At 37.1% G+C, this 72,089-nt stretch overlaps 2 protein-coding genes, 1 long non-coding RNA gene and 1 pseudogene across 10 annotated transcripts in view; 2 read left to right on the forward strand and 2 right to left on the reverse strand.

Annotated features, from left to right (window-relative positions):
• Window positions 1–10,960: 10,960 nt before the first annotated feature.
• Window positions 10,961–56,444, forward strand: scro (scarecrow). Of its 5 annotated transcripts, none has more exons than XM_089463156.1 (7): window positions 10,961–11,501; window positions 15,354–15,811; window positions 17,644–17,855; window positions 21,210–21,286; window positions 26,189–26,284; window positions 39,970–40,056; window positions 55,695–56,444. In XM_089463156.1, the coding sequence occupies exons 2-7, from the start codon at window positions 15,396–15,398 to the stop codon at window positions 56,130–56,132; spliced, it is 1,326 nt and encodes a 441-aa protein (XP_089319282.1). In that variant the 5' UTR covers window positions 10,961–11,501; window positions 15,354–15,395; the 3' UTR covers window positions 56,133–56,444. The 5 variants fall into 5 exon arrangements, with proteins under 5 accessions (XP_089319282.1, XP_089319254.1, XP_089319259.1 ...); XM_089463128.1 differs by having other exon boundaries at window positions 10,964–11,501; window positions 21,210–21,361; XM_089463133.1 differs by having other exon boundaries at window positions 10,964–11,497; window positions 21,210–21,361.
• Window positions 44,616–46,743, reverse strand: LOC149270948 (uncharacterized). Of its 2 annotated transcripts, XR_016271264.1 has the most exons (3): window positions 45,953–46,650; window positions 45,337–45,866; window positions 44,616–45,209 (listed from the first exon to the last, which is right to left on the reverse strand). It is a non-coding gene; the product is annotated as an uncharacterized LOC149270948 (long non-coding RNA). The 2 variants fall into 2 exon arrangements; XR_016271263.1 differs by having other exon boundaries at window positions 44,616–45,866; window positions 45,953–46,743.
• An 8,938-nt stretch (window positions 56,445–65,382) lies between the features above and the next one.
• LOC149270949 (uncharacterized) lies at window positions 65,383–66,049 on the reverse strand (annotated as a pseudogene).
• A 4,259-nt stretch (window positions 66,050–70,308) lies between these two features.
• The window catches only part of l(3)80Fj (lethal (3) 80Fj), a 13,967-nt gene continuing 12,186 nt past the window's right edge, over window positions 70,309–72,089 (forward strand). For all 3 annotated transcript variants that reach the window (XM_089462836.1, XM_089462840.1, XM_089462842.1), the window contains exons 1-2: window positions 70,309–70,452; window positions 70,502–70,604. In XM_089462836.1, the coding sequence (XP_089318962.1) occupies window positions 70,369–70,452; window positions 70,502–70,604 (187 nt within the window). In that variant the 5' untranslated portion in view covers window positions 70,309–70,368. The remainder of the gene's footprint in view (window positions 70,453–70,501; window positions 70,605–72,089) is intronic.

The following is a 72,089-nucleotide window of genomic DNA, read 5'->3' on the forward strand; positions in this document are numbered from 1 at the left end:
GAGACTGCTCGACTACGAGATCCCCTGAACCCTTGGAGTAATAGCTATTTCAATCATTTTTCGCGACTTTCAGCTTACACAAGAAACACGCGCACACACACACACGCACGTACGCACACACAGGCATACATACACACACACACACACACACACACACACACACACACATACACACACAAGCATAAACACGCATGGGCGGCAGTGAGCGCTTACTATGAGAACTCAATTGTTTAATAACATTTTTTGTGGACGTACGATCTTCATGAAACTTTTATATTATGATTATAATATGAATATGCATGTAATTGCCAAAGCACAAGTCTCTAGTATTTGAAATACGCTTTTTACAAAAAAGAGGGTGAGAGGGTGAATTTAAGGGTGGGGGTTAAACTTTAACAAAAATCGAAATTGTATAAATTGCATATAAGCATACATTAAAAATTTGGAGACTCTAGCAATAAAGGTGTAGAAGATATAATTTTATAACTGCTTTCCGATAAGGTTTTTTATCGATAAAAAAAATCGGGATGAGTTATCGATTTTTTATGATAAACTCGATATCCGCGCTGTAATTACGAATATTTTACAAAAAATTTGAAGTCTCTAGCTCTTGTATCTTCGAAAATCGACGCGTTCAAACATACGGACAGACGGACAGACCCATTTTCAATGGGAAATCAGGGTATAATGGTTTTGTTAAAAGTATGTAACAGGCAGAAGGAGGCGTGGCATACCCCACAAAGCATATATATTCTTGATCAGGGCGACGAGCTGAGTCGATTTGGCCCTGTCCGTCTGTCTGTCCGTCCGTCCGTATGTATGAACGCGACGATCTCAGAAGATATGAGAGCTAGAGACTTGAAATGTTTTTCCTAGGTCCGTGTATATCACGCGCATATCTCTATATAGCGATAACTACTTTCAATATTTTATTATCGATTAAAAACCTTATCGAAAGCTAGTTATTTAGAGCTAGAGCTTCCAAATTTTAAATGTAGACTTATATGCACTTTACATAGTTTCGATTTTTGTTGTAATTGCACCCACCTTTATATTTACCCCCTCACCCACACCTTTGTAAAAGGCGTATTTCAAGTACTAGAAACTTGTGCTTTGGAATGTACACACATTTGAACATTATGATTATGTTCTAAAAGTTTTATTAAGATTGTACGTCTAGAAATTAAATTATTCAACAAATAAATTCTTATAATGTTGCCCACACTGCAGCGAACTGCACCGGTAACTGCGCAGTTACCAGAAATTATATAAAATATATATAAGCCTACATTTGAAATTTGGAAGCTCGAGCCCTAAAGGTGTAGGAGATATAATTAAATAACTGGCTTTCGATAAGGTTTTTAATCGATAATCAAATATCGGAAGTAGTTATCGATATATAGAGAAAAACTCGATATGCGCGTGATATACACGGACCTAGGGAAAAAAATTTCAAGTCTCTAACTCTTATATCTTCTTAAATCGACGCGTTCATACATACGGACGGACGGACGGATGGACAGACAGACGGACAGGGCCAAATCGACTCAGCTCGTCGCCCTGATCAAGAATATATATACTTTGTGGGGTCTGCCACGCCTCCTTCTGCCTGTTACATACTTTTAACAAAACCATTATACCCTGATTTCCCTTTTCAATGGGTTCAGGGTATAAATATATAAAGGTATGGAAGTATCGTACTACTCGTACTTACTGGTATCTGCTATAGCAAATTAAAATATAAATAGCTTTTCTTATTGTAATCCACATAAAAATTGTAACGCTGGGATATTAAAAAAACTTAAAGGATTCCAATTCAGCAATTATTTGAGAGTTACAAAAATATTCCCATCCAGTCGAACGGATGAAATGAACTTCAAGAACTCAGCATGACATAATTTTCAGTTGAATGATTATGTTCACTAAGATCTTCAGACAAATTAAAATAAGCAGAAAGAGCAATCAAAATCATAAGTCACCCCTAAATGGAAATTGGCTATACCCCGAAAAAAATAAAAATGGAAATTCAAAGTAGTGGTATTCTTTAAATGCATGACGTCTAACTGAATCGATTTTACCAAGTTCGTGGATATTGGTAAGTTAAGCAAACTTGTATTCATATATACCATATGTTAATGTTGTACATGTTTATACAAAAATTTCTTAATATTTAATATTTCTTAACCAATATCTTTCATATCAATAATGATCGTAATTCAGACTTCGGTTTTCAAATAAAGCTCAAGGAACATAAAAGGCAACCATAATTGTAAACTAAGCTCGCATAATTTACTGTATATTCGGATTTAAAGACAAGTGCTCTGCTTGTATAGGGAAATCAGGGTATAAGGGTTTTGTTGAAATGTATGTAACAGGGAGAAGGAGGCGTGGCATACCCCACAAAGTATATATACTCTTGATCAGGGTGACGAGCTGAGTTGATTTGGCCCTGTCCGTCTGTCTGTCCGTCTGTCCATATGTATGAACGCGTCGATTTCAGAAGATGTAAGAGCTAGAGACTTCAAATTTTTTTTTTAAATGTCCGTAATTACAGCGCGCATATCAAGTTTATCATTAAAAATCGATAACTCATCCCGATCTTTTTTATCGATAAAAAACCTTATCGAAAACCAGTTATAAAAGTATATCTTCTACACCTTTATTGATGGAATCTCCAAATTTTTAATGTATGCTTATATTCGGTTTTTGTTAAAATTTACCCCCCACCTCTATGTCCACCCCCTCACCAACCCTTTTGTGAAAGGCGTATTTCAAATACTACTGCTTCGGCAAATACATGCATATCTATGTTATATTCATAATCTGAAAGTTTCATGACGATAGTGCATCCACAAGAAAAGTTATTAAACAATTAACTTCCTATATTAAGCCAACACTGCAGCCAATGCGTGTTGACAAAAATCGAAATTATGTAAAGTGCATATAAGTCAACATTTAAAATTTGCAAGCTCTAGCTCTAAAGTTGTAGGAGATATAATTAAATAGCTAGCTTTCAATATGGTTTTTAATCGATAATAAAATATCGGAAGTAGTTAATCGATATATAGAGAAAAACTCGATATGCGCGTGATATACACGGACCTAGGGAACAAACTTTCAAGTCTCTAGCTCTTATATCTTCTGAGATCGACGTGTTTATACATACGGACGGACGGACAGACGGACAGGGTCAAATCGACAACTTGAACGCAAGTTTTACTTTAAATATCGATAACTTACCCCGTTATTTTTTTATCGATTAAAAACATGATCGAATATCAGTTTTAAAAGATTATCTCCTACATCTTTAAAGCTAGAGTCTCCAAATTTTAAATATACATATATTTTCCCCAAATTTATCCCCCGTACCCACATATTTGTATAAGGCGTATTTCAAATAGTAGAGACGTGTTCTTCGGCAAATACATACATGTCTATGTTATATTTATAATCTATAAGTTTTTTGAAGATAGTCCATCCACAAGAAAAGTTATTAAACAATTAAGTTCCCATAGTAAGCCACCACTGCAGTCAATGCGTGTTTATGTGTGCGTGCGTTTGTGTGTGTTTCTTGTGTAAACAGAAATGCGCGAATAAATATTGAAATACTTGTTAGTTATGTTTTCATTTCTGCCGCTTAATTTTTACAGAAAAGTTTCGTGCTATAAAAATTTTATTTCTGTCATGTATATACTCATATAGAATAAGTCTTGCACAAAAAATTATGTACAATTATATAAGTAAAATAAAACCGGAGAAAGACTACAATAATATATATTATCCTCACAAGCCCCAATGAATAGGGGTGTTTTTTGCGCTTGTCCGGTAACTGAGCTTAAATCACAGTTAAGTGTTGTCAATGTCGTTGTTAGGAGTTACTGCCTTCCTGGTAATATGAAAATTAAATTAAACCATAACATCATCAAAATTTGAAGAAAGGAAGGAGTTTCACTCTATTAAATACCCTACATGATGCGCCCAGATGTTGCTTAAAATATTAGAACATGTTACTAACCCACGTGTATTAAATTTTCTCGTTATGCTCACTAAAGGGATAGACAATTAATAGAGGTTTTTAATCTCACACGTATCGGCAATCGGCAAAAAAAAAAAAAAATATATATATATATATATATATATATATAATATATATATATATATATATATATATATATATATATATATTATATATCTAGTATATAAATACTAGAGACACTACAGGGTTTTTTTTTTTATATTTTTAAACGGAGAAAATGGGATATTAAAACAAAAGCTTTCTTATTTAATAATGATTCAAAATGTTTTGTGTGGGTCAATGTAAAGAATAGGACAATTTTGTAATTAACATATTTTCGATACCACTCTCGTTTCACCCTAAATTGGTGTGAAGCTTTAAAATGTTATAAGCTTGTGAGTTTGCGAATAGATACATAGGAAGTTTATTGTATTGATCTTAGAGTTTATCTATGTAGCGATTTTATAGAATTTCATATAAACCGACCTTGGAAAATCAAGTCTCTAGCTCTTATATCTTATGAGATATAACGGACAGACGGGCGGACGGACAAACTGACGGGGATAAATGGACTTTGTTCGCCGCACTGATCAAGAATATATTTTATGGGGTCTTCCACGGCTCCTTTGCCTGTATGTATCATTAGCAATAAGAAATGGTTCAAGGATTGATTTGAATCGAGCAGCGTTTCGATATGATTGCACCATTGACTACAGCTTGAATCGTTTAGTTTGCATTGGTCCAATGGACGTTGTTTGCCAGCATTGTGGCGCATTGAAGTTTGCTGGTTTGCCCGGTTTGGGCTGCCTTAGTGGCAAAGTGACATTGGTCCCGCCACCAAAGCCATTGCGTTCCTTGCTTTATGGCGAAACACTAGAATCACGACATTTTCTAGCGAACACTCAAATGCTTGTTTCCAAATGACTTCATTTGGGGCGGAAATTATTGGAGACGGATATAATCCGAGATTTAAGGTAATTTACGTTAAAAATTTTATTTTCTATGATTTAAAAAAAAAAATTGGAATAATGTAGTTTGTTAGATTTCTGTAAAAAGTGTTTGTAAATCTAACTATAACTATGGCTTTGAATTTAAAGATTCAAGGCCAGATTTGCCATCGTATTGGATCATTGCAACCTATTGAAGATGCACAGCACAAATTCTTGCAAATATACTTCATGAGCAATATGGAAGAACAACTTGACCGGCGTCAAGAAATCAACACAGCTATGAAAAGAGCAATTCTCCAAGATTTGCAGCAAATGCTTCACGAACATCATGCATTGGTCAAGCTGTTCAAGACTGCTTTAGAGCGCATGCCAAGAGATGACTATAAAGTAGTAATCAGAGCAGATAAAAGACCAGCTGGAACACATGAACGCACATTTAATGCTCCAACAATCGATGAAGTGGCAATCCTGATTGTTGGTGAAAGCTTGGAAGCTCGCGATATTGTGCTTACACGACGCAGTACTGGGCAACTACAAATAATATCTGAAACGCACCGTTCATATGACGCTTTACAAAACCCGCTGATGTTTGGGCAAGGAGACGTTGGATATCACTTTAATATCAAAATGATTAATCCATTGAACGGTAAAATCAATCATTGTTTTCATTTTAACTTTATATACATTTCATTCTGTTTGCTTTTGGTACACAAGGAAAGTTATCACTCTTAATTTAGTAAAGAGTAGCTGTAAGAGTCGTAAACCTATTAGGGGTTCTAAAATACAGTTTTTACTGTATTTGTTTCAGGTGAGGAAACTGCCAAGAAGGTTAGTTCGATGAATTATTACGCATATCGTTTGATGATTCGTGAAAATTCTGACAATTATTTGTTGCGATTTCGTCGATTGTTTCAACAATACTGCGTTGACATGTACGTGAAAATCGAAACGGAGCGCCTGACTTTCATTCGTTTGAATCAAGCTAAATTGCGTTCGGAAGAGTATATTCATTTACGCGATGCAATAATCACAGAAGGGTATTTGGAACTGTTGGTCGATTGACTATTTTACCAGTGACTTACACAGGTAGCCCGCGTCATATGCATGAATATGCGCAAGATGCAATGACATATGCCAATCTTTGACTATTTGTGGCCTCAATCTAGAAAATGCGTGTTTTCTCATGGTCAATTGTACGTGGTATGCTCACGTGTTGGCAAACCATCCGCATTATTTGTTCTTCCACCTGACCAAAAAACGAAGAATGTCGTTTACCACAAGGTGCTTGAATGAAAATCCGATTAATAAATTAATCAGAGTGTATCCCAACCTGAACAACATAGCTTTCAACAATTTTTTACCTAGAAATAATGGATAGGGCAATGCAACGTTTGCCGGGCCAGCTAGTTGTTTAATAACTTTTCTTCATGAATTATGAATATATCATAGATATGCATGTATTTGCCAAAGCACAAGTCCCTAGTATTTTAAATACGCCTTTTACAAATGTGATGGTGAGGGGGTGAATTAGGGGTGGGGGATAAATTTTGACAAAAAACGAAATTGTATATGGAGACTCTAGCCTTAAAGATGTAGGAGATAACATCTTAAAACTTATTTTTGATGTTTTTAATCGATAACAAAATAAAGGAGAAAGTTATCGCTATTTAAAGCAAAACTCGATATGCGCGTGGTATACACGGACCTAGGAAAACAAATTTTTATGGCTCTAGCTTATATATCTTCTGAGATCGACGAGTTCAAACATATGAACAGACGGACAGGGCTAAATCGACTCAGCTCGTCGCCCTAATCAAGAATATATATACTTTATGGCTAAGTATAGCTATCCTACCGGGGCAATATTTTTCAAAAAAAATCGGAAGGACATCTACGTGTAAACAACAGATATAAGATTGGACTAGAAATATATAAATGGTATTGCCATTTAGTTTTAATTTTATTTAGCTTGTAATAAATAATCTTGGGGTGTTCTATTTCTTTGATTTTCCCTTCAAATAATTTTGTCATCGTATAAGCCATGTTGTCATGTTTATCCTGTAATTTGTGTAAATTAATATCTAAGTATAAAACTCCTAGTTCTTAGTCTTAAGTTATTGGAAGAAATCATTCACAAAAAATCCATTGTTATAACAAAGAGTGAAATAAGATGTAAGAACTTAATATATTAAATGATGAAATATATATAAATAAAATAAATTAATATTCTTCAAACAAATTCATATGAAATGTTATTGCTTTTTATTTGTCCTTGTGTTGAAGGCATTGCATGATAACTTTTGCGATAATACGATGATATAGTAAGTGATTTATAACATCTGTTAAACGTCCTTAAAATGAAACTTTTTGAGTTTAGTTTAGCAAAACATTTTTTTCACTCATTTACGAAAGTGTTATGAGTTTATTGGTCCTGTGCAATGTCCGTCTTGCTGTCCGTCCGATTGTCCGTCTGTCCGTATGAACGCAATCTTTTCGGCACTATTGAAGCTAGAGACTTGGAATTTGGAGCACATACTCGTGTATATCTCCGATTTATAAAGTGTTAAGATTTTCCCGATTCGCTCACAAGGGGCGTGGCAAATCAGAAAATGCATTTTCCGATATACCAGAAATCATTTTAGTTGAAGAGCTAGAAAGCTAAATTTTAGTATGTAGGTTTGCGTCGACCACCCAAGATCACCAGCTATGGCGGATATATCTCCGCCCATTGGGGGCATGGCAAATCGGATAAAACTGTATCTCTCAAAGTTGTAAATCTAGAATGCTGAAATTTCGCACGTGAGCTTTATGGGTAAAAAAATTATATATATACGTCTACTAGGGGCGTGGCAAATCGGACCTGAAGATATAGTGATTTTTTTAATTCTGCTATATTTTAGGCACTGTTGATGCTAGAAACCTGAAATTTTGTATATATACGCGGGTTGACCACCAAAGTCAAACGAGCTATGGTAGATATATGTATGTCCGCCCATAGGGGACGTGGCAACCCGCAAAAATTTATATCTCCTACATTTTAAGAGCTAGAAGCTTCAAATTTGGAGAGTTACGGGTAGCCTCCTCTACCGATGCCCCAAAAATAATTTTTACGCCTCTTTGGGGGCGTGGCATGTCGAAAAATACCCTGTAATTTTCTACGGCCACTAGAGTCGTGGCAATAGGCATTTATAGTGCCCATATTGCGGCATTTATATGCGTCAGCCATCTTTTTATGTATTTGTACATTTGTATAAATAAGCTCAATAGATATTGAGATATTATAAAAGAAGCGGAAATAACAAAAATTTGCAATTTACAAAAAAGAGTTTCCCCCGGGATTTGAACTCGCACCGAAGCCAAATAGCATGTTTATCAAAATAACTAAAACGAAGATCGCCGCCGCTTCTGCCTAGAGCACCACCGCGTCGTTTCGAACAAAAGTAATTAAAACGAAATCACATTATTGTTATGACGTCATATAGCAAAGAAAAGCCAGTGTAGCGGCTGGAAATTCAAATACAATGCAAAGACAAATCAATCGCAGCGAGATTCTTAGAATATGCTAGAGTACGCATTTATGTGTGCATACATACACACATACAAATGAGCGCATGTATAGGGCTGGAATGCTTGATGCTATGCGTGCAGACTTACATACATATACATACATATATGCATACGTATATGTATTTGAGGGCTATTTAAGAAGAAACAAATTTAAACTTATAAAATTATTCCACTAAGAAAAAGAAAAGTATTATGTGCCGTTCATTCAAGCTCGCACCTTCCCAATAAAATATCTATTTTATAAAAAACGAAATGAAATCCTCTACTCTAACATATGTAACTTGCGTGGCCCTTAACACCCGCGCTACTGCTTTGCTTGAGTAGTCAGTTGCTAAAATAGAATAGATTAATAAGAGCGCGTCATCAGACAAAACTACAGTAACGGCTAGAAAGTCCAGAAATCAATCAAAATTCTAAGAATATGCTAAAATGCGCGCTTCTGTCCGTACGCATAGAATAGACGATGAGTGTGTGCACGTGTATAGGAAAATCGCGCTGATCTGCTGCTAGCTTGAAGCCGGTATCCAACATATGGATATATATATAAAATAAAAATCAAAATTTTATAAATTATATATGTAATTTGAATGCAATGATGCAATGATCATAGCAATAACTATCGATGATTTTCCAATTTTAATGGGATTATGTCCTGTTTTTTGTTGCGCACTAGACTGAAAATTGCACTATATACTCTGGTTGACAGCGTTTGGGCTGTGAATGAGTATTCTGCAATCGCCCGACTGCAAGGTTCTTCCTTGTTTTTACTGCCCTAAACTAGAAAATTTAAATGCACATTTCTGTATTAGGTATATATGTATATATTAATGAAAATAAGTAAATTAAAAAAAAAAAAATTAATAATAATTTTTTTTTTAAGTTACAAACAAATAAACAAAAATGCAGCTTTCTGTGTTTGACTAAAATAATAGGTACACTTTATTTTGGTAAGTTGTATTTCATTTTTTTATTTTCAAATCATTGTAAATCGTTTGCTATTCTATTTTTGGATTAATATACTGCATATCCTCCTTTATTTTTAATAACTTTTTCTATCTGGTTTGGCATACTCCTAATTCAAGCTTGGCAGGTCTCAATCGGAATCTTCCTCCAAGCCCTCTGTAGTCTCGTCCTTACTGAAGAAACGTTAATAATATTATCTATTTCGGATGACCTTTGAAGATTTGAACGGCTCGGATTTTGCAATTCTTATAATGCGAGTGTTCTAGTGTGGTTTTTAATGGACGTCCACGTGTTTCCATTTTATTGTGCACCCTTAAAGCATTTTTCCCAAAATTAAGAGATCTGTTCATCAGTTTCGCAATTTCCCGCAAAGATTTGCCATTCCTTCTAAGGTTTTTAGTAAATCTGCGTTCCTCACTTGAGCAATGAATATTTCGAGCTACCTACATATGATATTGAAAAAATAATTATTTTTTTTTTTACTTTTAACATCTGTAGGAAGGATAACAATAATAAAAACCTTTCGTATTTTAAACTTTTTTTTCAGACTGAAGAAATCGAGTGTACCTATTATTTTCAATGAATTGTGACTACTATGAATTTAGGGGGAAATACAATTTGTTTTTTGTTTTTGCATACATCCCATTTCCAGATTGCGTTCCTAAAGTTACCCTCAAGTTTTTTTTGTTTTTTTTTTTTTTTTTTTCAAAAATACCAAAAAATTATTAATTATGACAAAATCTCTAAAATTCTTTAGGTGTATGGTGTGCATTTTAATTACAATAAATGGAAATACTAAGTATAATGATTTCATTTAGTGAAAAACTTAGCTCTTATTTTATTTTTTATTCAATATTGTTATTTAAATTCAGCACTTTTTCTATATAGCAATTTGTTATACTCTAATTTTTTATGTCAGTGCCATTATATAAGCACGGCCCACACAAACCAGTCCCAAATTATTACACGACATCGAGTTGGTACTTCTAAAATGTGGAAGCATTGTTGCGTTGTGTGAAAATACAAGCTTAGCGAGCAATTCTATTGTTAGATACACGGTAAGGGGAAATTTAACAATTTAAGAATGCATTTAACATTCCTAAACTAATTCCAAAAATGCGACCTCAAGCCGCATGAGGGTTGAAACATAGTCATTTTCAATTGGTGAACGTACATAAAAGGAGTGGCGATGCAAAGAATATTGGTATAACAACAGTCATCTCTTTTTAACCAATACGAATTCACATATGAATTTCAAAGAGCGAGTGAAATATGTATACTTAAAAGTGGGCAGGCACTATTTGAAGCTGTCCAAAGCCAGTTAGCTCTGAATTCAGATTCCAGCCCACGGATGGTTTCCCTGTTCTCTTATTGGTTAGTATCATTAAAATGAATAAGCAATATTTTGATGTTTGTTTTGTTCAACGAAGTGTGTAGCCAGTACCAACAGTACAGAGTTATCGTTAATAGGAAAAACTTATTCGAGGGCTATCCAGAAGCCATCTGAGGAGTACTCGTCAGTACTGTTCAGACCTCTTATTTCATTTGACGGAATCGTGTCGAGTGGATATTCATAATAAATTCACTGACGTGGGCTTATATGTCTTTAAATTTACATACTATACATATATTGTGCAGCAGAAATACAAATTTTCAGTGTTACATATTCTAGTGCTTTATCAAAATTATATAATGAGCCTAAGCAAATGATTAGAGCTATGACAATACTGGTGCTAAAATATCAATCATACTATATAATAGCATTATCATTACAAAAAGTTTATTCATATACTAATTTGAGCTGTGAAATAATAATTATGCTTCATGGAATATTCAAAATAAGTGAATAATAATGAATAATGTAAAAAAAAATATGGCATGGCATTGTTAAGCAATAAAAAATTGAACACTTTTCTTATCCTTATGTTGGTCATCCTTATGTTGATCAATTACTGACTAAGTAAAGGACTAAAAAAGAGTCGCATTTAGTATGATTTTAAATGTAGGTATGTTCTCTCTCTCTCTCTTTCTCTCTCTCTTTCTTTCTCACTCTCTCTCTCTCTCTCTCTCTCTATCTATCTATCTATTTAGTATATAGTAAATGTTCTTTAAGGACATCGAGATCAGTTTTGCTAATCAGTCAGAATAACCGTACATACATTGATATGCCGTAAAAAGTATAACTTAACTGTTTTTCCAATCCCTAGTGTTTTGTATTTATACCCAGAGCCCCTTGAATATAGAAAAATGTCTGTAACCGGCAGAAGAAGGCGTAGCAGACCCCATAAATTGGATATATTCCGACGAGCTGAGTCGATTTAGCTCTCTCCACCGAGCCATCTAGTGCTTCTTTTGAAACCAAGAATTATGATTGCATTGGCAATTACCCACTTCTGGATAGTAATATTTACCTACAATTATAATTAAATACAATTAACTCCTCGTAATAAGCCAATGTGCCCATGCCGCTTCATAAAACGCACACTAAGTCAAGACCATTTTTATACCCTGAACCCATTTTCAATGGGAAATCAGGGTATAAGGGTTTTGTTAAAAGTATGTAACAGGCAGAAGGAGGCGTGGCAGACCCCATAAAGTATATATGTATATATATTCTTGATCAGGCCGACGAGCTGAGTCGATTTGGCCCTGTCCGTCTGTCTGTCCGTCCGTCCGTCCGTATGTATGAACGCGTCGATTTCAGAAGATATAAGAGCTAGAGCTTGAAATTTTTATACCTTGAACCCATTTTCAATGGGAAATCAGGGTATAATGGTTTTGTTAAAAGTATGTAACAGGCAGAAGGAGGCGTGGCAGACTCCACAAAGTATATATATTCTTGATCAGGGCGACGAGCTGAGTTGATTTGGCCCTGTCCGTCTGTCTGTCTGTCTGTCCGTCTGTCCGTCTGTCCGTCCGTCCGTCTGTCCGTATGTATGAACGCGTCGATTTCAGAAGATATAAGAGCTAGAGACTTCAAATTTTTTTAAAAATGTCCGTAATTACAGCGCGCATATCAAGTTTATCATTAAAAACCGATAACTCATCCCGATCTTTTTTATCGATAAAAAACCTTATCGAAAACCAGTTATAAAATTATATCTTCTACACTTTTATTGCTAGAGTCTCCAAATTTTTAATGTATGCTTATATGCAATTTATACAATTTCGGTTTTTGTTAAAATTTACCCCCCCCCCCCCCAACCTTAAATTCACCCCCTCACCCTCACTTTTGTAAAAAGCGTACTAGAGACTTGTGCTTTGGAAATTACATGCATATCCATGTTATAATCATAATCATGTTTCATGAAGATCGTACGTCCACAAAAAAAGTTATTAAGCAATTAAGTTCTCATTGTAAGCGCTCACTGCAGCCCATGCGTGTTTATGCGTGGGTGCTTGTGTGTGTATGTGTGTATATGTGTTTGTGTATGTGTATGTATGTGTTTGTGTATGTGTGTGTGTATGTGAGTGTGTGTATGCGTTTGTGTCTGTATGCGTGTGTGTGCATGTATGCCTGTGTGTGCGTACGTGCGTGTGTGTGTGTGCGTGTTTCTTGTGTAAGCTGAAAGACGCGAAAAATTATTGAAATATCTATTGCTCCAAGGGTTCAGGGGATCTCGTAGTCGAGCATTTCAAGTACTAGAGACTTGGGCTTTGGAATGTTCACACATATTCACCATTTGATTACGCTCTGAAAGTTTCATTAAGATCGTATGTCTACAAAAGAAATTATTCAACAAATAAATTCTCATAATATTGCCCACATTGCAGCGCAGCCCTAGCGCAGTCGCTGCTTACTGCGCAGTTAGCAGAGTGCAGGCTTATGCGTGCGTGTGGATGCATATGTATGTATGTGTGCATAAAAGAAGTGCAGAATGAATAGAACATCAGCTTGGAGGGTTCAGGGTATCTCCTAGTCGAGCAGTCTCGACTGGAGCTTTCTTACTTGTTACTGTACTCATTTAGTACTGTACCGCATGAAATTGAGTGATAATATAAACTGTTCATATACAGGGCTGTGCAACTTTTACTAGTACTCATGTAATGCTATACAGGAGAAAAAGTGTGCTCATTTAAAAATGAATGATTCAATAGGCCTTTTGAATGCATCCATTCAGATGTCTAGTATATACGCAGTAAATCTGAAGTCTCTAAGCCGAAAACAAAAACAATTCAAAATTTTGATTATTCTCGATAAAAAGTTATCGGATAAGTTATCGAAAATGATAAACTTGTACTGCGTATGGTATCATTCCCAATTTCAAGTCTCTGGCTCTTAGAAATCTAGGCGTTGTTACGGACGGACGGACAGGTGTATACCGACTCAGCTCGTCGTATTGATCTAGAATATATATACTTTATTTTGTCTTTTGTCTGTTACATACATTTCAACAAAACTATTGTCCCTTGATTTTTCCGGGAACTTAACTGTTCAATAACCTTTTCGAGGATGGACTATGTAGTATACACCGACCAAGGATACAAAATTTCTTGCTCTTATATCTTCTAAGATCGACACGTTCAAACATACGATGGATGGACAGACGGGCAGGGCTAAATCGACTCCGCCCGCCCTGAGCCTTTTCTGCTTGTTACATACATTTAATTAAAACCATTTTGCTCTCATTTCCCATTATCAATAGGTTCAGGGTATAAATAAAAACAGAGGAGCTCTAGATTATTAGTTAGTTTATTGCCTACTTTATAAATCCGCTGCATCTCTTTTTATACCCTGAACCCATTGAAAATGGGAAATCAGGGTATAATGGTTTTGTGAAAAAGTATGTAACGGACAGAAGGAATCATCGCAGACCCCATAATTTATATATATTGTTGATCAGCACGACGAGCTGAATCGATATAGCCCTGTCCGTCCGCATACTCGTGTGTACAAGTTTATCATATTTTTTCGATAACTCATCCGATAATTTTTTTATCGAGAATAATCGAAAAATAGATTTTTTGCAGCCTAATTTGAACACTTTTAAACCTCGAGACTTTAGATTTACTGTGTATATACATTTGATGAATACAAAGATTTTGGGCTGCAGCGCAGCCCAAGCGCGTTCGCTACTAACTGCGCAATCAGCAGAGCGCATGATATACGTGCCTATGTATGCATGTGTGCATAAAAAAAGTGCAGAATAAGTAGAATATCAGCTTGGAGTGTTCAGGGTATCTCCTAATCGAGCAGTCTCGACAGGAGCCTTCTTACTTGTTTATAAACCTGAAATATCCATATGTAAATAACAAAGTCCAAAATTCAACAAATTTTGACATAAATATATTGAATGTTGGACGTTGCTATATTCATAACTTCATATGTATTAATTATATAAATATATATCCATATATTTATATATGTAGATACTTTTGTTAGTGGTCTAGTCGCGACAAGGTGATACGCTCTTCTTTGTTTCATATATATCAACATACATACATGCCTATACACACATGCGCGCACAATGACGCAGTCTTCTTGCTACGCAGATGCCGAAGCCATCGTATATACATACATATACCTCTTTATTGGAATTGAAATGTTGGATAGCTTTTGCATGGAGGCGGGTATTTTTGCCAAATATAAAATACTTTCTGTTCGAAAAATGTTTTTATTTTTATTTTTATTTATTTTATTTTTATTTATTTATTTATTTTTTTGAAGTTTGGATATATTTATTATATGAAAGAAAGTGGAATATTAATTTTAGTGTTTATATATTTATGATCATTTCTTCGTGTCCATCCGCTAGTTTGTTCGACTTTGTTATGCTATAAATTACAATAAAAGAATAATTAATTATATGAAAAATAATAGTCGGGGCTACATATTATTTTCATTTGTATTTTTTTAGATTCAATAACTTGAAAGTGACGAATGAACCAAAGTTTTTCGTATGTCCGCGTCAAATATAATTGATCAATTTAATGAGCGGCGAGGCTTTCGAGCGATACCTGACGAAGAGGAAACTAGTTTAGGGCATGAATCAGATTTGGTTATGAGTTTATCTCAAAAAGAAATACTGATTCAAGCAACGGCTTCTCACCAGCATCAATTGGAACCACTCCCTAAGCCTACAACAAGCGACACCTCGCCACAAAACTCGGTTTCTACTGCAGCCGCTGTCGCGGTTGCACATCACCACCACAGCCTATCTAGTATTCAACATCTTCAGAACTTGCACAGCCAACATCAAAATACTCTATTCAACAATAACCACTCAACACCGTTTAGTGTGACTGACATTTTGAGTCCAATAGAGGAATCATACCGCAAATTGGAAATTAACGGAAACCCGCCCTCCCCATTTCGGTAAGCCAAAAATATAACATACATGACATACAAACACTTCTCTACGAATTAATTAAAAATTATTAATTATAGTAGTTTTGCGTGGTATATAATATAATTAATTTTTGAAGCTGATGAGAGGAAAAAAACATATTTTTGGTTTTATTACATATGTATGTATGTATATATGTATAGCTATGGAGAAGAATGGATTGGTGTAAAATATAACAATCAAGAACATTGCCGTCGGGAGGTACCGTCTTGAATTCACTCATTCCGAGATGCCACGTTCTTATTAATTAAAATATATTTCTTTAATGTAAATCAATAGAAGATGCTAACAGAAATTCAGTTTATAGATTTTGAGTATCGAAATTTAAAACTGTACATAATACTTTTTGGCATATACATATATCCACCGTATCTAATTTAAGCTCAGGATGAATATTATAAAATCTGTGAAGAATTCTATACTGAATGTGTTTGGAATATTTAGAATTTTGGCTACACCCCCGCTTTGGGTATTTGCGATTTGGCAATCACCCACTTCAGGATAGTAATATTACTCTGTACACAATTTTGATAATTAACTTATGGTAGTAAGCCAATGCGCTGCCGACGCCGCTTCATAAAGCGCACAATAAGCCAAGACCATTCTTACGTATTCAAATATATTTTCTGTTATGCATATGTGTATGTAGAGTTATTAGAGTATCAGCTCTAAGCAGAGTTTACCTAAAAATATTTTGGAATAAGTCCACTGTTGTCATAACATTAATAATAATTTATGAAAGAGAACTTAAATTCTGATATACTCATTTTTGTCTATGCGCTATCAAATCATCAGAATTAAGTAACACTAAGTCTTGGCTTGGTTTATTCAAAATTAGTATGTTTATATACATATATGTGTACATGAGTTCACGCCCTTTGCTTAAAATTAATTTCGAGGAAAGGGCATGAACTCAGCTTTTCGGCATGGTTAGAAATATATATAATATAAAATATACACATCACCATATACATATATGTACATATGTCTGTACGTGGACAAACAAAGCTTAGTTTTTCTCTGCGCCACATGTTTTATTCAAATTTCTTAATACCTTCTCTTTTACTTAAAGATTTCAATGAAATTTACAACATATCCTATCGAATATTGGTCATTGAGCAACAATTTAATCATTTCAATCATTTCTTACTTGTTTATGTTTCTTATGAATAAAATTGAAACGGTATTCGAGAATTTAAACATATTCTATTTGCATGTGCAATACCTACGGACAAATTTCAAGCCTCTAGCAGTTTAATAATTGTACTCATCTTGCTGTCATCGTTCTGTCTAAAGTGATTTTAAATTAAAATAGGTATGCTTGCTCTGTAATAAAGTATTCAGATTTTAGCGACACGCACCCATTGTTGATTGGAGAGTTTTGAAACTTCGTATATACATATATTCGGGATAACAACCTGACGCCAACAAGTCATGGTAGATAATGAATCTTTCATAGCTAGCAAATTTCCTTCCTTTTTTAATGGCACGCCGTTTCGGGAAAACCATCAACACGAGTTTATAAATTCTAAATTTCATATATATTTAATAGAGCCTCGATTTTTGCTGTAATTTACCACACACCCTTAAATTCACCCAAGAAAAGTTATTAAACAACTAAGTTTCCATAGTATCTGTCTGTGTGTTTTTTGTGTAAGCAGAAAGAAAGGTTCAAGGAATTCCGTATTCGAGCAGTCTCGACTATAGCTTTCTTACTTGTTTCTTTTAAATTTTATGGATATAGATAAAGTATGAAAAAAAAGGAATTAAGACATTAATTAATTAATTGTATTCTTTTCAGCTCTAATTCTAGTGGCAGTAGTATTAATTCGCCAGGAACAGTAAGTACTTCAACAATGGCGAACCCGTACGCTATGGGATCACTGTATCATAGTCCAGGAGTTCAAAGCTATTGTGGACCGACAGATAATTTATCGTTGGCAGGACATTACACTGATATGCGAGGCTCGGCTTCGTGGTATGGATCAACGGCAAATGACCCTAGATTTGCAAGTACGTAATATAAGAAACAAATCAAATTAATAGTTTGAATACTGTTTATAGATTGATATGTAAATATGCTTTCTATAAAAATATAAAATAAAGTATAATATGTAGAATGTAGATTATAGTTCCTGAATCTCAGCCGGTAATAATTGAAATTAACAAGAGTACTCTTACTCCTCCTCCTCTGATATTCAAATAAGTCTACACTTTTTTATGCCCATATACAAAAACACATGCACAACACGCACATTGGAGTCTGGCAATTATTTGCTCAATATATCCTCTTTCATAATCTCAACCCATTTATAATGGTTTTGTTAAAAATATGTAACAAGCAGAAGGGGGCGTGGCAGACCCCATAATGTATATATATTCTTGATCAGGGCGACGAGCTAAGTCGATTTAGCCCTGTCCGTCTTTCCGCCCGTCCGCCTGCCCGGATATTTGAATGCGACGATCTCAGACGATATAAGAGCTACAGGATTTTTTTCTTGGGTCCGTGCGCATATCGAGTTTTTTTCAAAAAATCGAAAACTTGTCCCGTTATTTTCTTATTGATTAAAAACATTATCGAAAATCAGCAATAACCTTATACATATATTTATGCTGCCAATTTTTAAATATACATACTTTATAGAATATCGATTTTTATTATAACTCACCCCCACCCTTATAGCCACACCCTAACCACTAAACGTGTAAAATGCGTATTTATAATACTAGAAATTCGATCTAGGGCAACTCCATTCGTCTGAAAGCTTCATAGTTTATTCACAGTTGCTCGAAGGCTTTAGAGGATCTCAGTGTCGAGCAGTCTCGACTAGAGCTTTCTTACTTGTTATAAGCTGAACCCATTACAAATCGGAAATCAGGGTATAATATAGGCATAGGGAGGCGTGTCGATTTAGCCCTGTCTGTCTATCCATCTATCCGTATGCTTGAACGCGTTTAACTCAGAAGATATGAGGGCTATAGACTTGAAATTTGAATTTTGTTATTTTAGGCCCGCAGATTTTCCATAAATCGATAACTAATCCCGTAATTGAAATATAGTTATAAAATGATATCTTCTCCACCTTTATAACTAAATGTAGATTTATATGTATTTTGTGGAATTTCTATTTTTGTTAATCTACCATCACCTATATCCACCCCCTCATCACTAAATTTGCAAAAGACTTTTCTTTTAAGAACTAGAGACGTGGGTTGAGAGACTTGGAAGTTAATGTGTTTCAATGATCTCGTAATCGAGGAGTCTCGACTAGAGTTTCCTGACTTGTTTTAAATTTGGCTCAACAAAATTTTTATTACATGAATTTACGCACGTAATTTAAATTCATTTAGAGCTAAAGATATTTTTTTTAATCTTTGACTCGAAAAATATTTAGTTAAACTTAAAATAATAAAGTAACGATTAACTTTATATACAACGCAAATTTGAAGACTCTAGGTCTAAAAGTGTTCAAATTAGGCTAAAAAAACAAAATCAATTTTTCGATTATTCTCGATAAAAAAAGTTATCGGACGATTTATCGAAAAAATAAAGCAAACTCGTATTGCGTATGGTGCTCACGAGTATGCATGCCAAATTTCAAACATACGATAATTGCCTGTAGCAATTTTGCATTTGGTAGATCTTTTGAACTGCTCAAACACATACATACGTTTGGTTGTGTGTACGCAGGGGCCGCGATGCTTACAAATTATGGGGTAATCATTGTAGAGCATTTGTGTGGCTATGTGCATGTGTGTATGCATGGGACATGAGCATTTGCATGTGCCTACCACAACTTAGAATTGTGCGAACGATTATGAGTTCAAAATGCAGAGTCGCGTTTACATTTAAGTACCTGATTAACTAACTTCAATTTTCAATTTCAATTTTATTTCAATGATCGTGGCCTATCAGAATTAATTAAAAAAAAAATTGTACTTACGTCATAAAAATCATTCAATTAAAAAATAACTATGAATGTATTGAGAAGTGCACTTGTAGCATCTAGTCGAGCACTCTCGTCTAGAGTTTTCTTACTTGTTATACCCTGAACCCATTTTCAATGGGAAATCAGAGTATAATGGTTTTGTTGAAATGTATGTAACAGGCAGAAGGAGACGTGGCAGACCCCACAAAGTATATATATTATTGATCAGGGCGACGAGCTGAGTCGATTTAGCCCTGTCCGTCTGTCCGTATGTTTGAACGGGTCGATTTCAGAAGATATAAGAGCTAGAGACTTGCATTTTTTATACCCTGAACCTATTTTCAATGGGAAATCAGGGTATAATGGTCTTGTTGAAATGTATGTAACAGGCAGAAGGGGGCGTGGCAGACCCCATAAAGCATATATATTCTTGATCAGGGCGACGAGCTGAGTCGATTTAGCTCTGTCCGTCTGTCCGTCCGTCCGTCTGTTCGTATGTTTGAACGCGTAGATCTCAAAAGATATAAGAGTTAGAGACTTGAAAAATCCTAGGTCCGTGTATAGCATATCGCGCATATGGAGTTTTGTTTTAAATATCGATAACTTCCCCCGTTATTTTGTTATCGATTAAAAACATTATCGAAAACCAGTAATAAATTGATATCTCCTACATCTTTAAAGCTAGAGTCTCAAAACTTTTAATGTATACTTACATATATGCATTTTATACAATTTTGGTTTTTATCAAAAATTACCCCCATCTCCAATTCCAATTGATGGGATCGCAATTTTAATCGAAATATGCGTGTGTTATAAAGTATGTGTGATAAAGAAAATCAGGCATTTTCTGAGTCTCTCCTTGTTTGCTATCCCCAAGTAGAGATTTCTTAGTTGATATACGCAAATATGTGAATATATGTATATAGTATATATGTATATAGTATTGAAATTGTTGTGAGCACTTCGAAATATAAACAGAAAAAAAAAATAAAATGTTCATGCTAAACACTTCAAACTGTTTGCTTTACTTTACCAGCACAGATATTTAAAATGACAATTATGCTGAGTCACCCAATCACTGTACATTTTTCTAAAAATGAAAAAGGTTTGCGTGAGAATAATTGATTTTAAATTATAATGTTGTCATTGTTTGCTTAAGAAATGAAAAGATGATTTTCACTTTTACGCATATGAAGTTTCTAAGCCAAATACTATTTTTATTTACATTCCTGATATAATATAATGAAAAGGTGCTATAGACCAAATATTGTAGAAGCTGAACGTTTAAAATAAACGCTCAATACAAAATCCGAGTAAATATAATATAGAAAATAAATATATAATAGAAAAATATAATATAGAAAACTTTTTGTTAGTCATCAAAATCAAATTTGTATACTGTATAAAAATAAATAATTGTTTGAATATTTTATTACAGTTTCACGCCTTATGAGCTCCTCAGCCGGTGGATCAATGGGTCATATGGGAAACATGACTGGGTTAGCTGCATGCAGCGTAAGTGATACAAAACCTCTTCAGTTTCCATTAGCACAAAGACGAAAAAGACGAGTTCTTTTCACACAAGCACAGGTTTGTTCTTTATAAAATTTATTTGCGTTTAATAGACTTTAAAATAAATTTTCTATCCCCTGAATTAATTAAAAACATCTAAGAACGTTGCAGTCGGGCGTTACCGATGGCAGAATAGTCATTCACAGCCCAAACGCTGTCAACCTTTAACTGTAGTTTTGTCAACTGACGCTCTTTTATGAAGACATGTTATTTTACCTACCAGGTGACCAGGCAAAGGAGTGGCGGCAGTGGATAAATAGCGAGGGTTCAAGGCCAATTTGATCCTCTGTCTTTATACCCTGAGCCCATTGAAAATGGGAAATCAGGGTATATTGGTTTTGTTGAAATGTATATAACAGTCAGAAGGAGGCGTGTCAAACCCCACAAAGTATATACATTCTTGATCAGGGCGACTGCTCTGCTCGGACTCTGTCCGTTCGTCTGTCCATATATATGAACGCGTCGATTTCAGAAAATATAAGATCTAGAGACTTCAATTTCAATTTTTATACCCTGAACCCATTTTCAATGGGAAATCAGGATATAATGGTTTTGTAGAAATGTATGTAACAGGCAGAAGGAGGCGTGGCAGACCCCACAAAGTATATATATTCTTGATCAGGGTGACGAGCTGAGTTGATTTGGCCCTGTCCGTCTGTCTGTCCGTCTGTCCGTATGTATGAACGCGTCGATTTCCCATTTTCAATGGGTTCAGGGTATAAAAATTTAAGGAGTGGGAGTGTGAGTGTGTGAGTACATGAGTTGATAAGTTCGCATACAGACACAAAAATATCATACATGTAGCAGTGTGTGTGCATGGTTGGCGCGAACAGATTTCAAGTTTTCTGCGAAATTGCTTGTGCGCACATATAGGGAAAGAGCATAGAGAAGCAGAAAGACTAAGTGAGAGAGAGTAACGCAAAAATTGCGCTTTACAAATGAAAATGTGATCATGTATGTATGTATGTTTGAGCAGCGCACTGATTTTATCAAGCCAAACAACTACAAAGTAGAAAATGCATGCATAAACTAGAGATTCGACGCCTTTACACTTTGGTATTTTTCGCCTATCACTCATTCACTTTTTTGTTCATTAGCGTTTTTTTAATTTTTTATAAATCAAGTAAGAGCGTTGCAATCGGGCGTTACCAACTGCAGAATTTTCATTCACATCCCATTTTTCTGATTTGCCACACCCTCAATTGGTATATATGTATGTATGTATGTATATATATATATATATATATATATATATATATATATATATATATATATATATATATATATATGTATATATATATATATGTATATACATATACTTTTTGTGCAAATTAATAGAGGATGCTATCAGCCACTTAGTCGCTAAGTTATGAGTTTCTAGCTTTAATACAGTAGAAAATGCAGTTTTTCCCGATTTGCCACGCTCATAGGGTAACCCCTATAATAATTAATAATAATTAATAATTTTTGGCGAGTTCTGAGAACAAGCCATAACTAGCCTCTAAAGGGGCGTAACAATTCATTTTGGGTCATCAATTGATATAAACTGCTTTTGCTACGCTCCCTGTGGGCCTAGATACATATATCCTCTATAGCTTTTTGGACTTGGGTGGTCCACCCGAGGATACATACAAAATTTCAGGTTTCTAGCGTCAATAGTGCCTAAAATATCAAAGTGATGTCGAAAAATCACTATATCTTTAGATCTGATTTGAAACTCCCCTAGTGGGCGTGGACATTTCATTAGTCTTCAAAAAAATGTTAGCATTAGCGCACGTGCTGAAATGTTGCGTTCTGGTACGACTATGTGACATGACTATGTGTTCCAAATTTCAAGTAGTATATTGCATCAATTTTGCGGGAAAAAATTGCGTTCGCACTGACAGACGGACGGACGGGTTGGTGATACATTTGAAACATTTTTTTTTTTTTTACTTTCTTCTTTCCTTCTCTTTAAAATAATAAATAAAATAAGAACAAGTAAGAAAGCTCTAGTCGAGACTGCTCGACTACGAGATCCCCTGAACCCTTGGAGCAATAGATACATATTTCAATAATTTTTCGCGTCTTTCAGCTTACAGAAGAAACACGCACACACACAGACAAGCACGTACGCACACACAGGCACACATACACACACACACACGCATACACACACAAACGCATACACACACTCACATACACACACACATACACATACACAAACACATACACACACATACACAAACACATACACACATAAGCACCCACGCATAAACACGCATGGGCTGCAGTGTGCGCTTACTATGACAACTTAATTGCTTAATAACTTTTTTTGTGGATGTACGATCTTCATGATCTGACTTTCAGATTATGATTATAACATGGATATGCATGTAACTGCCAAAGCACAAGTCTCTAGTATTTGAAATACGCTTTTTACAAAAGTGAGGGTGAGGGGGTGAATTTAAGGGTGGGGGGTAAATTTTAACAAAAACCGAAATTGTATAAATTGCATATAAGCATACATTAAAAATTTGGAGACTCTAGCAATAAAGGTGTAGAAGATATAATTTTATAACTGGTTTTCGATAAGGGTTTTTATCGATAAAAAAAGATCGGGATGAGTTATCGATTTTTAATGATAAACTCGATATCCGCGCTGTAATTACGAACATTTTACAAAAAATTTGAAGTCTCTAGCTCTTATATCTTCGGAAATCGACGCGTTCATACATACGGACAGACGGACAGACGGACAGACGGACGGACGGACAGACGGACAGACAGACGGACAGGGCCAAATCAACTCAGCTCGTCGCCCTGATCAAGAATATATATACTTTGTGGGGTCTGACACGCCTCCTTCTCCCTGTTACATACATTTCAACAAAACCATTATACCCTGATTTCCCATTGAAAATGGGTTCAGGGTATAAAAAGTGCCGTTTCTAATTAAATATGATGCTAAAGTTAAATTTGTGCGACTTTTTTTGTTTTGCAAACAATTAATGGACATACAGTATGTACGAGCATTGAATGGTTAGTGATTGAAGAAAAATACTTCTAAGCCGTGAGTTGGGTTTCTTTTTACGTAAAAGTTGCTTTAAACGTACATACGAATATCAAGACGAACATTGCAGGCTTTATTTAGGCCTAAGGTATTATTTAAGCTTAAATCCGAATATTGAAGAAATTTTATTTTACCCTAATATTAATAAACTTGTATATATAATTATATTCATACCTATTATATTATATGTATATATGTACATACATACATGTATGCATGTATGTATATGCGCAGACGTAGTGTTTGAACGTCGTATATTCAACGGTAGTATTTGTCGAGCGATATATGCAAACACACATTTGTACAATGCAAATATACTCTTAAAAGGGTATTTATTTTTGTTGATGAATAAAGTAGTGAAGTGTATTGTAAATATTAAATTCTTTTTCATTTTACCGTTATAAATATTTAAAGTGCATTTCATTATATTTATTTGAAATATGTACATTCATTTTAAGATGATTGTGTTTGTCATACATATATCGTTTCCATATAATTTGCACATTTATATCAAATTAATATAAGTTACCGCCAGACTGTGTATTAGTATATTTTTCATTTTACTACATAAGAAGTAAGTCGGACATTGAAAAACATCAATATGTGTAGCTACAGTTTAGCCCCTTTATTTTTATTCGCAAAATAGTTCTTACCCTACTTTTGGAATCCATGACTATGCTACCTACGGAAAACTATGGTTGTCGAATATTTTTAAAATATCGTAATTGGGCCCTGTCCGTCTGTATGTCCGCCCGTCTGTCCGTATATATGAACGTGTCGATTTCAGAAGGTATGAGAGCTAGAGACTTCAATTTTTTATTTTTTTTATCAGAAATCAGGTATAAAATTATATATCTCCTACATCTTTAAAGCTAGAGTCTCAAAACTTTTAATGTATACATACATATATGCATTTTATACAATTTCGGTTTTGTTAAAATTTACCCACCCCCTCACCCACATATTTGTAAAAGGCGTATTTCAAATACTAGATACTTGTGCTTTAGCAAATTATATATATATGCTATAATCATAACCTGAACGATTTCATGAAGAAAGTACATCAATAAAAAAAGTTATTAAGGAATTAAGTTCTCATAGTAAGCGCACACTGCAGCCATGTGTGTTTAGGCGTGAGTATTGTGTGTGTGTGTGTGTGTGTGTGTGTGTGTGTGTGTGTGTGTAAGTATGCGTATGTGTAAGTATGCGTCTATGTAAGTGTGCGCGTGGGTGTGTGTGCTTGTGTCTTGTGTAAGCAGAAAGACGCGAAAAATGATTGAAATAGCTATTGTTTGAAGGGTTCAGGGGATCTCGTAGTCGAGCAGTCTCGACTAGACCTTTCTTACTTGTTTTTATATAACTCATCCGGTAATTTAATAATACAGTCACAATCTAAAAGTTTCATGAAGAAAGTTCATCCAAAAGAAAAGTTATTAAGCCATAAAGTTCCCATGGTTAGCCTACACTTCAACCAATGCTTGTTTTTGCCTGATTGCCTGATTGCCTGTGTTTGTCTGCGAGAGTGTGTGTGTTTCTTGTGTAAGGAGAAAGACGCAAAGAATTATTGATATATCAGTTCCTCGAAGGGTTCAGGAGATAGAGGATAGTCGAGCAGTCTCGTCTAGAGCTTTCTTACATGTTTATTTTGAACTTTCTGGAGAAATGCCCATATTAAAAATAATCATATTTTTATTTAAAATTAAGTCCATTGATTCTTGATTATATTCATTCATAAAATTATAAAAAAAAGGTTAAAAATATGCATGCTGTTAAATTTTTTTTTTTTTTCTTAGGTTTATGAGCTTGAGAGAAGATTTAAGCAACAGCGATATTTATCAGCCCCTGAGCGAGAACACTTAGCAAGTCTTATTCACTTGACCCCCACACAAGTAAGTAATACAATAATAATTATACAAAATATTTAATCCAAAATAGTTTACTATGGTACAATTTTAGATTCACTTATTGTGTCCATTGTTTTATAATAAACCTAGTTATTATTAACAAAACAACTGACTCTTGAGTGAACGCGGTACTACAGAAGTGATTATTAATTTTGCATCCAGTATCATAAACATTAATTCGTTCAAATGAACTGGCAGATTTACCAGAGTAAATTGAACTCAAGGGGGGCAAGAGAGCAAAACTTAACCGTAACACAGAGGGAAAAATTATTATTAATTACTGGAACAATTATTATTATTTATATTTAATTGTATAGGAAATCAGGGTATAGTGCCCGTAACGAAGGTGGGAACTCCTACGCTTGAGTGCTAGTTTAAACAAGTAAGACGGCTCCAGTCGAACTGCTCGACTGACAGATACCCTAAACCCTCTAAGCTGACATTCCTCATTCTGCACTTCTTTTATGCACACATGCATAGACACGCATCCACACGCGCGTATAATCACGTGCTCTGCTGACTGCGCAGTATGCAGCGACTGCGCTTGAGCTCCGCTGCAGTGTAGGCAATATTATAAGAATTTATTAGTTGAATAATTTCTCTTGTAGTAAGACTTTCTTTATGAAACTTTCAGAGCCTGAGGTAAAATGTGTGTACATTCGGAAGCACAAGTCTCTAGTACTCGAAATACGTTTTTTACAAATTGGAGACAAATGGGGCATGGTATCCATAATCTGTAAATTACAAAATCTTTGTATCTATTAACTTTATATACAACGCAAATTTTAAGTTTCCAGGCCTAAAAAAATTAAGTCGATTTTTCGATTATTCTCGATAAAGAAGTTATCGGATGAGTTATCGAAAAAATATGATAAACTTGTACTGCCTACACGAGTATGCATGCCAAATTTTAGCTCTCTAGCTCTTATATCTTCTGAGATCGGTTTGCTCATACGGACGGACGGACAGGGTTATATCGACTCAACTCGTCGTCCTGATCAAGAATATATATACTTTATGGGGTATGCCACGCCAACTTCTGCCTGTTACATACGTTTAACAAAATTATTATACCCTGATTTCCCCTTTTCAATGGGTTTAGGGTATAAAAAAAGAGAGCACGCATGAAACATATATCTGAAACTGTTGCTGGCGTGCCGCTCTAGAGCTTATTAGAGCTTATACATATAGCTTCAAGAATAGTTTTACAAAAAAAAGCTAGTCTTTGAACAATTTACTAATATATCTAGAATAAGGCTATTAGTCAGTTATGGCTTTGATGGTTCAACCGGATAAAGTGTATATAAGCAACGTTGAAATAAACAGGAACCTACCTCGACTAGTCTTTGTTTGTGTGGAAGTGGTCGGAATTGCAAATCATAAAAATCCAAAATTCTAAAAAAATAATAATAATATCAAAATTTCAAAAAATATCTCCTACAGTTTAAGAGCTAGAAGCTTCAAATTTAGTTGGATAGTTGAGTTCCTGGTAGCCTTTTCTATCGATGCCCTGAAAAGAATTTTACCGCCTCTTTAGGGGCGTGATATATCGAAAAATACCCTGTAATTTTCACATCTTTTGAGCGTAAGAATTCAAATTTTTCATTTAGGTTACCGATTGCTTGTTTTAAGATCTGGCCAAAAATAGGAGTCTACGGTATTTATAGTGCCTGAATCGCGGCATTTATATGCGTCAGCCATCTATTTATGTATTTGTACATATAAATAAGCTTAATATATATTCATAATACGGAAAGAAACAAAAATTTGCAATTTACAAAAAAGAGTTTTTCGCGGGAAAAACAACTCGCACCCAAGCCAAATAGCATGTTCATGTCAAAATATTTAAAATAAAGATCGCCGGCGCTTCTGCCTACAGCACCTCCGCGTCATTTCGAGCAACAGTAGTTCAAACGAAATCACATTACTGTTATGACGCCACATAGCAAAGAAAAGCCAGTGTAGCGGCTGAAAATTAAAAAACAATGCAAAGACAAATCAATCGCAACGAGATTGCATACACACACACATACAAATGAGCGCATGTATAGGGCTGGAGTGCTTGATGCTATGTGTGCAGCTATGTATTTGAGAGCTATATGTATTTGAGGGCTATTTATGAAGAAACAAATTTAAACTTATAAAATTATTCGACTAAGAAAAAGAAAAGTATTAAGTGCCATTCATTCAAGCTCGCACCTTCCCAATAAAATATCTAATTTATAACAAATAAGAAAACTCTAGTCGAGAGTGCTCGACTAGATACTACCCTGAACCCAGCAAATAAAAATCCCCATTTAGTATGGCTGAAATTTCAATTTCGATGTATTTAAAAATATAAATAAAATACAAAACTAATTTAATAAAATAACAAATATTTTGAAACAATTAAAAAAATTAACATCAGTTGCATCGTCGGGATTTGAACCCGCGACTTCTCGATCGAGCGTCACGCAGCTACTCACTACGCCACCTCACTTCTGAAATGTGCGCTGGCAAAACTGAAATAGATTCACTGCTGCAGCGCCATCTACTAAAACTACACCAAACTAACTGCTGATGTGATTATAAGAATCTGCTAGAATAACCAAACTATTAAAAACGCACATTAAGTATGGTTAAAATTTCAATTAAGGTGTATTTAAAAATATAAATGAAATAGAAAACTCATTTATGAAAATATAAAAATATTTTGAAACAATTAAATATAATTAACATTAGCTACACCGATCGGGATTCGAACCGCGACATCTCGTTCGAGCGTCATGCAGCTAACACACTACGCCACCTCACTTCTGCAAGCGGCGCTGGCAAAACTCAAATAGATTCACTGCTGTAGATGTAGTTTCCTTTTACAAATGTGAGGGTGAGGGGGTGAATATAGGGGTGAAGGGTAAATTTTAACAAAAACCGAAATAGTATAAATTGCATTTAAGCATACATTAAAAATTTGGAGACTAGCAATAAAGCTGTAGAAGATATAATTTTATAACTAGTTTTCGATAAGGGTTTTTATCGATAAAATCGGGATGAGTTATCGATATTTAATGATAAACTCGATATCCGCGCTTTAATTACGAACATTTTTTCAAAAAATTTGAAGTCTCTAGCTCTTATATCTTCGGAATTCGACGCGTTCAAACATACGGACAGACGGACAGACAGACAGACGGACAGGGCCAAATCAACTCAGCTCGTCGCCCTGATCAAGAATATATATACTTTGTGGGGTATGCCACGCCTCCTTCTTCCTGTTACATACATTTCAACAAAACCATTATACCCTGATTTCCCATTGAAAATGGGTTCAAGGTATAATAAATAACATCGAAGAGGTTTCGAATCTCCCCTACTCTAACATAACTCGCGTCACCCTTAGCACCCGTGCTACTGCTTTGCTTGACCAGCCAGTTGCTAAAATAGAATAGCTTAATAAGAGAGCGTCATCAGACAAAACTACAGTAACGGCCAGAAAGTCCAGAAATTAATCGAAATTCTAAGAATGTGAGAAAAGGCGTGTGAGTGTGTGCACATGTATAGGAAAGTCGCCCTGATCTGCTGCTAGCTTGAAGCCGGTATCCAATATATGGATATAAATATATATTAAACGTTGCATTGCCCTATCCAATATTTCTAGGTAAACAAGTAAGAAGACTAGTCTAGACTGCTCGACTAGGAGATACCCTGAACCCTCTAATCTGATATTCTAATCTGTCTGCACTTCTTTTCGACACACATACACACACACGCACGTATTAGAACGCGCTCTGCTAACTGTGCAGTAAGCAGCGAATGCGCTTTGGCTGCGCTGTAGTGTGGCCAGCATTATAGGAATTTATTTGTTGAATAATCTAATTTCTAGACGTACAATCTTAATGAAACATTCAGAGCATAATCATATGTTGTAAATGTATGTATATTCCAAAGCACACGTCTCTAGTACTTGAAATACGCCTTTGCAAAAGTGTGGGTGGATATAGAGGTGGAGGGTAAATACAACAAAAATCGAAATTATATAAAATACATATAAGTCTACATTTAAAATTTGCAAGCTCTAGCTCTAAAGGTGTAGGAGATATAATTAAATAACTGGCTTTCGATAAAGTTTTTAATCGATAATAAAATATCGGGAGTAGTTATCGATATAAAAAGAAAAACTTGATGTGCGCGTGATATACACGGACCTAGGAAAAACAATTGCAAGTCTCTAGCTCTTATATCTTCTGAGCATAGCTCGCAAAAAACTGTTAACACTTTTGCGTTGTCTGCAAAAAAGTGTCTTTCACTGACACAGTCAAAAAAACTCAGACAGAAACTGTTTTTGTCGCGTCTGGCTTAGCTCTCTCGCGCTCTGAGGGAGACAGTTGTTTCTGTTTTCGTTTCCTCAAGTCAAACACTGATCGTTTGCTTGAGTTAAATGAAGTAACGGTAAGTTGCGTTTGTATGGGTAATCACGCGCGATTGCTGCGTTCTTTTTGTATGTATGTATGCGTGTATTTACATGCACACGAAGGCAAAAACATTTTCTGCTGAGTTTGTTAGTCAAAGTGTTTCTTGCTGAGAGGCTTTGTGTGAGAGAAAATCGTGTTAGTTTTACGCGACACTCATGTGAGAGCGTCAAACGAATGAGTCATCGCATTGCGTCTGAGCGAAACAGATGCTAAAGAAAAAAGAGAGTGACGCTCAGAGAGAGACGTGTCTACACAATTTTTTTTGAGTATGATGCGAGAAAGAGAATAAACGAAAAAACGCTCAACTCTCATTTGCAAGCTCTGCTTCTGAGATGGACGCGTTCATACATACGGACGGACGGACGGACGAACGGACAGACAGACAGAAGGACAGGGCCAAATCGACTCAGCTCGTCGCCCTGATTATGAATATATATACTTTGTGGGGTCTGCCACGCCTCCTTCTGCCTGTTACATACTTTTAACAAAACCATTATACCCTGATTTCCCATTTTCAATGGGTTCAGGGTATAAAAATTGTTGAAAGCTATGTTGTTCAGGTTGGGATACACTCTGATCAGTCGCGAATACAGGGGGGGGGGGGGGGGGGTTCGGGGGTTCAGTTAGATTTACAAACACTTTTTACTGAAATCTAACAAACTACATTATTCCAATTTTTTTTTAAATCATAGAAAATAAAATTTTTTAACGTAAATTACCTTAAATCTCGGATTATATCCGTCTCTAATAATTTCCGCCCCAAATTAAGTTATTTGGAAACAAGCATTTGAGTGTTCGCTAGAAAATGCCGTGATTCTAGTGTTTCGCCATAAAGCAGGGAACGCAATGGCTCTGGTGGCGGGACCACTAATGGCAATGTCACTTTACCACTAAGGCAGCACAAAGGGGGCGTTTCACCAGCAAACTTCAATGCGCCACAAAGCTGGCAAACAGCGTCCATTGGACCAATGCAAACTAAACGATTTAAGCTGTAATCAATGGTGCAATCATATCGAAACGCTGCTCGATTCAAATCAATCCTTGAACCATTTCTTATTGCCGTTTCACGGGCTGCCTCTCTTTGAGAAGCACGAATTAAGGCCTTTCTTTGCTGGGTACTAACGCGGTAATACTGAATATGCCCTCGCACAAAACCACATAAAACAATCGAGAAATATAAATACAAATAATTTACACTAATTTATGTTTGAGACAAACAAATACCTTAGCTTTCGAGATATTTAGCTTCTGTACGCACGCGTATTATTTTTATACCCTGAACCCATTTTCAATGGGAAATCAGGGTATAATGGTTTTGTTGAAATGTATGTAACAGGCAGAAGGAGGCGTGGCAGACCCCACAAAGTATATATATTCTTGATCAGGGCGACGAGCTGAGTTGATTTGGCCCTGTCCGTCTGTCTGTCCGTCTGTCCGTATGTATGAACGCGTCGATTTCAGAAGGTATGAGAGCTAGAGACTTCAATTTTTTATTTTTTTTTATCAGAAATCAGGTATAAAATTATATATCTCCTACATTAAAGCTAGAGTCTCAAAATTTTTAATGTATACTTACATATATGCATTTTATACAATTTCGGTTTTGTTAAAATTTACCCACCCCCTCACCCACATATTTCTAAATGGCGTATTTCAAATACTAGATACTTGTGCTTTAGCAAATGCATGCATATCCATGTTATAATCATAATCTGAACGATTTCATGAAGAAAGTACATCCCCAAAAAAATTGTATTTTTAGCCATTTCTTAGAAAGAGCTTAAGGTAACGTAACTGCAAAATTTTGATGCTTACGCTCAATAAATGTGAAAAGAGGCGCAAAAATTATTTTTGGGGTCATCCGTAGGGGAGGCTATAAACTTTTTATGGGCGTCTTGGGTATACCAGATTTTAGGTCTCTAGTATAAGCTGTAGGAGATATGCAGTGCTTATCATAATATTAAACCACTTATAATCCACTTCAACGAATCGGCTGAAAATTTTTCCCAAAGGGAACATTTCCTTCAAAACTTCAAAATTGAGTACTTCACTATTTCAATTATGAATAGCAAAAAACTTTTTCACTTAAAATTAACGATTTAATAACAATTTCTTAAAAACAATTAAAAAACAAAGAAAAATAGTACCCATTTACTATATCAAAATTATAGCCCAATTTCATATTTTGGTAAAAGAATCAGAATTCGTTGCGGATTGATGGAAAATATTAATACTTAGTCCGGCCTCCATTTGCCTTAGTTAACTCAAAAATTCTCTTTCTCATTGAACCCACTAAATTTAATAAATGGTCCTTTTCGAAACTTTGTCATTCATTTAGAATTTGCGTTTTAAGATATCCAACTGTCTCCAATTGGCGATTTTTGGCATACACACGTCTAGCAAGATTACCCCTTTTCTATCGGGTTGAGATCTGGAGAACATGCTAGCCAGTCAAGGACATCAACATGCGGTTCCTCCAAACACTGCTTTGTACGTCTGCTCACATGGATTCGGGCGTTATCCTGTTGGCAAACCATTGGTTTTTCACGTAATTCCCGTAAATATGGAATGAGACACTTATATAGAGTCTGAATATACTCTTCATTGTTCATTCGGCTCGTTACAAACTTTAATTCCAAGGTACCAAATGAACAAAATTTACCCCAAATTATTACGGAGCCACCTCCAAAGTCTGTCCTTAAAAAACATAGGATCCTTTCTCAAATAATTCTAATAAGAATCAAACCCATGAGGACCATCCAGGTTAAACTTCTTACAATCAAAAAATATGACGTGTTAGGGTAAAAATTTATAAATATACTGTAAGCCAAAAGACGATGATTCAAACAGGCGTATGTCAGATCGATCGCAATATGTCTTTCGGCAAAATTAAGTCGAGCAACCTTGTGTCGACTTAGAAACATGGGTGCTTTGGTCAGTTTAGACCTCTTTATGATTTCTGAGCTCTTAAGAACTCGTCAAACAGTCATCGCTGACATAGATTCGCCTACATGTGATGCCAAAGCTGTACAATCGGTTGTGTGTATCTTGATCTTATTTTTCGCGGTTATCCAAAAAAAATTTTAATTACACTTTCAAAATTTTATATTTTGATATTTTTATACCCTGAACCCATTGAAAATGGGAAATCAGGGTAGAATGGTTTTGTTGAAATGTATGTAACACGCAGAAGGAGGCGTGGCAGACCCCACAAAGTATATATATTCTTGATCACGAGCTGAGTCGATTTGGCCCTGTCCGGCTGCCTGTCTGTCCGTCTGTCCGTATGTTTGAACGCGTCGATTTCCGAAGATATAAGAGCTAGAGACTTGAATTTTTTTTTTAAATGACCGTTTATACAGCGCGGACGTCGAGCTTGCTTTTAAAATTCGATAAATCATCCCGTTATGTTTTTATCGTTATGTTCAAATCAGATGCCACTAATTGTGAATGGATTTTCTTTTTTTTTTAATTTCTCAAATATTCAATATAATATGTAGATCATATGCTGAAAGTTTCATTATATTCCGTTCAGTTAAAAATTAATAAAAAAAATCAAATATTTGGCCAATTAACAAACGCACCTGCAGCAGCTACAACAGAAACATTCGTTGAATCACATCAGCTGTTAGTTTCGTTTAGTTTTGGTAGATGGCGCAGCAGCAGTGAATCTATTCGAGTTTTGCCAACGCCACTAGCAGGAGTGGGGTGGCCTAGTGTGTTAGCTGCATGACGCTCGATCGAAAAGTCGCGGTTCGAATCCCGATCGATGCAACTGATGTTAATTTTTTTTAATTGTTTCAAAATATTTGTATATTTTATTAATTGAGTTTGGTATTTGATTTATATTTTTAAATACATCGAAATTGAAATTTCAGCCATACTAAATGAGCATTTTTATTTGTTGGGTTCAGGGTAGTATCTAGTCGATAATGTGTGTGCTATAATTATGATAAGCACTGTAGTTTTACCCGATTCGCCAAACCCCCAATGGGCGAAAATATACCTGCCAAGGCTCTTGGGTGGTCAACGCGAATCTACATTCCAAATTTTAGCTTTCAGATCTTCAACTAATATGACTTCTGGCATTTTGGAAAATGTATTACATTATAAATTGAGGGTATATACGAGTATATGTATCGAGTTTCAAGTACACTGCAGCAATGAGGCCGAAAAAAATTGTGTTCATACGAACACGTTCCATTTTACGAACGTTAATTAAATTCCCACCGTAAGGTGCGTTTGACACGACACTTTCACTTGCATTTGGACTTTCTTTTATAGTTTCAACGTATTAGAATTTGATTATGAAAAACCGTTTAAGATAATAATCCGTTCCTTTTCAGATATCTAAATGAAATTAAAATATATATTCCAAAAGGTTATGAAGATTTTTTTTTTTTTTTTTTTGTAAAATAATTAAATTTCGTTTAGCAAATAATCATAATATAAGGAAATTTAATTGATAACACAATGTTTATGTTTTTGAAAAAAATATAATAGAATGGGGGATAGAAGAACCTTACACTTTAAATGTAATATAATTATCATTAGGTTAAGCAATTACTTTACTAACAATAGATATGGGGTGTGACGTGTTATAACAATAAAAATATTTGAATTGTGCATTGTCACCCTTGAGTTTTATTATCTGGAAATTTCATACAATGCCTACCCACCTAAACAGGAGTACTGATTACCTTAGAATAAAGCATCTCTGGAACACATTGAAATAAGTATGCGGACAACAGTGGCATGTTTTTGAAAGATAAAAACGCATTAATGAACAATGGGAAAAATTTATTTGAACTCACCCTAACTTTTGTATTGAAATATGCTCATTGTTTGAGCACGCTCTTTTCTATAAAAGGTTCTTCGTATTGTATTCAATGAAAAAATGCTCGATGTAGTAAAATAATCTAACTTATCAAGCGGAATACACATCCCCCTTATAAATACTTCTTTCCTACACATACATATTTATATGTTTATACAACTGAATATACCATTTATACATTATCTGTAATAAGTACAAACCACTAAAAGTTACAAATTTAATTCAATCTTAAAGATTGCTTATACTCAAGTAGTTTTATTTAAATATATTAAAGTGATCGTTTAAATAAACTGATCCAAGTAACCGCATTGAAGTTGGGCTATACACAATTTAAAACCATATCATTATAGTAAAGGAAGCTGCACTGACTGTTCAATTACTGCTCTAAAATGGTGTAATTGAATTCCATTTAGAGCTGCACCTGCATAAAATATTGGAGTACACACATATTTATGTATTTTTCCAACTTGCTGCGTCCATCTAAATTGTATTTATTTATTTTTATACTCATTCACGAAAGTGAATTATTATAATCATTCACGAAAGTGAATTATTATACTCATTCACGAAAGTTAATTAGTATATTGGTTTTCTGGAATGTCCGTCTTGATGTCCGTCCGTCTGTCCGTCCGTCCGTCCGTCTATCCGTATGAACGCAATCTATTTCGGCGCTATTGAAGCTAGAGACTTGAAATACTCGTGTAAATCTCCGATTTATAAAACGTTAAAATTTTTCGATCAGCCACTAGGGGCGTGGCAAATCGGTAAATTCATTTTCCGATATGCCAGAAATCATGTTAGTTGAAGAACTAGAAAGCTGAAATTTGGTATGTAGGTCCGCATCGGCCACCGTAGATCACGAGCTATGGCGGATATATCTCCGCCCATTGGGGGCGTGGCAAATCGGATAAAACTGTATCTCCAAGAGTTTTACAGCTAGAACGCTGAAATTTTGCACGTCAGCTAATGTTATGATTCTATAAAGTCTCGTGTGTACCATACGCAGTAAAAGTTTAGCATATTTTTCCGATAACTCGTCTGATAACCTTTTATTGAGAATAATCAAAAAATTGATTTTGTTTTGTTCAGCCTAATTTGAACACTTTTAGACCTGGAGACTTCAGATTTACTGTGTATATAAAGTTGATCGATACGAAGATTTTGTAATTTACGGATTCTTGATACCACGCCCCCTTCAACTCAAATTTATAAAAAAGGCACACACATTTTAACCATATGATCACGCTCTGAATGTTTCATAAAGATTGTATGTCTACAAAAGAAATTATTCAACAAATAAATTCACAGTCCAAGCGCAGTCGCTGCTAACTGCGCAGTCAGCAGAGCACGTGATAGTACGTGCGTGTGGATGCGTGCGTATGCATGTGTGCATAAAAGAAGTGCAGAATGAGTATAATATCAGCTTGGAGGGTTCAGCGTATCTCTCAGTCGAGCAGTCTCTACTAGAGTCTTCTAACTTGTTTATAGTATATATTGACAAAGCGTTAGTCAATTTATGTAATAACTAAAACTATAATTGTATAGCCTAAAAAAGGAAAAAGTTATTACAATAGTATCACCAATCCGATGGGGGTTCTTATTTACCAGTCCGGCCAGCTATGCCTCTTTTCACAGATGGTCAATGATATTTTGAAACTGTAAGAAACGGAGAGTGTTAAATGAAAATATAAAACAAGTAAGAACGTTGTAGTCGGGCGTTACCGACTGCCGAATACTCATTCACATCCCATGGGCAATGTCGTAACTAAGTATAGCTCTAATACTAGGTCTATAAGTGTTCAAGTTTGCCACGCCCCTACTGGGCATTTTTGGCCAATTCTTAGAACGAGCTAACGGTAACCTATCTACAAAATTTGGATGCTTACACTCCAAAAATGTGAAAATTACATTAATACCATAAATACCGTGCCCTTAAAAAGGCGTAATAATTTTTTTAGGGTAATCGATAAAAGAGGTTACTTGTAACTCTACTTCTTCTAGTAGTCGTAGACATATAATTTAATTAATCTTTGGAGAATCATAACATTAGCCCACGTGCAAAATTTCAGCATTCTAGCTATAAAATTCTTGGAGATCTACATTTAAAACTTCAGCTCTTCAACTAATATGAATTCTGGTATATGCATTTATCTACGCCAACTAGGCGCGTGGCAAATCGGACCTGAATATAGTGATTTATCGAATTCTGCTATATTTTAGGCCCTATTGATGCTAGACCTGAAATTTGGTATATATACGCGGGTTGACCACCCACGTCCAACGAGCTATGGTAGATATATGTATGTCCGCCCATAGGGGATGTGGCAAACCGCAAAAGTTTATATCTCCTACAGTTTAAGAGCTAGCTAAGCTTCAAATGGATAGTTGAGTTGCTGGTAGCCTCCTCTATCGATGCCCTGAAAAGAATTTTACCGCCTCTTTAGGGGCGTGGTATATCGAAAATGCCCTGTAATTGTCACATTTTTTGAGCGTAAGAATTCAAATTTTACATTTAGGTTACCGATTGCTTGTTCTAAGAACTGGCCAAAAATGAGGAGTCTACGGTCACTAAGGGCGTGGCAATCGGCATTTATAGTGCCCGAATTGCGACATTTATATGCGTCAGCCATCTATTTATGTATTTGAACATATAAATAAGCTTAATATACATATATTCATAATACGAAAAGAAACATTTTCATGAAATTTAAAAAATATTAAAGAAGCTAAAATAACAAAAATTTGCAATTTACAAAAAAGTGTTTTCAGCGGGATTTGAACTCGCACCCAACCCAAACAGCATGTTTGTCAAAATAGCTAAAATAAAGATCGTGGGCGTTTCAGCCTACAGCACCACCACGTCTTTTCGACCAAGAGTAGTTAAAACGAAATCACTTTATTGTTATGACGCCGCATAGCAAACAAAAACCCGTGTAGCGGCTGGAAATTAAAAAACAATGCAAAGACAAATCAATCGCAACGGGATTCTTAGAATATGCTAGAGCACGCATTTATGTGTTCATACATACACACATACAAATGAGCGCGTGTATAAGGCTGGAATGCTTGATGCTATGCGTGCAGGCTTACATATATAATTATATATACATATGTATGATTTGCGTATATGTATTTGAGGGCTATTTAAGAAGAAACAAATTTAAACTTATAAAATTATTCGACTAAGAAAATGAAAAGTATTAAGTGCCATTCAGGCTAAAATAGAATAGCTTAATAAGAGCGCGTCATCAGACAAAACTACAGTAACGGCTAGAAAGTCCAGAAATCAATCGAAATTCTAAGAATGTGAGAAAAGGCGCGCTTCTGTCTGTACGCATAGAATAGACGATGAGTGTGTGCACAAGCATAGGAAAATCGCGCTGATCTGCTGTTAGCTTGAAGCCGGTATCCAATGTATGGATATAAATATATAATAAAAATCAAAATTGTATAAATTATATATGTATGTAATTTGAATGCAATAGCTATCGATGATTTTCCAACTTTAATGGCATCATGTCGAGTTTTTTGCTGCGCACTAGACTTGAAAATTGCACTATATACTCTGGTTGACAGCGTTTGGGCTGTGAATGAGTCTTCTGCTATCGGTATCGCCCGATTGTAACGTTCTTACTTGTTTATGTATACTTATATGCAATTTATACAATTTCGGTTTTTTTTTTTTAAATTTACCCCCCACCCCTAAGTTCACCCCCTCACCCACACTTTTGTAAAAAGCGTATTTCAAATACTAGAGACTTGTGCTTTGGCAATTACATTCATAACCATGTTATAATCATTATCTTTCATGAAGATCGTACGTCCACAAAAAAAGTTATTAAACAATGAAGTTCTCATAGTAAGCGCTCACTGCCGCCCATGCGTGTTTATGCTTGTGTGTGTATGTGTATGTAAATGTTTGTATATGTGTGTGTGTGTATGTGTGTGTGTATGCTTGTGTGTGCGTGCGTGTGTGTGTATGTGTGTGTGTGTGTGTGTGTGTGTGCGTGTTTCTTGTGTAAGCTGAAAGACGCGAAAAATGATTGAAATAGCTATTACTCCAAGGGTTCAGGGGATCTCGTAGTCGAGCAGTCTCGACTAGAGCTTTCTTACTTGTTTTAGAACTAGTTTTCGATAAGATCGATAACAAAATAACGGGAAGAAGAAAATACCATTGTGGTGATTGATGGTATAACAAGAGTGGATAGGTTTTTAGTCTCTTAAATAATTTTTAGACTCTTAAATTATTATTAAAAAAATAGAGGTATTTATTATTTTGTATATAAATATAAAGATATAAAATATCATTTCTACAAATTCGAGATATGAACATCGTATAAAAAATCTTCAATTTCAAACATTGCTCTTTTTTGTACTTACAGGTAAAAATATGGTTTCAAAACCATCGGTATAAATGCAAACGACAAGCAAAAGAAAAAGCAATGGCAGAACAAAATCAACACAATCAAGTAAGACGAATGAGTTCTAATGAAACTATAATTTAGTGTATCTCGCAAAAGAATTGATTGTTTGACTAAACTCAATTATTGTTAAGAAATAAAACCTATCAAAATATTATATTAGATAAATATTATAAATTAAAAGACAATATAATAAAAAGAATAGGGAAATCACCACACAATGTGGAACCTCTGACCGAACATCCAGTTAGTGCATCAGTTCACACTTGGGCACTATGTGTGATTTCCCTAAGATAGCCTGAAAACAAAGATTAAATTATCGGGAGAGTTCAAGAGAGACATCATGATAAAATTTATAATAATAAAACGTAAAGTGCGCTATGCGAAGGATATTGCGATGTGCACAAGGGTAAAATCAACTTACGAAAGTTTCTGATAGTTCTTGAAGGAACAGAGAAATTATGTTGCATTAGCAAACAGAGCGAATCTATATTTCCAATAATCAACATGTATAAATGCAATCCCTAGAATAATTATCGAAGATCTATAAGAAAAAGCCTTCTATGGTATGATGGTAAACGGAGTTTAGGATCCAAATTAAGATAACGTAACGGGAAATAGAGAAACTCGATTCAATACGATCTTGATAAAATGTATGCTGTGGGGACCATATAATTGAACAATATAAAATAGGTCGTACCAAAAAAACATTTAAAAGTTAGTAAAGTGATCATTAATTCCTTTGACCAACGTTTAATAAAGCCCAGAGCACCTCTAGCTACTGATCCTATAACAAATATATAAAAATTTCTTTTGTAATGTACAATGAACACCAAGCTTCTAACGCCCCACGGCTGGTTGACTTGGCTCTGGCTGGTTCTTTTTGCTGCGTTGTGGTGAAGCTGCAAGAAGTGTCGCCCCCGTTCTACAAGAGTTAATATTCCTTTACGGGTCATTTATCTTTTCTAAAAGTAACAAGTAAGAAAGCTCTAGTCGAGACTACGACATCCCCTGAACCCTTCGAGCAACTAATATTTCAATAATTATTCACACATGCCCACACACACACACACAGGCAATCGCACGCACACATAAACACGCATTGTCTGCAGTGTGTGCTTACTATGGAAATTTAATTGTCATTATCAAATTATGATTATAACATGGATATGCATACATTTGCCAAACCACAAGTCTCTAGTATTTGAAATACGTGTTTTACAAATATGTGGGTGAGGGGGTGGATATAGGGGTGGGGGGTAAATTTTAACAAAAGCCGACATTGTATAAAATATGTACATCCAAAAATATATTTATTTGGAAACGCTAGCTTTAAAGATGTAGGAGATATATTTTATAACTGAATTACCATAAGGCTTTTAATCGATAACAAAATAAAGTGAGAACTTGATATGCGCGTGGTATACACTGACCTAGGAAAAACAAGTAAGAAAGCTCTAGTCGAGACTGCTCGACTACGATATCCCCTGAACCCTTGGAGCAATAGATATTTGAATAATTTTTCGCGTCTTTCAGCTTACACAAGAAACACGCACACACACACACGCACGTACGCACACACAGACATACATACACACACACGCATACACACACCCACATACACACACACATACACAAACACATACATACACATACACAAACACATACACACACATACACAAACACATATACACACAAGCACCCACGCATAAACACGCATGGGCTGCAGTGTGCGCTTAGTATGAGAACTCAATTGTTTAATAACTTTTTTATGGACGTACGATCTTCATGAAACTTTCAGATTATGATTATAACATAAATATGTATGTAATTGCCAAAGCACAAGTCTCTAGTATTTGAAATACGCTTTTTACAAAAGTGATGGTGAGGGGGTGCATTTAGAGGTGGGGGTAAATTTTAACAAAAACCGAAATTGTATAAATTGCATATAAGCATATAAGGAGACTCTAGCAATAAAGGTATAGAAGATATAATTTTATAACTGGTTTTCGATAAGGTTTTTTATCGATAAAAGATCGCGATGAGTTATCGATTTTTAATGATAAACTTGATATGCGCGCTGTAATTACGGACATTTAAAAAAAAATTTGAAGTCTCTAGCTCTTATATCTTCTGAGATCGACGCGTTCAGACATACGGGCAGACAGACAGACGGACAGGGCTAAATCAACTCAGCTCGTCGCCCTGATCAAGAATATATATACTTTGTGGGGTCTGCCACGCCTCCTTCTGCCTGTTACATACATTTCAACAAAACCATTATACCCTGATTTCCCATTGAAAATGGGTTCAGGGTATAAAAATGGAAGCCTCTCTCTCTTATATCTTCTGAAATCGACGCGTCCATACATACGGACGGACGGGCAGACAGACGGACAAACTCTACGCAGCTCTTTGTCCTGTACTTTGGCAAATACATATATATCCATGTTATGATCATAATCAAAAACCTATGTGAGGATCGTATGTCCACAAAAAAAGTTATAAAACAATTAGGTTCTCATATTAAGCGCAAACTGCAGCTCATGTATTTAGGCGTGGGTGCTTGTGTGTGTGTGAAATATTGAAATAGCTTTTGCTCGAAGGGTTCAGGGGATCTCGTAGTCGAGCAGTTTCGACTAGAGCTTTCTTATTTGTTAAATAAGATATTTCTCAAATGAGAATTAACGGTGTATTGTGCCCGTTTTGCAGCATTATCTACAGTTTTCACTAACATTTCGGCTTGAATAGCGACTATTTCCTCCACTTATTAAGATTTGTAAAGTCCCCACAAGAAAAAGTTAAATCGGGCGGTGGCTAGTCTAACTCGCCATTTTTCGACATCAAACGACGAGGAAATAATTTCTTTAAAAAATCGAGCTGTATGTGGTGAAGCGTCGTCTTGTCGAAACCAGAACTGCCTCATACACTTTCGACAAATAATTGGCACGAAAGTGTTTATCATATTGCGTTAACACTCCCGATTAACGGCAAAAGTTTGATTATCTTAATGTTCGAAGAAAAATGGACCAATGGAACAGTTGCTTTTTCGTCGTAAAGAGGTACCTCTTGTATTTAGTGAGGATTCTCAGTAGAGGCCTGCACGAGAGCATTTGAAACGCTAAACGAGACACTCGTGTTTTGGAAGTGCTTGCTGTCTCACTGTCTCGTTGTTATCAAAAACCAGTTATAAAATTATATCTTCTACACCTTTATTGCTAGAGTCTCCAAATTTTTAATTTCTGCTTATATGCAATTTATACAATTTCGGTTTTTGTTAGAATTGCCCCCACCCCTATATTCACCCATCACACTCACTTTTATAAAAGCGGTATTTCAAATACTAGAGACTTGTGATTTGGCAAATACATGCATATCCATGTTATAATCATAATCTGATGAGTTTCATTAAGAAACAATTAAGTTCTCATAGAAAGCGCACACTGCGCCCATGCGTGTTTATGCTTGTGTGTGTATGTGTGTGTAAATGTTTGTGTATGTGTGTGTGTGTGTTTTTAGACTCATTCACGAAAGTGAAATGAGTATATTGGTTTTGTGCAATGTCCGTCTTGCTGTCCGTCCGTCTGTCCGCCTGTCCGTATGAACGCAATCTATTTCGGCGCTATTGAAGCTAGAGACTTGAAATTTGGAACACATACTCGTGTATATCTCCGATTTATAAAATGTTAAAATTTTCCCGATCCGCCCACTAAGGGCGTGGCAAATCGGAAAATGCATTTTCCGATATACCAGAAATCATGTTTGTTGAAGAGCTAGAAAGCTGAAATTTGGTATGTAGCTCCGCGCCGATCACCCAAGATCACAAGCTATGGCGGATATATCTCCGCCCAATAGGGGCGTGGCAAATCGGATAAAACTGTATCTCCTAAAGTTATAAACCTAGAATGCTAAAATTTTGCATGTAAGCTGATGTTTTAATTCTATGAAGATAGGTGAAAAAATTATATATCTACGCCCACTAGGGGCGTGGCAAATCGGACCTGAAGATATAGTGATTTTTCGAATTCTGCTATATTTTAGGCACTATTGATGCTAGAGACCTGAAATTTTGTATATATACGCGGGTTGACCACCCACGTCCAACGAGCTATGGTAGATATATGTCCGCCTATAGGGGGCGTGGCAAACCGCAAGTTTATATCTCCTACAGTTTAAGAGCTAGAAGCTTCAAATTTGGATAGTTAAGTTACTGGTGGCCTCCTCTATCGATGCCCCAAAAATAATTTTTAAGCCTCTTTAGGGGCGTGGCATATCGAAAAATGCCCTGTAATTTTCACATTTTTTGAGCGTAAGAATTCAAATTTTGCATTTAGGTAACCGGTTGCTCGTTCTAAAAACTGGCTAAAATTGAGGAGTCTACGGCCACTAAGGGCGTGGCAATCGGCATTTACAGTGCCCAAATTGCGACATTTATATGCGTCAGCCATCTATTTATGTATATGTACACATACATAAGTAGGCTTAATAGGCATTGATAGCACGGAAGGAAACATTTTTATAAAATTAATAAAATATAAAATACTAGCTGGCCCGGCAAACGTTGCATTGCCCTCTATATTATTTCTAGGTAAAAAATTGTTGAAAGCTATGTTGTTCAGGCTGGGATACACTGATAAATTTATTAATCGGATTTTCATTCAAGCACCTTGTTGTAAACGACATTCTTCGTTTTTTGGTCGGGTGCAAGAAGAAATAATGCGGATCGTTTGCCAACACGTGAGCATGCCACGTACAATTGACCATGAGAAAAACACGCATTTTCTAGATTGAGGCCACAAATAGTCAAAGATTGGCCCTGTGACTTGTTGATCGTCATGGCGAAGGCAAGACGAAGCGGGAATTGAATTCGTTTAAATTCAAAGGGCATATCTGTTGAGCTCATCGGAATCCTAGGAATAAGAACTTCCTCATCTTTAAATTTTCCTTTGAGTATCAACGCGTGAATCACATTGCTCATCAGTTTTCTTATCACCAAACGCGTTCCATTGCACAGTTTTGGTTGGTTTAAATTTCTAAGCATGCAAATCATGGAGAATTGCTCTTTTCATAGCTGTGTTCATTTCTTGACGCCGGTCAAGTTGTTCTTCCATATTGCCCATGAAGTATATTTGCAAGAATTTTTGCTGTGCATCTTCAATAGGTTGCAATGATCCAATGCGATGGCAAATCTGGCCTTGAATCTTTAAATTCAAAGCCATAGTTATTATAGTTATATTTACAAACACTATTTACAGAAATCTAACAAACTACATTATTCAAAATTTTTTTTTGGCAGTCATAGAAAATAAAATTTTTAACGTAAATTACCTTAAATATCCGTCTCCAATATTTTCCGCCCCAAATTATGTCATTTGGAAACAGGCATTATATTTTTGAGTGTTCGCTAGAAAATGTCGTGATTCTAGTGTTTCGCCATAAAGCAGGGAACGCAATGGCTATGGTGACCGCTAATGGCAATGTCACTTTACCACTAAGGCAGCACAAACCGGGCGTTTCACCAGCAAACTTCAATGCGCCACAATGCTAGCAAACAACGTCCATTGGACCAATGCAAACTAAACGATTCAAGCTGTAATCAATGGTGCAATCATATCGAAACGCTGCTCGATTCAAATCAATCCTTGAACCATTTCTTATTGCCATTTCACGGGCTGCCTCTCTTTGAGAAGCACGAATTAAGGCCCTTCTTCCCTGGGTACTAACGCGGAGCCTTTCTCGGGCGATTTCTCGCTCTTCGTCAGATAATTGACTCGCGCTATTCCGTTGCCTAATTGCATTATGGGTCCGCCGGGAAAGATTAGATCTTCTAGGACGCGGCATTTTTATTAATAGTAATACTGCCCTCGCACAAAACCATATAAAACAATCGAGAAATATAAATATAAATAATTTACACAAATTTATGTTTGAGACAAACAAATACCTGAACTTTCGAGATATTTAGCTTTTGTAAAAGTCCAAAAATACAATTTTTAATAATTAACTTTTTTTTTTTAATTTCGAATTTTGAATTTTGAATTTTTTATTTATTTTTGATTGTTAGGTTTTAATCTTTTGATTTTTTTTTTTAATTTTTGCAGATTTTTGATTTGAAATATTTATAAAGTTTAAAAGTCCGAAAATATAAAAAGCCAAAAATACACTTTTTAATAATTACCTTTTTTTTTTTTTAATTTCGAATTTTTTATTTTTTATTTATTTTTTGAACAGTCAGGTTTTAATCTTTTGATTTTTTGCAGATTTTTGATTTGAAATATTTTTCCTTTTGATTTGAAAATTTTTTTTTTTTTTTTTTTTTTTTTTTTTTTTTTTTTTTTTTTTTTTTTTTGAATAGTCAGGTCTGCTCGAGGTCAGGAGACCGTAGACTGACTGACTACATTTGTTTATTTACTTCTACACTATTGTCAAAACTGTCACTGTTACCAAGCCTACTGGGTATAAAAAAAATTTGAACATTTGGGGAAAAAACCGCGTTTTTCAAGTATTCGGCAAATTTTTTCAGTATTTTTAAGACCCTATACTAAACTCGTTGCGGAGACAAATCCAACAAATCAAAAACCATGAAAATTGGTTCAGCCCAAATCAAGTTATAAGCAGTCTTCACTTTTACACAACTTTCTTTTATATATATAGATAAAAAAGCTAAAATAACAAAAATTTGCAATTTACAAAAAAGTGTTTTCAGCGGGATTTGAACTCGCACCCAACCCAAACAGCATGTTTGTCAAAATAGCTAAAATAAAGATCGTGGGCGTTTCAGCCTACAGCACCACCGCGTCTTTTCGACCAAGAGTAGTTAAAACGAAATCACTTTATTGTTATGACGCCGCATAGCAAAGAAAAGCCAGTGTAGCGTGTGGAAATTCAAAAACAATGCAAAGACAAATCAATCGCAACGGGATTCTTAGAATATGCTAGAGCACGCATTTATGTGTTCATACATACACACATACAAATGAGCGCGTGTATAAGGCTGGAATGCTTGATGCTATGCGTGCAGGCTTACATATATAATTATATATACATATGTATGATTTGCGTATATGTATTTGAGGGCTATTTAAGAAGAAACAAATTTAAACTTATAAAATTATTCGACTAAGAAAATGAAAAGTATTAAGTGCCATTCAGTCAAGCTCGCACCTTCCCAATAAAATATCTATTTTATAAAAAACGAAATATGTATGAAAAAATAACAAAAAATAACACAGTAAAGGTTCGAACATCCCCTACTCTAACATTACTTCCGTCGCTCTTAGCACCCGCGCCACTGCTTTGCTCGAGCAATCAGTTGCTAAAATAGAATAGCTTAATAAGAGAGCGTCATCAGACAAAACTACAGTAACGGCTAGAAAGTCCAGAAATCAATCGAAATTCTAAGAATGTGAGAAAAGGCGCGCTTCTGTCTGTACGTATATCAATAATTTTTCGCGTCATTCAGCTTACACAAGAAACACACACACACACACACACACACACACACGCACGCACGCACACACACACAGGCACACATACACACACATACATACACACACATACACACACACACACATACACAAACAATTACATACATATACACACACAAGCATAAACACGCATGGGCGGCAGTGAGCGCTTACTATGAGAACTTAATTGATTAGTAACTTATTTTGTGGACGTACGATCTTCATGAAACTCAGATTATGATTATAACATGGATATGCATGTAATTGCCAAAGCACAAGTCTCTAGTAATTGAAATACGCTTTTTACAAAAGTGAGGGTGAGGGGGTGAATTTTAGGGTGGGGGGTAAATTTTAACAAAAACCGAAATTGTATAAATTGCATGTAAGCATACATTAAAAATTTGGAGACTCTAGCAATAAAGGTGTAGAAGATATAATTTTATAACTGGCTTTCGATAAGGGTTTTTATCGATAAAAAAGATCGGGATGAGTTATCGATTTTTTAATGATAAACTTGATATGCGCGCTGTAATTACGGACATTTAAAAAAAATTTGAAGTCTCTAGCTCTTATATCTTCTGAAATCGACGCGTTCATACATACGGACGGACGGACGGACAGACAGACGGACAGGGCTAAATCGACTCAGCTCGTCGCCCTGATCAAGAATATATATACTTTGTGGGGTCTGCCACGCCTCCTTCTGCCTGTTACATACTTTTAACAAAACCATTATACCCTGATTTCCCATTTTCAATGGGTTCAGGGTATAACAAGTAAGAAAGCTCTAGTCGAGACTGCTCGACTACGAGATCCCCTGAACCCTTGGAGCAATAGATATTTCAATAATTTTTCGCGTCTTTCAGCTTACACAAGAAACACGCACACACACACACACAGGCACGTACGCACACACAGGTATACATACACACACACGCATACAGACACACATACACACACACACACGCATACAGACACAAACGCATACACACACACATACACATACACACACACAAACACATACACACAAGCACCCACGCATAAACACGCATGGGCTGCAGTGTGCGCTTACTATTAGAGCTTAATTGTTTAATAACTTTTTTTATGGACGTACGATCTTCATGAAACTTTCAGATTATGATTATAACATGAATATGCATGTAATTGCCAAAGCACAAGTCTCTAGTATTTGAAATACGCTTTTTACAAAAGTGAGGGTGAGGGGGTGAATTTAAGGGTGGGGGGTAAATTTTAACAAAAACCGAAATTGTATAAATTGCATGTAAGTATACATTAAAAATTTGGAGACTCTAGCAATAAAGGTGAAGAAGATATAAATTCACCCCCCCACCGTCACTTTTGTAAAAAGCGTATTTCAAATACTAGAGACTTGTGCTATGGCAATTACATGTATATTCATGTTATTATCATAATCTGAAAGTTTCATGAAGATCGTACGTATAAAAAAAGTTATTAAACAATTAAGTTCTCATAGTAAGCGCACACTGCAGCCCATGCGTGTTTATGCGTGTGTGCTTGTGTGTGTATGTGTTTGTGTATGTGTGTGTGTATGTGTGTCTGTATGAGTGTGTGTGTTTTTTTTTTATACCCTGAACCCATTGAAAATGGGAAATCAGGGTATAATGGTTTTGTTGAAATGTATGTAACAGGCAGAAGGAGGCGTGGCAGACCCCACAAAGTATATATATTCTTGATCAGGGCGACGAGCTGAGTCGATTTGGCCCTGTCCGTCTGTCTGTCTGTCCGTCCGTCCGTCCGTCCGTCTGTCCGTCTGTCCGTATGTTTGAACGCGTCGATTTCCGAAGATATAAGAGCTAGAGACTTGAATTTTTTTTTTTAAATGACCGTATATACAGCGCGGACGTCGACTTTGCTTTTAAAATTCGAAAAATCATCCTGTTATGTTTTTATCGACTAAAAACATTCAAGTTCAATTCAGATGCCTCTATAGCTAATTGTGAATGATTTTTCTTTTTTTAAATTTCTCAAATATTCAATATAATATGTAGATCATATGCTGAAAGTTTCATTAAATTCCGTTCAGTCAAAAATTAATAAAAAAAAATCAAATATTTGGCCAATTAACAAACGCACGTGCAGCAGCTACAACAAAAACATTCGTTGAATCACATCAGCTGTTAGTTTCGTTTAGTTTTGGTAGATGGCGCAGCAGCAGTGAATGTATTTGAGTTTTGCCAGCGCCACTAGCAGGCGTGAGGTGGCCTAGTTTGTTAGCTGCATGACGCTCGTTCAAGAAGTCTCGGTTCGAATCCCGATCGATGCAACTGATGTTAATTTTTTTTAATTGTTTCAAAATATTTTTATATTTTCATAAATGCGTTTTCTATTTAATTTATATTTTTAAATACCCCGAAATTGAAATTTTAACTATACTTTATGTGCGTTTTTAATAGTTTGGTTATTCTAGCAGATTCTTAGAATCACATCAGCAGTTAGTTTCGTTTAGTTTTGGTAGATGGCGCTGCAGCAGTGAATCTATTTGAGTTTTGCCAGCGCCACTAGCAGGAGTGAGGTGGCCTAGTGTGTTAGCAGCGTGACGCTCGATCGAGGAGTCGCGGTTCGAATCCCGATCGATGCAACTGTTGTTAATTTTTTTTAATTGTTTCAAAATATTTTTATATTTCATTAAATGAGTTTGGTATTTTATTTATATTTTTAAATACATTGAAATTGAAATTTCAGCCATACTAAATGAGCATTTTTATTTGTTGGGTTCAGGGTAGTATCTAGTCGAGCACTCTCGACTAGAATTTTCTTACTTGTTTTTTTTTTTTTTTTTGTGCCTGTGTGTGCGTTTGTGTGTGTATGCATGTGTGAGTGTATGTGTGTCGCAGTTCGCAGTTCGTGTCGTGTTTCTTATGTAAGCTGAAAGACGCGAAAAATTATTGAAATATCTATTACTCCAAGGGTTCAGGGGATCTCGTAGTCGAGCAGTCTCGACTAGAGAATTTTTACTTGTTTTTTTTATATATATATATTTGTTTATTGACAATCTTTATAATACAAGTTGCAAGTTGCGTGGTGGCTAGGATAGTGCGCGATGCTTGCGGGACGGCCGTAAAGCATTGCTTCGCAGGCACTGTGCGCTACCTTAGCCTGGGACAGCTCGTCTTCTCATTCGCTCGACTCTGCGGAGCTCCATCATCACTGTGGCCGCGAAGGTGCTTGTTAGTTCCCAAGCTTCCTCCGATTCCAGCATGGCGTTGACAATGTTGTCCGCTCTGATGGAGCGGCCCACTGCCTCTTCTAGACGACGCCTCTCCTCCAGGAACCGTCCACATTCGAAAAGAATGTGGTTGGCGTCTTTCACATGCCCTCGCTCGCACCAGGGGCACTCGTCAGATTCCTCGTGGCCAAAGCGCTTCAAATAGCTCCGAAAGCATCCATGTCCAGAGAGGATCTGCGTAAGGTAGAAGTTTACCTCGCCGTGTTTACGGTTGACCCATGGTTCAAGCTCCGGGATGAGCCTTTAGCTGAGCTATTCCACTTTCTTTGCCATCGTGCAATGCTGTTCGCCCTGAAAGCGTTGAGTCGCGTAGGCGCGTGCGAATTCCGCTCCACGGCTTCGGCGACCAAGTACTCCAGTGGTACCATACCGGCTATGACGAGCGCCGCGTCATCGGAGATAGTCCTGAAAGCGCAGCTGACTCTGATTGCACTCAGATTGCTATCGCTCTTGCCCATATTGGCGCAGCATAGAGGATGACGGACCTAATGACGCTCATTAGAAGGAGACGTCGTTGCTGTTTAGGTCCCCGCGTGTTAAGCATAATTCTCGAGAGAGCTCTACAAGAATCAGCTGCCTTTTTATGCACATACTCTAAGTGCTCGCGGAAAGTTAATCTTGTGTCTATCATGACACCAAGATACTTTATCGCCCTCTTTGACGCAATGGTGACGCTGCCGATCTTTATATTGGCAGTTTCCACTCTTTTGCGACTACTGACGAGGACAACTTCAGTTTTGTGTGCCGCTAGCTCGAGCCCAGCTCCAGTCAACAAGCTTCGTATGCAATTGATACTTTCGCTGCACATATCCTCTGTATCTTTGAGTTCTTTTCCTAAGCCATCATACATAATATTCCATAGGAGAGGCCCCAGCTCTGACCCTTGGGGTACTCCAGCTGACACTGTATGAGTTTGGGGACCCTCACTCGTATTGTATACCTGTGTTCTTCCTCTGAAGTAACTCTTTATTGTTTCTTTAAGATATTTAGGGATATTATATTGTGACAGCGCATTCAGTATCATATCCCAACTAGCTGTATTGAAGGCATTCTTTACGTCCAGGGTCGCAATAATGCAGTACTGCTTCGTCCCATGCTTCCATCTTGTGCCATGGATGGCGAAAGTGGCCAGACCAACAACTTTGTTTAGCGCATCCGTTGTTAACCGGGCCTTCCGGAATCCAAATTGATTTGGTGACAGGCCTCCGGCGCTAGTAATCGCAGTCTCCAGTCTAGAGCAGATCAATTTCTCAAACACCTTTCCCATGGTGTCTAAGAGACACATCGGTCTGTATGAAGATGGCTCATCCGGTGGTTTGCCAGCCTTGGGTATCAATACCAGGTTCTGGGTGTTCCATTTTGCAGGGAACGTCTCTTGAAGTAAGCCATCGTTGAATAATTCGGCGAACGTACTAGGGTGCAGGGCGAGGGCTAGCTTTAGCGCACGATTTGGGATCCCGTCCGGCCCTGGAGCAGTGTTGGTTCTAAGACTCCGGAGAGTTACTATGATTTCTTCCTCGGTGACTAAAACAATTTCAGTGTTCGTTGAGCCCTGATCAGCAGACTCGGACCATGGGGCATGAATGGAGCTTAATCTTTATGGAAAGAGCGTTTCCACAATCGATTTAAGCTCCAGACGATCCGTATGCTGCACCTGTCTACCTGCGTATAGTCTTTTAACTACTGTCTTATATGCCCTGCCCCAAGGGTCATATTCGGCTGAGTCGCACAACTTTAGAAAGCATTCTCTTTTGCTTGCCCGAATGACCCTCTTCAGCTGTCTTCTAGCTGCCTGGTAAGCTAATTGTTTCTCAAAAAACGTAGGCCTACCGCGAGCCCGTTGGTAGCTTCTTATCGCCTAGATGCATTTGCGACGAATGTCACCTATTTGTGCATTCCATCAATACGTAGGCTCTTGTTGTCGCGTGAACTGCTTGCGGCGTAACATGCTCCTATTGCAGGCACTCTGTATTTGGGCCACAATTTGGCATGCTCTGGCCTCAGCATTACCAATTGTGCCCAGAGACTGAATGGCCTCTGAAAAGACCGCGGGGTCCACAAGGTTGACGACCTGGCAGGTGGCTCACCTATTGTGAACAGAAGTGCCGTATGATCGCTGCCTGTATAGCTATCGCAATGGCTCTATGTTGCTCATCGAAATAGCGATGAAGTGACAAACGTAATGTCGATAACAGATCCGTATCCCGCCCGACTGAAGGTGTACTCGTGGCCAGTGTTGAGCAGTGCAACATCTAGTGTCGCGAAGATCTCCAGTAAGATACGACCTCTGGCATTTGTTGGGAGGCTACCCCATTCTAACGCCCAGGAGTTAAAATCTCCAGCTATAATGGCCTTCCGACCCCTAGCATCCTCGGCAAGCTCGTCGAGCACCGTCGTGAATTCACTGAGCTGCATGCTGGGGGCCAGATAGCAACTGTAAAACCATAAGTTACCATATCGGCCGCGTACGAGCCCATTGAATGACTTAACATTCGAAATTACGTTCGTTGAGTTGCCGCATACCCACAACGCAGCTTTGACATTAACGTCTGTTGACCATGTCCTAGGGCAGCTGGTTATACAGTGGTGAGGTTCACTCAGAAAAGCTACATCTATACATTTTTCCCTAATGGTCTGCTCTAGAAGATCTTGGGCAGCAACACAATGATTTAAGTTAAGCTGCAAAAACCTTAACATTTCATTTTACGAGCAGCTTCACGGTAAGATGGGCACTTGAAGCTGCCTGCTGAATGGTCCGTCTGCTTTTCACCTTTCCGGATGCAGAGGCTACATTTTGGTGGCTTGGTGCATGCGTTTGCACTGTGACCCATCTCTCCACACCTGAAACAGGCGCCCTTTAGGTCACAGTCGCTGCGACAGTTTTCTGCCATATGACCGTAATCGAGGCACTTGAAACAGCGTTTAGGCTGTTCCACGGTTCGGATACGGCATACTACCCATCCTATTCTAATTTTGGACAGCTCAAGCATAGTTTTAGCTTACCCAATTGGAAGAGCAACTGTAGCTCTTTGCTGTCCACCAAAAGCTGGCCGAAGCGATTTGATAGCCTCAATGGGGAGTGAGCTATCCTTCAACTCCGCCCTAATTGACTCCAATATCTCCTCTTTGCTCGCTAACTCATCTCGGTCACGAATCTCAATATGAGCCGATTCGGTAAGTGTTTTAACTACCGCTCGGTCACCCAAGGCCTTGCCTACAGCTTCGTGAAGGGCCTCAGCGCTATGCTCCGGCTTTCTGCTCAGTTGCAACAATAGGTCCCCCTTAGCTGTCTTCCTAATACCTTGGACGTCGCCGCTCAGATGCTTTAAATTTGGGTCGCTCTTGACTACGCGAAGCATGTCCGCAACCACCTGCAACCACCTACACCTGAAACCGCGATGGCGTCACTTCTGGAACGTTTTTGCAGCGGCTTGCGTCCCTTAACAACCGTCCAGCTGCTCGAACTCGTCTGTCGACCTGGTTGGTTTTATCGGCTGCAGCCCGTAGAGCCATTGGCTCTATTGGATTTGCTGCGCTTTTATTGTGCCTCGGATTTTTCGCGGGAGTTTTTCTCTGCTCAGTGGCAACTTCCCTCGACCGCTTGGGCGTATTACTACCTGCTGTAGCACTAACGCTTGCTGTTTTAGCCCTCTCAGCTACTTTCTTGACCAGCGTGGTCTGCACCTCGCAGTCTTTGACCGGTCGGTTGCAGAACGCTTCGGCCGTCTTGTGGAGACTGACCAGCCTAGCCAGCTCCTCTCTCATTAGTGCATTTATATGCCGCTGCCCCCCAAATAGGGCAGACAGACCCTCTAGCGCAACTCCTATTTGAGCTAACGCTTCTTTTAAAGACTTGGGTGCCTGGCACTCAGCCACTGGAGACTGATTACAAGTCGACGGCTGCGGCAACGCCCTCTGTTGTTGCTGCGGCGATCGCTGCAACGAGGAACGGCGCGCGAAAGCTTGCAGCTCCTCATCCATCATGGCCTCCATATTGCTGTTTCTTGTGTAAACACAGAATTATGAAAGGGTTCTGTAGATCTCGTTATCGAGTAGTCTCGACTATAGTTTTCTTACGTGTTAAGGCATGGGTTGTCCACCATTAGAGTTAGAGACCGTAGATTTATGTAATGTTGTATATCACGGTATGATTTTTGTCATTGTCATTGTCCCAAAGGAGGGTCCTTTAATATCTGCAAGCGTCTAGAGATCGATCTAACCAAATTTTGTAATGTTTCTATTGAAAAATCCTGCTAAAGTCCTCAAACCTCAGGAATCCCTCTCCTTGGGCGTTCTTGATAAGTCTAATCAACGTTTTACTTTTGCGTAAGCCTACACATTTTCTATAATGTTGAGATCAGAGCGCTGAGGTGGCCAATCATATGTATTCACTTCTATATTCCCAGAAAATTCAGTTATAATATGGACCTTGTGGCATGGAGCATTGTCCTGCTGCAGTATACTTGATTTTCCAATGAGCCGGTAACCGGAATTCGCTGAGTGGTCATTCAGACCACTTAAATAACTATCCCTCTTCATTTTTTCATTAATTAATATCAAATTGGAGAGGCTATTGACACATGCGAGCCCCCAGAGCATTACCGATTCCTCAACACGTTGGTACATAGGCCTCTTTTTTTACGAATATTCTTTGGCAACCTGCTATAAGTCGCTTTTTTTTATCCAGGATACTCAAAGGAACCATCATCCATCCATAATACTTTTCCCCAGAAGAATTGTGGCTTGCCTATGAAGGTTTTAGCAAATCGATGCCTTTTTAGTTTATTATACCCTGAACCCATTTTCAATGGGAAATCAGGGTATAATGGTTTTAATACATGTATACGAAATTTCCTATTAAACTGAATTAATATTTTACTGTCCTACCGAATAAAACCAAATAAAACTAAATTAACATGCTTATATATTTTATATTTTTATTTTTTCTCTAGTCTGCAAGCTCGCCAAGGCGCGTTGCTGTTCCCGTTTTAGTAAAAGATGGGAAGCCATGCCCGGGAGCAGGCAATTCAATACAACAGCAAACACACACTAATAGCTCAACAACATCTGGAAACAACAGCAATAATAGCAATGGAAATGCTAATGGAGTAGCTGGATCAAGTTCAGTTCCAAACAATGTACCAAGTGTCCTAAATCTGATCCCTGGAGATGCGCCTAACTCACACTCCCCTGACACATCATCATCTCTGATAGCAAGTTACAGTGGGACAGTTGGAGGTTCCAATGCTTCTATGTTACAACAACCCTGCAATAATGCTCTAATGTCTAATAGTTTAGCTATGGCCTATCGAAACCAAAATAATTTTATTTCGAATGGTCATCAACAACAGTGTGCTGGTTACTTGCCATTGCAAGGTAGAGCATGGTAAAATTAGAATTAGAATTAAATTCTTTCGGTTCTGTTAAAGTGTACTCAATTCAGTTATGTGTATATTTTCTAATACAATACATTTTTGAAAAGCTAATGCTCTTCTAGATTTTACTTTCATAAAATGAAATTTTTGCTTTATATGCTATTATAAGATATAACCTAAAAAAAGAAATAAAGTAATAATAATAATAATTTAATAATTATTGAAATAAGTGTAAATATTAATAGGTCAATGTATTAACAATAAACTGAAATTTTAAAATTGAGTGGTTCACATAAATGCAATTATATTAAATTGAGTAAAATTAAACTTAGTTTTATTGAATTTTTGATTCGTTAATTTTTAGATATGAAACGTTTATTGTTTATACCCTGACCAAATTGAAAATGAGAAATCTGGGTATTATGTATTTGTGGAATGTATGTGACGGATAAAAGGTGTGGAAAATCCCATAAAGTATATATGTTCCCTAATCAGGATAACTAGCTGAATTGATCTGACCAATTCCGTCTGTATGAGAGTAGAGATCTCCGAAACTACAAATTTTAGATCAATTTTACATGTGTATTCGCGGTATACCATACGCATTACAAGTTTATAATATTTATACCCGGAACCCATACTTACCAGTTTATTGCCGAATAATTTAAAATTTTCTGTTATCAAAATATTAAAACGCTTTGATTTTCTGATTTTCCATCATATTTTTCCATAATTATTAAATTCATTATTCTCTATTGCAATACTTACCAGGTTCTCACGATATCCAATACGTGTGCACACATACATTCAAACTTCCTCTAGAACATTCTTATAATCACATCAGCTGTTAGTTTGTTTTGCTGTTTTGCTAGATGCCGCTGCAGCAGTGAATCTATTTCAGTTTTGCCACGCAGCTTGCAAAAGTGACGTGGCGTAGTAAGTAGCGGCATGACGCTCGATCGAGGAGTTTTATTTTTATATTTTAATAAATGAGTTTTCTATTTAATTTATATTTTTAATATACCGAAATTGAAATTTTTACCATGCTGAAGGTGCGTTTTTATTAGTTTGGCTGTTGTAGCAGATTCTTAGAATCACATCAGCAGTTAGTTTGGTGTAGTTTTGCTATATGGCGCTGCAGCATTGAATCTATTTCAATTTTGTCAACGCAGGTTGCGTGACGCTCGATCTAGATGTCGCGGGTTCGAATCCCGAGCAGTGCAGTTGATGTTATTTTTTTAATTGTTTCAAAATATTTTTATATTTTATTAAATAAGTTTTGTATTTCATTTATATTATTAAATACATCGAAATTGAAATTTTAGCCATACTAAATGGCCATTTTTATTAGTTTGGTTCAGGGTAGTATATAGTCGAATACTCTCGACTAGAGTTTTCTTACCTGTTTTTTCTTAAACTAATGCCGTTCCTTTAATATGGACAATATTCAATTTTGGGCGTAATATGAATACTATTAGATCTAGACCGATTAAATAAATACATTTGTTAAATACAAAGATTTTGGATACCACGCCCCGCATCCATAATTTGTAAAACCCTTATTTTAAGTACTAGAGACTTGTTCTAAAAATTTTATGTAGAGAAGAATCGCTAGTTTTATACCCTGAACCCATTTTCAATGGATAATCAGGGTATAATGGTTCTGTTGAAATGCATGTAATAGGCAGAAGGGGGCGTGGCAGACCCCACAAAGTATATATATTCTTAATCAAGGCGACGAGCTGAGTTGATTTAGCCCTGTCCGTCTGTCTGTCTGCCCGTATGTCTGAACGCGTCGATCTCAGAAGATATAAGAGCTAGTGACTTCGAAATTTTTTTTCCTAGATCCGTGTATAGCACGCGCATATCGAATTTTGCTTTAAATATCGATATTTTGTTATTGATTAAAAACATGATCGAAAATCAGTAATAAATTTATATCTCCTACATCTTTAAAGCTAGAGTCTCCCAATTTTATATGTATACATATATGTATTTTATACAATTTCGGGTTTAGTCAAAATTAAACCCCCAACCCTAATTCACCACCATCACATGTGTAAAAGGCGTATTTCAAATAGTATGGACTGTGCTTTGGCAAATACATGCATATCCATGTTATATTCATAATCTAAAAGTTTCATGAAGAAAGTACATCTACTAGACATCCACTAGCTAGAGAGCTGAAATTTGCCATGCATACTCGTGTATACTATACCACTAACCAGAGAACACATAGACTAGACATCTAGAACAAATTTTTTCACCGACGAAAAAATGCGCTGAGGAGACTACACAACTTCGTATTTGCTCGGCTCAGTTTCTTGAGGCTCAAGCAGTGAAAATATTGCACGACAAAGTCAGTGTGCTGCAAGCGCTCAAACGAAATGGTGCCATTCTTATATGAAGCACGGCTATGTGCTATTTGTCCTACTCTCTCTCTCTCACTCTATCTCTCTCTTTCTCTATGGCCTCTCAAATAGCAGAAGCGCACAGAAATTGAAAATTGTTCGCGACGATCCCAGCTCTTTCCTCTTGAGTGAAAGGTATACCGAAATCATAAAAGCGTTTGTCACGCTCATGCAAGCAACATGTAAGCGTTTCGATGGTTATTCGTGGGAAGGGTATGAAAGCGGTGATACGCATAAAGAATATGATTTCGCGACGGGCATGCACACACACACTTGTAGTCCCTTGCCACATGTATGAGCATTTGTGACCTGCGTGCCTTACTCTTGCTGCTTGTAGCAATTTTAAAGTCCAGCATTTGCATTTGGTCGGTCTTACGGACTGTCATAACCACTTTACACAGATGTACAATGTATGAACATACATATGTATGTACATAAGTACATTTATATATTATTATTGCTAATCATGTTTATAAATGTTTTTATATCCGTAAATAATTATATATAATTCAAATTATTTTATACACATTTTCAACCGAAAAAATTATCGTAAAACACTACTAACTTTATTAAATGCTTTGCAATATATGAAATACACATGTCATATTATACTCAAGCTTTTCTCATTATTGTCAAAAATTTCTAATTAAGTCATAATGGCCCATTTGATAGTCACCCTACGATTCAAATCATACAAAATTTACAAACTACTAAATCCAGAGACAATTAGCTTGCCATCCCATACAAGCATACACATACACAAATGTATGTATGCATGTGCTCACTTCACAAGGCAGACCAACGGCAAATTTTGGGCTGATAATAGACGAAAATACTGAGAAAGAATTGAGTTTCGCGACGCACGCACACAAAAGCACATACGCGTAGCAAGGATGTAAGTGTGTGTGTGCATGCTCGTCGCGAAAATATGTTCTTTCTGTGCAGAACAGGCTGTGCAAATTGTAAAGCCCAAAATTTGCCGTTGGTCTGCCTTGTGAAGTGAGCACATGCATACATACATTTGTGTATGTGTATGCTTGTATGGGATGGCAAGCTAATTGTCTCTGGATTTAGTAGTTTGTAAATTTTGTATGATTTGAATCGTAGGGTGACTATCAAATGGGCCATTATGACTTAATTAGAAATTTTTGACAATAATGAGTAAAGCTTGAGTATAATATGACATGTGTATTTCATATATTGCAAAGCATTTAATAAAGTTAGTAGTGTTTTACGATAATTTTTTCGGTTGAAAATGTGTATAAAATAATTTGAATTATATATAATTATTTACGGATATAAACACATTTATAAACATGATTAGCAATAATAATATATAAATGTACTTATGTACATACATATGTATGTTCATACATTGTACATCTGTGTAAAGTGGTTATGACAGTCCGTAAGACCGACCAAATGCAAATGCTGGACTTTAAAATTGCTACAAGCAGCAAGAGTAAGGCACGCAGGTCACAAATGCTCATACATGTGGCAAGGGACTACAAGTGTGTGTATGCATGCCCGTCGCGAAATCATATTCTTTATGCGTATCAACGCTTTCATACCCTTCCCACGAATAACCATCGAAACGCTTACATGTTGCTTGCATGAGCGTGACAAACGCTTTTATGATTTCGGTATACCTTTCACTCAAGAGGAAAGAGCTGGGATCGTCGCGAACAATTTTCAATTTCTGTGCGCTTCTGCTATTTGAGAGGCCATAGAGAAAGAGAGAGGTAGAGTGAGAGAGAGAGAGAGTAGGACAAATAGCGCATAGCCGTGCTTCATATAAGAATGGCACCATTTCGTTTGAGCGCTTGCAGCACACTGACTTTGTCGTGCAATATTTTCACTGCTTGAGCCTCAAGAAACTGAGCCGAGCAAATACGAAGTTGTGTAGTCTCCTCAGCGCATTTTTTCGTCGGTGAAAAAATTTGTTCTAGATGTCTAGTCTATGTGTTCTCTGGTTAGTGACTATACGCAGTACAAGTTTATCATATTTTTTCGATAACTCATCCGTTAACTTTTTTATCGAGAATAATCTAAAAATGGATTTGGTTTTTCAGCCTACTTTGAACATTTTTTTAACTAGAAACTTCAGATTTACTGTGTGTATACAGTTGTTCGATACGAAGATTTTGTAATTTACAGATTTTGGATACCATGCCCCATTCGCCACAATTTGTGAAAAACTCATTTCAAGTATTCGAGACTTGCGCTTTAGAATGTACACACATTTTCACCATATGATTTCGCTCTAAAACTTTCATTAAGATTGTATGTCTACAGCAGCGCAGCCCAAGCGCAGTCGCTGCTGCCGTCAGCAGAGCGCGTGATTATACGTGCGTGTGTATGCATGTTTGCATAAAAGAAGTGCAGAATGAGTAGAATATCAACTTAGGGGGTTCAGGGTATCTCCTAGCTCGTCGTGCTGATCAAGAATATATATACTTTGCAGGGTCTGCGATAATTTCTTCTGCCTGCTACATACTTTTCCACAAAACCATTATACCTTGATTTCTCATTTTCAATGGGTTCATGGTATAAAAATAAATCGCAGTACAGAGGGTGTGCTTGAACTAGTGCACACAGATGTATGTGGACCGATGAATGTCAGGTTAATCGGTGACAATCGCTATTTTGCGTCATTCATTGAGTGTTTGTTTACTCACGCATGATTTTTGTCTATATAATGAACGCAAAAAACGAAGTTTTGGAAAATTTTTCGCAGCGATAATGACACGGAGTATGTAAATAAGCAGTTTACTGATTTTTGATTGATGCGGCATACAAAGGCAATTGACAATACCCTATACACCATTTTCGAGTGTTCGGTTCTCGCGTGCTTGCTCTGAACAAGGCTAAGAGAAGCAAATCTCAGGCAAAAGGAAAAAAGTATATGTTTGTTGGATACTTATATAGTTGAATGTAGTGACAGGCAGAAGGAGGCGTGGCAGACCCCACAAAGTATATATATTCTTGATCAGGGCGACGAGCTGATTCGATTTGGCCCTGTCCGTCTGTCTGTCCGTTCGTCCGTCCGTATGTATGAACGCGTCGATCTCAGAAGATATAAGAGCTATAGACTTGAAATTTTTTCCTAGGTCCGTGTATATCACGCGCATATCAAGTTTTTCTTTTTATATCGATAACTACTCCCGATATTTTATTATCGATCAAAAAACTTACAGAGAGCTAGTTATTTGATTATATCTCCTACACCTTTAGAGCTAGAGCTTCCAAATTTTAAATGTAGACTTATATGTATTTTATATAATTTCGATTTTTGTTGTAATTTACCTCCCATCTTATATCCACCACCTTACCCTCACCTCTGTAAAAGGCGTATTTCAAGTACTAGAGACGTGTGCTTTGGAATGTATATACATGTGAACATTATGATTATGCTTTGCCAACTTTGTTTTTGTAAGCCCTTTCCCCTCTAATCAACACACGATTTTCGTCTTCGTTTCTTTGTCTAAGCCTACTACTACCAGCACGCGCGCACACCATTGGCTTTGCTGATGATGTAGCTGTCGTAGCCATAGGAAAGGAGCTCAAAGATACAGAGGATATGTGCAGCGAAAGTATCAATCGCATACGAAGCTGGTTGACAGGAGCTGGGCTCGAGCTAGCGGCACACAAGACCGAAGTCGTACTAGTCAGCAGTCGCAAAAGAGTGGAAACTGCCAATATAAAGATCGGCAACGTCACCATTGCGTCAAAGAGGGCGATAAGATATCTTGGTGTCATGATAGACACAAGATTAACTTTCCGCGAGCACTTAGAATATGTGCATAAAAAGTCCGCTGATTCTTGTAGAGCTCTCTCAAGAATTATGCTTAACACGCGGGGACCTAAACAGCAACGACGTCTTCTTCTAATGAGCGTCATTAGGTCTGTCATCCTCTATGCTGCGCCAATATGGGCAAGAGCGATGGCAACACCGAGCTACAGCCGGGGCATTTGCGAGATCTACAGACTGAGCGCAATCAGAGTCAGCTGCGCTTTCAGGACTATCTCCGATGATGCGGCGCTTGTCACAGCCGGCATGGTGCCCTGGAGTACCTAGTCGCCGAAACGGTGGAGCGGAATTCGCACGCGCCTGCGCGACTCAACGCTATCAGGGCGAACAGCATAACACGGCATTGGCAAAGAAAGTGGAATAGCTCAGCTAAAGGGCGGTGGACGCACAAGCTCATCCCGGAGCTCGCACCATGGGTTAACCGCAAACACAGCGAGGTTAACTTCTATCTTTCGCAGATCCTCTCGGGCCATGGATGCTTTCGGAGCTATTTGAAGCGCTTTGGTCACGAGAAAACTGACGAGTGCCCCTGGTACGGGCGAGGGCAAGTGAAAGACGCCAACCACATCCCTTTCGTATGTATTCGGTTCCTGGAGGAGAGGCGTCGTCTAGAAGTGGCACTGGGCCGCTCCATCAGAGCGGACAACATAGTCAACGCCATGCTGAAATGGGAGGAAGCTTGGAAACTTACAAGCACCTTCGCGGCCACAGTAATGATGGAGCTCCGCAGAGTCGAGCGATCGAGAAGACGAGCTGTCCCAGGCTAAGGTAGCGCATAGTGCTTGCGAAGCAGTGCTTTACGGCCGTCCCGCAAGCATCGCGCGCTATCCTAGCCACCACACAACTTGTAATATAATAAGATTGTCAATAAACGAATATAAAACAAGTAAGAAAGCTCTAGTCGAAACTGCTCGACTACGAGATCCCCTGAACCCTTGGAGCAATAGCTATTTCAATCATATTTTGCGTCTTTCTACTTACACAGGAAACACGCACATACACACACAAACACACACACGCACGCACACACAGGCATGCATACACACACATATACACAAACATTTACACACACATACATACACAATTTCACAACCAAGCATAAACACGCATGGGCGGCAGTGTGTGCTAACTATGAGAACTTAATTGTTTAATAACTTTTTTTGTGGACATTTTGTGGGATGATTATAACATAGATATGCATGTATTTGCCAAAGCACAAGTCTCTAGTATTTGAAATACGCTTTTTACAAATGTGATGGTGAGGGGGTGAATATAGGGGTGGGGGGTAAATTTGAACAAAAGCCGAAATTGTATAAATTTCATAAAAGCATACATTAAAAATTTGGAGACTCTAGCAATAAAGGTGTAGAAGATATAATTTTATAACTGGTTTTCGATACGGTTTTTTATCGATAAAAAAAGATCGGGATGAGTTATCGATTTTTAATGATAAACTCGATATCCGCGCTGTAATTACGAACATTTAAAAAAAAATTGAAGTCTCTAGCTTTTATATCTTCGGAAATCGACGCATTCAAACATACGGACAGACGGACAGACAGACAGACGGACAGGGCCAAATCAAATCAGCTCTTCGCCCTGATACTTTGTGGGGTCTGCCACGCCTCCTTCTGCCTGTTACATACTTTTCAACAAAACCATTAAACCCTGATTTCCCATTGAAAATGAGTTCAGGGTATAAAAAAAAAAAAAAACATACACAGAAAGATATTTATAGATATTTCTATATTGATGACTTGTTGACGTTGAAGAATTATGCTTGTTGTGCATCGAGACTTGATAGCAATTCTTCAAACGTTCGGGTTTCCTCTCACAAAATGGTCGTCCAATTGTAAACAACTCGCAGCACAACCAGCTAGAAATGATATAGTCATTGGTCATCAAGAGGACACAAAAACATTGGGATTAATTTGGAATCCAATGAATGACAGTTTTAGATATTCCATGAGCTGTCCAGTAGAAGTGAAACCGACCAAAAGATCCGTTTTGTCATTTGTGGCAAGGTTATACGACCCTTTAGGTTTGTTAAGTCCGATTGTAACTCGTGCGAAGGTCCTTTTACAAGAAATGTGGTTGCATAAACTTGGGTGGGATGACCAATTGCCTGTCCAAATGAGGCAAGAATTTGAGGCAGTAACTAGCTGTTTCTCAAACTTAAGCCCGTTGCAGATACCTCGTTACGTTGGCACACTCAAATAAAAAGGATGCCAAAGCTATGGATTTGCTGATGCCTCAACAAGAGCTTACGTTGTTTATACGTAAGTATGCAAACAGATGAGGGTATAACTGCTAGTCGGCTGCTAGTCGCCAAATCTAAGGTAGCACCCTTAAAAACTAAGTGTTTTCCGCGGTTGGAGCTGTGTGCTGCAGAATTGTTAGCTATCTCGTGGGATGCGGTAAAGAAAATACTTGATTGTCCTATTAATAAAGTCACATTTTGGTCAGACTCGGAGGTTGTGCTTCATTGGCTGCGAATGCATTCACTTAGCTTGAACACACTCGTTGTTAATCGCGTAGCAACCATCCAAGAACAACATCGTCATCCGCTAAGTTAATCCGCATAGTTGCATATATGTTCAGCTTTATCAATGGAAAACAAGAGAGTCATTCTTCACTGATTTCTACAGCTTCTGAGTTAAGTTTCGCATTCCTTGCAGTCATATCTGTAATTCAACACATTGAATTCAGCGAAGAAATGAAGAAAATAAAGAAATTAATCGTGTTGCAACCGTCATTACAAAAACTGACACCGTTTTTGCACCCACATCAGCATGGCAGGCGTGTGTTGTGGTTGCTACGAGTCGGAGGTCGTTTATTGAAGGCACCACTAGCACATAATGCCAAATTCCTTGCCAATTGCTTCCAAAAAAGTGTCGTTTCGTGACGCTTAATTTGGAGCATTTGTATCGCTCTCATTGCCACGCCAATCCACTGGTACTAATGAGCCTGCTTCGTCAGCAGGTTTGGCTGGTCAATGCTCGAGAGGCTTGCAGTGCAGTAGTTCGTGCGTACATTGTTTTCGTTACAAGCCGAAACTCTTATCCCAAATAATGGACAATTTTTTCGCTGATCGCTTACATGGAAATAGGCCATTTGAGATCAGTGGAGTGGACTTTTGTGGTCCAATACTAGTTTCGCTGGGAATTCGTGGCAAATCGACAGTTAAAATGTATATTGTTATATTTGTTTGTTTTACCTCGAAGGCTGTGCATCTAGAATTATTCACCGATTTAACCTCGAACTCGTTTTTGATGTGTTTATCCAGGTTCGTTGGTCGACGTGGGATTGTCCGGAAGCTGTATTGCGACAATGCTGGACCTCAGAGCTACTTTCCATGGCAACACAGCGGACATGGAAACGTTTGCTGCGGAGGGGGGAATGGAATTTGTCTTCATTCCTCCTCGAGCGCCGCATTTCGGCGTCCTTTGTGAAGCGGCAGTGAAATCTGCCAAGGGATTGCTGCTGAAGGCAATGGCCAGCGCAATATTGCCTCAGGACGAGGTGGCCACCGTGCTGGTCGAGGTCGAGGCCGTGCTCAATTCGCGGCCAATGGTCGCTGCCAGCAGAAACCCCAACGACGGCGAAGTGCTCACGCCAGGGCACTTCCTGATAGGAGCAACGCTCGTGCCGCTGCCAATCGTGTCCACAAAGCCAGTCGTCGAAATGTGCAATTCGGCTACGATGCACATTTCGCCAGTTCGTTACCCCAGCGGGGTGAACGCCCTGGAAGAAGCGCGCGCAGCTAAGTGCACGGGTTGTAGCGGACGTGCTGAGTGGGCACGTCAAGCTTGTGGGCTGAAGCAGTACCACTTAGGTAGGCGTGGGAACGTGGTCAGAGCATGGTATTGACTTATATATAAATTATAATAAGACGGGTTATTATTCAAAGACACTTTATTCACTTATTATTACAATCTTTATTATTACAATCTTTTTGTTAGCTCGTGTGAGCATTCGCTAAGAACAATCGCAAAGGTCAACTCAGCCGAAAGTGTAACGACCGAACCTAGTGACCGAGCCTCGCTCGTAATCACGGTTAACTTCTACGCCATGTAAGACCGCTTTTCTCCGCTCTGGAACAACCACTCTAATACGGCAGAGTCAGAACCGTTTGAGAATTATTGTGCGCGCGCATGTGAAATTTCCTACAGCAAGCAAAACAGTCAAAGCATGCGCTGCCAACAGTTGAGTATGTGTGCGTGTGTTAACTTATATAAAGAAATTTAAGTATCAATCGCAATTTTCCTCAGCTTCATCGTCAAGCCATAGCTACGGAGTCTGTTTTGCGATCCTCCACGCGCTAACGCAAGCGTTTTACCTCCACTTCGTATTGCTCGCACGTCTCACGGCGTGACCCAGTTCCGTATTGGTCTCGGCCAGCAGCTTCTTCAACTTTGCATGCGACATTTTGACTTCACTAATTTTCCTATTACGCCTTTTGTCAGTATCCACCAGTTTAAGTTATTGTTTTTTTTTTTCTTACACAATATTCTTACACAATTCTTGTTGACATTATTTAATAGGTTAAGTTATCAAATTGAATTTGTCAAACTGAAGTTATTTTCTTTCAAAAATATAGATATCATGTTGAAGTTATCTTATATTTTCTTTACTTAATTTTGTTTGTTATAATTTTGAAAAGTTATAAAATTACTTCGAAAACAATATTAACAATTTGGAATTTTATTCTCGGGGGGGGGGGGGGGGGGGGGGTTAAACAATGTTTAAAACCTTAAACTAGTTTAAAAATAAGTAAGAACGTTGCAGTCGATCGATACTGATTGCAGATGACTTATTCACAGTCCAAACGCTGTCAACCAGAGTAGAGATTACTAACCACAGAACACATAGACCGGACAAGTAGTGGAAAGCGTTTTGCACTTTTTTTTCGAGACTTATCTCCCGGACCACTTTGTATTTGCTCGGCTCTTCAGTTTTACGAGGGCTACGAAAATATACGAAAGCACAATCATTTCGCTTCATGCGCTCGACCGAGATGGTCAAATATTGAACAAAAGAAGCCACTATGCTCAATTTTTTCTTGCTCTCTCTCTCTCTGCTCTCTGCTCTCTCAAATATGTATATGTATGTATGCATGTGAACACAAGCAGCAGCTCACGAAAATTGAAATTTCGTCGCGTTAGACTCCTGTTTCTTCCCTTCTGTGTGAAGAGTATACCTAAATTTTCAAATCGTTTGCCATGCTCATGCGAAATGTTTGCATTTTCGTTATTATTTATGAATATGAAAGCGTTGGTGCGCATAAAGAAAATGTTTTCGCGATGAGCGTGTACACACACTCTCGCTACATGTACTATAAACATTTGTATGCCTGTGTGTGAAGCTCTGGCTGCCTGTAGCAATTTTGAAGCCCAGCATTAGCATTTGGTCGATCTTGTGTAGTGCTCACATACATATGTATGTATGTATATACATTTGATTGTGTGTACGCATGGGAGGCGCTGCTCACATACACACACGCACGTATGTATGCATGGGAGATGAACATTGGCGTGTGCCTCCCTCAACTTAGAATGGTGTGAACGATTTTGAGTTTTATTTGAAGAATCGCGTTTATAGTTAAGAAGCTGACTAACAAAAAGTAACAAGTGCACTTTCCATTACTTTTAAAGGAATTTTTTTTTGTATACCCTGAACCCATTTTCAATGGGAAATCCGGGTATAATGGTTTTGTTGAAATGTATGTAACAGGGAGAAGGAGGCGTGGCAGACCCCACAAAGTATATATATTCTTGATCAGGGCGACGAGCTGAGTTGATTTGGCCCTGCCCGTCTGTCTGTCCGTCTGTCCGTATGTATGAACGCGTCGATTTCAGAAGATATAAGAGCTAGAGACTTCAATTTTTTTTTTCAAATGTCCGTAATTACAGCGCGCATATCAAGTTTATCATTAAAAATCGATAACTCATCCCGATCTTTTTTTATCGATAAAAAACCTTATCGAAAACCAGTTATAAAATTATATCTTCTACACCTTTATTGCTAGGTCTCCAAATTTTTAATGTATGCTTATATGCAATTTATACAATTTCGGGTTTTGTTAAAATTTACCCCCCACCCTTAAATTCACCCCCTCACCCTCACTTTTGTAAAATGCGTATTTCAAATACTAGAGACTTGTGCTTTGGCAATTACATGCATATTCATGTTATAATCATAATCTGAAAGTTTCGTGAAGATCGTACGTCCACAAAAAAAGTTATTAAGCAATTAAGTTCTCATAGTAAGCGCTCACTGCCGCCCATGCGTGTTTATGCTTGTGTGTGTATATGTATGTAAATGTTTGTGTATGTGTGTGTATGTGTTTGTGTTTGTGTATGTATGTGTGTATGTGTGTGTGTATGCGTTTGTGTGTGAATGCGTGTGTGTGTATGTATGCCTGTGTGTGCGTACGTGCGTGTGTGTGTGCGTGCTTCTTGTGTAAGCTGAAAGACGCGAAAAATTATTGAAATATCTATTGCTCCAAGGGTTCAGGGGATCTCGTAGTCGAGCAGTCTCGACTAGAGCTTTCTTACTTGTTTTAATTGCATGATTTGTATGACATCTAACTGATGCACCCTTTAAAATGTGTCCATTTGGCCACTATATGTATGTACATATGAACAATATGTATGTATGTACAGACATATATATGCTTATTATTAAAAAGGTAAATTTCACCTGTATATGTGCAGGTGTAAGGGACCGAAAATCGCATTCCAATTTGCCTACTGGGATTAATCAGGTACTACACTAAAAAAAAAAAATCATTCTCATTGGCAAACCCACGATCATTGAAATAAAATCATCTACTTAACTATAAACGCGATTCTTCAAATAAAACCCAAAATAGGAATACCCTTCACACAGAAGGGAAGGCATGGGTTCTTGCTGCGAAGAAATTTCAATTTTCGTGAGCTGCTGCTTGTGCTCACAATGTGAGACTCACATGCATATATACATATACACATTTGAGAGAGCAGAGAACATCGAGAGAGAGAGAGAGAGCAAGGAAAACATTAAGCATAGAGGGATCTTTTGTTCAACATTTGACCATCTCGGTCGAGCGCATGAAGCGAAATGATTGTGCTTTCGTATATTTTAGTAACCCAAACCTAAAAGTGAGGAGCCGAGCGAATACGAAGTTGTCTGTGGTGTTAACGCTCGAAAAAACGTGCGCAAAACGCTTAACACTACGTGTCCAGTGTTACCGAAACTTTTTCAGCAAGAGTAGCAAAACCGAAGGCTGAAAGTAGCTAGAAGTAGCCAAGTAGCTGAAAAAGTAGCAAAGAAAACAGTGCTGTTTTTTCATAAAATGTCAACTTTATTAATTTAATTCTGATAATATATCATCTATGACCACCAGCTCGTAATTTTCACCATTGTCGCTTTTATAATTTGCCTTTTCAAGGTAGTTGGGTGGAACGCTATACTCATAGCAACATTTGCCATACGGCGTAATCCATATGTTATGCGGACACACAATCATTAAGATTGTAACGTGATTGTAACTTTCAAAACGTGATCATATGACTAAAATGTGTGTACACTCCAAAGCACAAGTCTCTAGTACTTGAAATGCGTTTTTTACAAAATGATGGCGTCAATGGGTCAGGGTATAAAAACTGATAAGACATGAATTTTGCATAGCATATTAGAAAGCTTACCTATTCTTCAGTTGTAGTATTAATTCTACACAAAGCTCAGTATATTTAAATCATTTACATTTAAAAAGTTTCGAAGCGAATTTTGTTATAAGTTCGCTTGCATTTTAGCTAAATTTAATATTTGAAAATAGCCAGTTTTGTAGCTAATAACTGTTTGAAAATATATGTAGCAATCGGCCTTAAAAAGTAGCCGGATCTAGCTACAAAATAGCTGATTCGGCAGCACTGTACGTGTCCGGTCTATGTGTTCTCTGGTTAGTGGTGATATAAAAAGTGAAATGAAACCTTTTGGTTAGTATCGATAGTTTTTTATTGCTATCGATAAATATAAAAATTACATTATGGGTGTCGATATTATTTCTAGTTATTTACCATCGCAAATTAAACCCACACGTTTGATATTGAGAAAAATGGATCTTTCTAAGGTAGCAATTAGTATGATTTAGTCAGCAAAATTTTAATTGTTCTTTTTAGTTATCAAGTGCCCTACGTGATTTGCCTAATAGAGTTTTGAATGCTGCTGTTGAAGAACGTTTGTCACTATTTCAAAACGTTTGCGACATTCTTGATAATCCCGGTAAGTATCCCACATGTGCAACGGGCTTACTACATAATTACATATGTATGTACAGTGGCTCACAGCCAAAATAAATTTAAATGGACTTTTATTTATCAGTCATTCATTATGTATTATTTTGTTCAAAAAAATAATATTTAAAACCAACAAATCCTGGCTTTCCATGTCACAGCTTATTTCGTGCACTTCACTTTTAATGACTTAATGCCCAAAAATTCTTAAATTAGTACTTGGTTTGACTTATTTGGTCAATATTGCATCCCATTCGACGAAAATATATTAAATTTTGACTTATCTGCATATACATGGTATATGGATCGGATTGAATGCAATGTTTGGCGCCCAACAAATAGCGATCTCCATCCCAAAACGAACTATGATCTATGGCGGTGGCAGTGTCTTGGTTGGTCCTGCATGGCGTCGGGAGTTGGAAACTTAGTTTTCATAGTATATATTACTAATACCCATTTTAAAGGAGAATTCGCTCCAAAGTGCCGAAAGCCGAGTCTAAAAGGGCGAACGCGATTAGGGTTAATGGCTCAAAAAATAAATCGGGTATTGTCCAGTCCTGGTTGATCTAGAACTATCCAAATGTGGTCAATCCACTAGGCGAGTGGCGGAAAAGGTCAGTATCCAATAAAAATGACCTCAAAACGGCCCTATGGGAAGAATGGCCAAAAAACTCCAGCGAAGTTACTCGAAAATTGTTAAACTCGTTGGAATCACTCTTAAAAGAGGTGATTAAATAAAAACTACGCCAAACCAATTATTGATTTAAGAATGTTTGGGCAACAAAGTGCACGAAATAAGCTGTGACATGGAGAAAGCCTGTTATTTTAGTGTTCTTTAGCTTTAAATATTATTTTTATAGCCTGAACCCATTAAAAATGGGAAATCAGGGTAAATTGGTTCTGTGAAAAAGTATGTAACGGGCAGATGGAGTCATTGCAGACCCCACAAAGTATATATATTCTTGATCAGCACGACGAGCTGAGTCGATATAGCCTTGTCCGTCCGTCTGTCCGTCCGTATGAGTTTTTTTTCAGCCTAATTTTAACACTTTTAGGCCTGGAGTCTTCTTCGTTGTATCTAAAGTTAATGGATACAAAGATTTTGTAATTTACAGATTTTTGATACCACGCCCTCTTCGCCCCAACGCATTTCAAGTACTAGAGACTTGTGCTTTGGAATGTACATACATTTGAAGATTATGATAATGTTCTGAAAGTTTTCTTTAAGATTGTACGTCTAGAAATTAAATTATTCAACAAATAAATTCTTATAATGTTGCTCACACTGCAGCGCAGCCCAACCGCAGTCGCTGCTTACTGCGCAGTTAGCAGAGCGCGTTGTTATACGCCCGACTGGAAGCATGTGTATGTATGTGTGCATAGAAGAAGTGCAGAATGATTAGAATATCAGCTTAGAGGGTTCAGCGTATCTCTTAGCGAGCAGTCTCGACTGGAGCCTTCTTGCTTAGAATAG

This window comes from Drosophila arizonae, chromosome 2 (assembly GCF_054131065.1).
Source record: "Drosophila arizonae isolate 15081-1271.41 chromosome 2, UAZ_ARI_1.0, whole genome shotgun sequence".
Classification (NCBI taxonomy): Eukaryota; Metazoa; Arthropoda; class Insecta; order Diptera; family Drosophilidae; genus Drosophila; species Drosophila arizonae.

Excerpts from the sequence above, each read along its gene's own strand:
- scro (XM_089463128.1), top strand. The coding sequence starts at position 15,396 with ATGTCCGCGTCAAATATAATTGATCAATTTAATGAGCGGCGAGGCTTT. Across the intron at positions 15,812-17,643 it reads AACCCGCCCTCCCCATTTCG|CTCTAATTCTAGTGGCAGTA; the intron begins GTAAGCCAAAAA and ends TATTCTTTTCAG. Across the intron at positions 40,057-55,694 it reads AACAAAATCAACACAATCAA|TCTGCAAGCTCGCCAAGGCG; the intron begins GTAAGACGAATG and ends TTTTTTCTCTAG.